General features: G+C 35.6%; 7 protein-coding genes and 1 long non-coding RNA gene across 10 annotated transcripts in view; 3 read left to right on the top strand and 5 right to left on the bottom strand.

The window, feature by feature from the left end:
* Nucleotides 1-860, bottom strand: part of LOC110654376 (uncharacterized) — a 2,479-nt gene extending 1,619 nt beyond the window's left edge. Inside the window, exon 1 of the mRNA XM_021810338.2 lies at nt 1-860. This exon is cut by the window's left edge and continues 405 nt beyond it. Within this exon, the coding sequence (XP_021666030.2) occupies nt 1-135 (135 nt within the window). The 5' untranslated portion in view covers nt 136-860.
* A 2,827-nt stretch (nt 861-3,687) lies between these two features.
* LOC110654377 (protein EARLY STARVATION 1, chloroplastic) lies at nt 3,688-9,185 on the bottom strand. The gene is made up of 11 exons (XM_021810339.2): nt 8,548-9,185; nt 7,812-7,903; nt 7,440-7,633; nt 6,639-6,678; nt 6,441-6,522; nt 6,240-6,317; nt 5,989-6,114; nt 5,405-5,526; nt 4,401-4,440; nt 4,169-4,243; nt 3,688-4,034 (listed from the first exon to the last, which is right to left on the bottom strand). Exons 1-11 carry the CDS (start codon nt 8,802-8,804, stop codon nt 3,866-3,868), a joined length of 1,275 nt encoding a protein of 424 aa, XP_021666031.2. The 5' UTR covers nt 8,805-9,185; the 3' UTR covers nt 3,688-3,865.
* Nucleotides 9,186-17,639: 8,454 nt separating this feature from the next.
* LOC131171053 (uncharacterized) lies at nt 17,640-19,610 on the top strand. Its single transcript, XR_009141801.1, has 3 exons — nt 17,640-18,087; nt 18,534-18,591; nt 19,124-19,610. It is a non-coding gene; the product is annotated as an uncharacterized LOC131171053 (long non-coding RNA).
* Nucleotides 19,611-31,482: 11,872 nt separating this feature from the next.
* Nucleotides 31,483-36,272, bottom strand: LOC110654379 (WD repeat-containing protein DWA2). Of its 2 annotated transcripts, none has more exons than XM_058130754.1 (13): nt 36,098-36,272; nt 35,924-36,007; nt 35,698-35,830; nt 35,204-35,315; nt 34,762-34,861; nt 34,401-34,528; nt 34,036-34,105; nt 33,517-33,605; nt 33,263-33,308; nt 32,628-32,701; nt 32,471-32,544; nt 32,297-32,397; nt 31,483-32,029 (listed from the first exon to the last, which is right to left on the bottom strand). In XM_058130754.1, the coding sequence occupies exons 1-12, from the start codon at nt 36,140-36,142 to the stop codon at nt 32,312-32,314; spliced, it is 1,041 nt and encodes a 346-aa protein (XP_057986737.1). In that variant the 5' UTR covers nt 36,143-36,272; the 3' UTR covers nt 31,483-32,029; nt 32,297-32,311. The 2 variants fall into 2 exon arrangements, with proteins under 2 accessions (XP_057986737.1, XP_021666034.2); XM_021810342.2 differs by having other exon boundaries at nt 32,339-32,397.
* Nucleotides 36,273-36,983: 711 nt separating this feature from the next.
* LOC110654378 (O-fucosyltransferase 16) lies at nt 36,984-42,916 on the bottom strand. The gene is made up of 10 exons (XM_021810340.2): nt 42,483-42,916; nt 42,318-42,368; nt 42,092-42,182; nt 41,871-41,947; nt 41,464-41,552; nt 41,174-41,357; nt 40,494-40,675; nt 39,382-39,484; nt 38,313-38,644; nt 36,984-38,224 (listed from the first exon to the last, which is right to left on the bottom strand). The coding sequence occupies exons 1-10, from the start codon at nt 42,648-42,650 to the stop codon at nt 37,780-37,782; spliced, it is 1,722 nt and encodes a 573-aa protein (XP_021666032.2). The 5' UTR covers nt 42,651-42,916; the 3' UTR covers nt 36,984-37,779.
* A 1,732-nt stretch (nt 42,917-44,648) lies between these two features.
* On the top strand, nt 44,649-49,089 carry LOC110654381 (uncharacterized). Its single transcript, XM_021810345.2, has 7 exons — nt 44,649-45,080; nt 45,746-45,835; nt 45,967-46,047; nt 46,141-46,272; nt 46,485-46,703; nt 47,842-47,934; nt 48,584-49,089. The coding sequence occupies exons 1-7, from the start codon at nt 44,838-44,840 to the stop codon at nt 48,743-48,745; spliced, it is 1,020 nt and encodes a 339-aa protein (XP_021666037.2). The 5' UTR covers nt 44,649-44,837; the 3' UTR covers nt 48,746-49,089.
* Nucleotides 49,090-49,233: 144 nt separating this feature from the next.
* Nucleotides 49,234-51,257, top strand: LOC110654380 (vinorine synthase). Its single transcript, XM_021810344.2, has one exon. The coding sequence runs from the start codon at nt 49,598-49,600 to the stop codon at nt 50,939-50,941; it is 1,344 nt and encodes a 447-aa protein (XP_021666036.2). The 5' UTR covers nt 49,234-49,597; the 3' UTR covers nt 50,942-51,257.
* Nucleotides 51,258-52,266: 1,009 nt separating this feature from the next.
* Nucleotides 52,267-60,214, bottom strand: LOC110654382 (uncharacterized). 2 transcript variants are annotated; one of them, XM_021810347.2, is made up of 21 exons: nt 59,984-60,214; nt 59,822-59,898; nt 59,638-59,715; nt 59,414-59,545; nt 58,911-58,961; nt 58,658-58,789; nt 58,419-58,541; nt 58,174-58,251; nt 57,186-57,278; nt 56,966-57,088; nt 56,493-56,576; nt 55,575-55,673; nt 55,274-55,468; nt 55,132-55,207; nt 54,654-54,757; nt 54,315-54,574; nt 54,111-54,197; nt 53,805-54,035; nt 53,489-53,567; nt 53,310-53,373; nt 52,267-52,769 (listed from the first exon to the last, which is right to left on the bottom strand). In XM_021810347.2, the coding sequence occupies exons 1-21, from the start codon at nt 60,072-60,074 to the stop codon at nt 52,723-52,725; spliced, it is 2,304 nt and encodes a 767-aa protein (XP_021666039.2). In that variant the 5' UTR covers nt 60,075-60,214; the 3' UTR covers nt 52,267-52,722. The 2 variants fall into 2 exon arrangements, with proteins under 2 accessions (XP_021666039.2, XP_021666038.2); XM_021810346.2 differs by having other exon boundaries at nt 52,267-52,731.
* Between the last annotated feature and the right edge of the window lie 10,234 nt (nt 60,215-70,448).

The following is a 70,448-nucleotide window of genomic DNA, read 5'->3' as shown; positions in this document are numbered from 1 at the left end:
ACTAAGGGGTGTAGCGTATACACAGATAAAAACAGTGAGAGAAAGAGGAGGAACTAGTAACAAGAGAAGTCTCCAACCTTGATCTGAGAACCCTCTGGCAATATACATGGCGGATTTTTGTGGACTCTTCACCATCTGGTTCTCTTCCTGGTGTTATATTTGAATAAGCTTCGTTGTTGGTGGTGGTGGTTTTGGATCCTACTCATGAAGAAGGGAATTCATAGACCCAGAGGAGACTTGGTTTAGGAGACGAGTGGATTTTTTTGGAAGATGACACATCCTTTTGGAAATGATCAGGTGAACTGTGCAGCATTTTAGCTACTATGATTTTTTCCATTTTTGCCTTTTTTGTTTCGTTAGTATGATGCTAGCCAATCAAGTTAATGAATTTTTGGTTGCTGTTACACAACCCCCTGGTTAGTTTTGAGCACAATTGTGGAGTGATAGGGCTGGATGTATTGGATATTGTTATTGAAGAGTATGCGAAATCATGCGGATTACAGAATAAATGGAAATATACTTTTCTTACTAATAATTGCAACCATTCTTTGTTAACCGCGTGCACTTTCAAATATTCACTTGAGATGAAATCACGTGGTCATCGGTCAGCACTTTGATGCGCCCACGGCCGATACCTCTTCTCTTCTTCACTCATCTTTTCTTTCATCTACTTTCTTTCTATTTTTCTTTTTATTTTTTTTCTTGCTATTTTTTAAATAGAGGAACTCAATCTTAAATAATGTCTTCTTATCATTAAATCAAATTAAATAAGTCTCAATATCTTTTTTCTCTTTCCATTATTATTATTTTTATAATATTTTAAAGTAACAATTACTATAAATATAATCTTACTAAAACAATATTATTAATTTTATATTAAAATTTATTTTAATTATATATACACATTAATTATTTTTACATATAAATATTTATTTAATTTAAGTACTATTAAACTTATATAAAACGTTCTTTCGTAATTGTTCTTTTAGCCCATTTATCGGTGAAAATACCATATATTATTTTTTTTTGAAACATATTATTATTATTATTATTATTATTTAATAAAAGAGAGAAGTCATTTTTTTCGCAAATACAAGTGGATTTTTTTTTTTAAACAATACAAGCGGAAGCTACGAACACAGCTTCAAAGCAAGTTGGGAAATTTCTTAAAAAAAAAAAAAGTCAAATTCCACATTTAGGTAAAAAGGAGTAAATGTTGGCAGGCCATTTGCTGGTGTCAAATCCAGGAAATTTCTTTCAAAAAAGAAAACGCAAGTATTTAATTAAAAAAAAAAAAACCAACCTTGATGATGTTCAAAGAATGTGGAAGGTGATGGCGGTGGGAAGCGTGAATAGGGCATTAGAGGATGAATTTCAAAAATTTTATCTAGGATTTCATATATACATACAAGTTTATTATGATCCTAGCATTTTCTAAGGCCCTAAAGCAGATCAAGACACTCTTTTAATATGCATTTGTGATTCATTTGCCTTTAAAGATTAAGGTTTAACAATTAAACCTAACAAACCCTAACTAAAAGAGGGTTTAAAGACAACTAACCTGAAGGGGTGTAGAATCAAACTTTTTGCTTTCTTTGGTAGTCTCCTAGAGCACCACTTGTTGCTCCTCTAGCTTGTCCATCACAAGTTTCCATCAAGATCACCTTAAATAGCCCAAGTCCTCTCTTTGATGCTTGCCAACCACTAACTTTTAAAGTATTTGCTTTAGGTGATTTCTATGAATGTATTTGAGCTAGAAACCTTTTCTAGTGTCTTTGATTTAAGAAAGAAACAAGATTTCTTTCTATCATCAATGGAGGAAAAAACACAAGAACGAGAGAGAGAGAGAGAGAGAGAGAGAGAGAGAGAGAGAGAGAGAGAGAGAGAGGTTGTCATCCAACATAGAAGAAAAAGAAGATTCAACTTACATGGTCCTCTTCTTATCTTGTATTTATACACAATAGACAAAAACCATTAAATGGTTGTCACATGTCAATTTAAGATTGAATCTTACTTTTTCTTGTTTTAATCACATTATGACAAGTGTAAAGCCAAGATTAAATCATCAAAAAGTTATTTTTCATCATATGAAAGACAAGTGACACATTTCTATAGGTGCCACGTGCCACCATCTCATAGTGCCACGTGTCACCATGTAAAATTACCATTTTGCCCTTGTATTGAATTTTGAGTTCTCAACCCAAAATTGTAATTTCTCCCTCAAATTAATTTATATCACATATAAATTAATTAATTAATTTCTATTAATTAATCTTACAATTGAATTCATATTTAAACTCTTTAAATATAAATTCAATTTATATCATACATCCAATATGCAAGATTTGATTTCAAGTCATGCTAGGGCCTTTGCAATCTTAGTACAAACCGAATCTATTTAATTATTAATTAAACTCTTTAATTAATCAATTAAATCATAATTAACTTGGTGGTTAACTTGTGTAGGTGTGTGACTTACTAGGCTCATTACTAATTGTCAATGAGAAATGATATTAACTCTTAATATCAATAGAACTCTTCCAACCTACAAATGATTTTCCCAAATTATTTTAGGCATCTCATAGACCATGGTTGACACCTAGCATAGCATGCCATGGCCAACCAATTAGCAATAAGAAATATCTTAAAATGAATCTTTAATCATACATAACCATGCACTAAAATCCATCCGTATTATGTCCCAATTCCATTTAGGGTCATGGTTGAGTCAAACCCCTTTTTATGGAATCTTATGCACTCATTTGAAATCTGATTCTTGACATATAAAACTTTACCATCAGGAAACACCTTTCCTGACAAAGTCATCAGTCCTGGCCAGGAACTTAATCTTGTCAAGAACAACTCAAATCCGCATAGGACTTTTAACCCTGTTTACTCAAGGCTACAGATCCCTTCTTGACTGAACAACTGTCCCAACATATGACTAATCTGAGCCAACACACATCGAATTATCCATACACAGTACAGATATGTAAGTGGTATCAAACTCAAACCACCTATATAAGAGACAACCGTGTCATCTTAGGTCTAAAAATTATATACACTAGTATGACACAGATAACATTTTATTGACTCGAGTAAACACCATATTCATGTTATCTGAAGTCACAAATTCAACCTACTTATCTCATAAGTGTCCACTGTATTTATCCCGATATCTCATATCAGATGGCATGAGGCTCACCATTCCATATTCATCAATATCTCATACTGATTAATGGAGATAAAAAAAGAGGTGACAGCTCTTTGAATATAATGTGCCCACCAAAATATCCTTTAGCTGCGAACTCTGATTTATAACAAATGTCCCATGTATTCTGGCACTCATATTCTTATCTCATAAGAATAGAACACATAACATATTGCTAATGGACAATTTCAAATAAATATGGTACTAAATACATATAACATTTAAATGAAACGTTCATTGCCATTATAATATTTACAATGTTATTTACAAGTTACAAGATTAATGCATGTTCTAGGGCACACATAACTAACAGAAGGAACTACGAGTTTTTTTTTTTTTTTTTTTTTTGGTGGGTAGGAACGTGCACCAATCTAACTTTCCAGATAATGACTGAAAATTTAATTTTTGAATTTAATGAAGACTAGTCATACCAGAAACTCCAATCAACATCAGCGGCCAGAAACTTATTAAGAAGATGAGGTAATGTCCAATATTTACCACAGCCTAAAATGATTGCATTCACCATCCAAAGAATGAACAAATGGAAAGTAATTTGCGGCTTTCTGTTGTAAGACAACTTAAAATGAGAATGGACTTTGATAAGATAATAAATCACCTAAAGCAAAATATAGAACATGAAAATCAGACACTTCATTATTGTGGCGGGGGAGGCAAGTCAGAGGAGTCACCATCGGTTGAAGATGGCGAAGATGAACCAATATCTTGATTAGGGTAGGCTCCTGGTGGTCTCTCCTGAGGTTTAATTGATAGCAACTGGGTTGAATCACCCACAACATCAGCCCATCCGTAATGAGGTTGAGCCCTTTATTAAATACAGACTGTGTCAGTTAAATTAATCTTACTACAATCCAAAAGAAATAGAATCTTATATTTTTATCCAACCCCCATAATTATGTATATAAGCTCAGTTAGCAACTAAGAGAAGCAATTTCTTACTCGTAATAGGTTTCATCGTCCACAACAATATCCCAGCTCTCACCTGTTGTGCTCCTTCCATATTTGTGGACTTTACTGGAATACAGAAGGAAGGCATACTAATACAGTATGTAAAATTTCATATAGTAATACCGGTACCAAACTTTTATGTCACATTTACACAGGTGGAAAAAAAAAACTAATTTTGTCATTAAAATGGAAACACAATCTTTTTATGGATAAAGTTCCATACCCATTTCCAAAATGTTCCTCTCCCCATGTCCTTGACCAACCTAAAAACAATGTAATCATGAGAGTTTGGCACATAAAATTCACAAGGGACACAAGTAAAGCCAAACGTGAGCAGCTTAAGGAACGGAAGACCAAGAAAAGAAATTCATTTTTTGGGTCAAGAACAATTCATGGATTAAGTTCAATTGTCTCCTCAGAAAATGAGAATCTTGGCATTAAGTCTCCGTTCTACAAATAATAAATGAGTTAAATGCTAGACTACATCATGTCCATGACAGTCACATTAAAAAAGTTATAAGTCAGAAAACAACTTCTAAAGGTGAAATTATGGGGATATTGTTGATAATTAACTATGCGAGTTCAGTATCCCATCAATAACATTCACAACTACCATGAAAATTCCAGCAGAGTACAAGAACCAGGAAAGTTAATTGTAATAGTCGATGAATAACTTTGCAAATAAATTTCTTACCAAATGGATAAACACATCTTGTCTAACTTTATGATTATTTTTCTTTTCTTACTAAAATGGCTGAATGCAGTCAAAAGCAAAATGATGTGTAGACCAAAAACAACATAATCAGCCCCAAATCTAACATGACATAGAAACAAGCAAGCATATCATAACATAAAAAACCAAATTGATGGTGAGGAAAAAAAAGCACTTAATTTTGTACTTTACAAAAGAGCCCTAACTTGAATGTAATCAAAACTCCAGTAGGTTTATCACTAGAAATTTGCTATAGTGCTTTCTTTGAAACAAAATAAAACAACACAAATCAAAGCAAATAACAATGACCATTAGAAAAATTTACCTAGAAAGCATGTACAAAGATATGCAAAGAAGAGCTAACTAAAACAAATCTTACAAATGAAAATGGTAGCCCAAATTTAACAAAGAATTGATGATGTGGATAAAATCAAGGGAAATGTTCAATGGCATACAGCATTTAAAATTTATAAAGACAAGGTATCTCGGCTGAATAAAATACATATTAAACTTACGGTTGCCAATTGAAGAAACATGCCACGTCTCACCCTGGCGCGAACCTATGCCAGCAAAGAACTTCTCTTCCCACTTATCACCCCATTTGGTTCCCAAGTCAGTCTCAGCCCATTTATCTGTCCTGAAAAGTGAAAAGTGAAAACAATAACTCAATGAAACTACTTGAAAGTTTTCCAATTGTTAAGTTCTGACTACTTGGAGAAAAATGAAATGAAGAACTTGCTGAAAGTCTAAAATTATTGCAAAAGCAGACCAATAGGTTAAACTGTAGTATTATTGACAATTTACATAAATTATCATTTCCCAGAATTGCACATATTTTACTACATACTGTGGATGTTAACAGGTTATTTATTCATCAAAAGCTCTGTTCTTATATCAACTGAAACATAGTTCGGATTCTAATGATGCTTTCCATATTCATCGTAGCCTATTGCTCACATAAGATCTCAAGTTCTGAAGATAGATTATGATTACTTTCTATGGTCAATTGTATTTAAAGCATGTCAAAGTCCAGAAGAACAACAACTAGCTCCAAGCATATTTAAATCCAACAAAAGATATGAAGATAAATATAGAAAACCATTTGAGAACAGATCCTCTTCCATTGTAATGCTCTCCCCACTTTTCCCACCAAGATTGCTCATTCAGTCTACCATATTTATGCGCCCCCTTCTCGGTCCAGCCTTTAGCATCATACTTCTCCCACCTAAGTCCATAATTAATGAATAACAATTAATACAGTAATTGGTGGGTATATCATTTTTGTGAATTGCATACTTAATACAATAAATTTGATATATCCTATTAATCTGCAGTTTACTATTAGCTTACCATTTCTCATACCATCCAGCATTTTCAGTCCCTGACTTCGCTTGTTTCTGTGCACTCCTCTCTATCCTTGCTAGACTACTGTAACAACAAAGTAAAAAAGCATTTTACAAATGAAAGTGAAATCAAGGGTTTAATGGAAATTTATTTCATTGTAAAGTTTTCTACTTTATTGAAATAGATAAGCTCTAGTACAGAGTAGACCTCCATTCATCTTGATGGAGCACCTCTTGCCACGTTTCCCACCATGAATCCCCTTCTGCATTCCTTCCAGATTTCTCCACACCTATTAAACATAAACTAAGCTGTAGATGAGCACTACATAATTAAAGAGGTCTGAATATCCAATTAAAATGGAATAGAAAAGATGATCATGTCTAGTAAAAACAAGGCAAGCAAAACCTAGCTCTTTGTATCCAGTCCAGTCACTTTTCTCCCACCACTGTCAAGGAGATAAAAAAATCCAGTTAAATGCATCCACCTGGGATGATACTTAATAGGGTTATAAAAACAACATCAATGTAGCATAATTTGATAAAAATCATGAAATCTGATTGTAGGACCCTGATGATATGTTAGCATGGCTCTAAGGGTTGCATGTATTGTATCAAAACAACACCAATGTAAAGAATCTCCATGCAACCCTTAGAGCTATACTTTTGAAGATGTCATTTTCAAAACTACAAGTCCTCAGATTATCTAAAGTACAAAATTTAAATGCAACCCCAAGTCTTCAGAAATATGTTAGCGTGGCTCTAAGGGTTGCATGTATTGTATCAAAATATTGAATCAGAGTCCAAATCCTCCAGATTACTACAGTGTACTTCAACTGATGGACAAAAAGGGAGTAAGGACAACATAATGGCCAAAATAGTTATCCTAAGTGGATGATTAATCACAAAACTACAACTTTATTTAAAAAACACTAATTAATTTTGGAAATTTGTCACTATTTGCATGTCAGTTAGCATCTCAATCAAAGCAAAATCAGCATTTATTGGTGTTGGAGACTCGGTCACAGAATAGATATTATCTCGAATGTACAGTTAGCTGCTTTCATCAATCATCAAAATAATGAATGTTGCTAATGGTTTAGCATTTTTCATTATGTACATGAATTTACAAAAATTTCTTCCAGTTTGCTTCAATCCAAAATCAATAATACTCTTACATACATGTAACATGACCAACATGATTTTGTACCATTTCTTTCCATTCTGAGATATCATCATGTGATCGTCCGCCCATTCTTGTCCATCTACGTCTGTACCCATTTTCACCCAGGTCTTCTCCGCTTTCTCGGTACCACATACTACCATCTTCATTAGTGCCTGATTCATTAACATTTTCATTCAACAAGTTGATGCCCCAGTCCTTTTCATTTGCTATACCAGTGTCTGCATTGGGGGAACCAATGAAAACAACATTATTTATTAAGCATGACATTGAAATATTTATTAAGATCCAAAATTTTAAAAAATAATAGCAAAAGAATGTGCCAGCATGGAAGGCTTTCATAAGCAGGAGCAGATATAACTGAATAAGAAATTAACCTGGCCAAGTTATGTAAATTACCTCTTTTTGGTGGGTTGTCTCGGGACTGTGGACCAGAATTTCTTGCAGTACAACGAGGAGAAAACTTTTCTTGTTTTGAAACAAAACGAGACCTACAATAGTTATAAGCACCATCACAAACTTTATGCTGATTGAGTTATAAAAAGAAGTTGTTAATTAAGTGAAATAAGCTTTGCCTAGTCCCACCAGACGAAGGAAAGTTGATATATGCTGAAAATTCAAATTATTCATTAATAGATATATGCTGAAAATTCAAATTATTCATTAATAGAACACTTGTGAGCATATCCATCATGGTATAAAAGAATAAAAACATAAATTCACATAAACATAATCAAAATATATAATCCTCTTGAAACTTGCAGAATGTTCTTAGTCTTAGTAGCTCCTGAACATGTATTTGAAACTTGAATCCTTGGGTTCAAGATAACAATACTACTACTGTTATTCACTCTAAGATACAGCTAAGAACTGATCCTGGTATTTTACATACCCTAGAAGAATTGAAAAGCTCTAAGTTAACAATTTAGCTTATAACATTTTGATCACAGAACCAGCAGTCATGTAAAGTTTAAAAGAAAATTTCCATTTATAGAAAATACAATTTCCAGAAAATCCCCACTTATCTTTGAAAATTTAAAAGAAGAGGGTATTAAGTTTGCAATTGAAATAGATATCACTGCGTCAATGGAAGATGAACAATCATCAAGGAGAAGTGTAAAATACGACGACGTACTGATGAGAAGCAAAAGGCAATGCTGGAGTGGCTTGGACAAGGAGCCTATGAGAGGACCTATCTTCATTTTTGTTGACGCTCCGAATCGGAACCACAGAGTCAGAGCAGCAGCAAGTGATTGGAGTGACGCCGACAGCGGCCCTCCTCTTCTTCCTGCTGAGCTGCAATCCATAAACAGTGGAATGCAACGGAGAAATGTGGAGGCGAGTGAGCTTGAAATGAAGGTAAGCGGATAAACCACCGGAATTGGCAACCATTAAGGAGAAAAAATTAGGAAAATGCCACGGGAAAAAAAAAAAAAACCCTAGGCAAGAGAAGGTTTAAAAAGAGAATGGAGGTTGAAGAAGTAGAGATGGGTTAGGAATTGAAAATTTAAAAGAAGAAAAGGAAATGGGCAATGAAGGCAGAGAGGTATCGCAATGATTGACAGTGAGGGAGTTACAGTGGAAAATTAAGTGAGAGAGAGAGGAGGAGTGGGAAGGGCCGGGTCGTGAGCTGGAGATCAGATCGGTGTGAGATTTCGCATTTCGGCCATGGCTGGCTGCGATGCGAATCCCGGGAATTAATCGTACACGTGAGCAGAGAGGGCGTCACTTTCTAAGTTTTGAATCCGTTATACTTTTGTGGTTTTTCCATGTGTCAAAGACTCAGCTCTCATTTTCTTTCCCATTTTAATAGGATTGGCTGATTAAGCCATTTAGAAAAATTAAAATAAAATATACATAAACTAAAAAAAAAAAAATTCTTAATTTTTCTGATTATATGGAAAGGGAAAATATCAGGGCTTAATCCAATCGATCAGTTTTGATATGATGGTTGAATTTTTTTTTCTTTTAAAAAGAAAGAATTTGATTTAAATTTATCAGTTTTGATCTAATTATAATTTAATTTATAATTTAATTAAAATTAAATTTATTATACTTAATTTTTAATTTGAAATGAAATCAATTTAATTTTTAATTTCAATTTTAAATCAAAACAGGCTGATAAAGCGGTAGGGTTTCGAAAGCCACCTCCCAAAAACAGAGTTTTCAAACAATATCCAAATCCATGGTGGTGATAGACTGATAACAATGCGAGATTCAATATCTCTGCTGGAAGGTAACAGAAAAACTAACAAGATCTGTTTCTCCCCCATCACCTATTTGCTAAATCATTTATTTGTGTACTTTTCGCCACGTGGTTTACTTAGAGGCTTGATGACATGGACAGACACCTGTTGACGAAATGATTTAGTTGCTGATAAGCTGGAAACGTGGTAGATTGCGTGTCATGAATACGTGTCGTTATGACAAGAAGAGGAGAAGAAACTAGCATCCCTGCTGTTGGACGAGGAAACCAAAAACTTTTTAACCGCGCCATTCCCTTGTGTGCTTGGATAAGCTTAATGTCACTTCCAAAATTATGACTTTGGAGAGCGAGACTGATTTGCTACGGTGACAAATTTTCTACTGTCACGGTTTAAAATTCTGAATAATAATTGATATATAATTTAAGTATTTTTAAATCATATAAATTTTATTAAGATATCTTAAATGAATATATTATCACTTATTTATTTTAAAAAATAAATAAAATTTAAATAAATAAAATACTAAATAAACATCATAAATATCTCATAAGTAAACTGCAGAGTTTCTATATATTTCAAATAAAAACTTAAATTATTCAATAAATTAAATTAATTATTACCCTGAGAAAATATGAATTCGGACATATTATGAGAACAAATCAAAGATTGTTTCTCTCCAAAAAATGGATAAAATATTTAGATCAGCTACAGAATTCTACTGATCTGAAACAGATAATAAACAGAGAAAATGTGGTTTGAACTAAATACTTAGTGAATGATAATTATAGCACACAACGGAATAAAAATAGGCAGATGCTTAATTAATTTCATAATAAATTTTCTATTCAATAAAATAATGTTCATACTGTCAAAATTATTAATAAAATAATTTCATGAAACATATATATAAAAGAAATTCATTCAATAAAAATTTTATGGTAAAGTGCACCAGAGTGATGATACCCCACATCACCAAAGGCCAGAGTGTAAGCGCGCTACCAGATATTAGATAACTTCATCCTCCTTTACAGATATCAATGCATATGATACTAATGCAAACCATAAACTGCAATGATGCATGACTCGACAATGCAAACTAATACTGTGATAGTCCACATGGTGGGGTCAGATAACAGAAACAGATACTAAGCACATGTACCAATTCAAAACAGAAAATTAATTTGTACAAATTAATCAAAATCAATAAAAAAAATTTATGATAGCAAATAATAACTGATAGTGCAATTCCAATAGTTTATTTCAATAATTTCAGAGAGTTAATAAGATCAAATCAATTTCAAATCAATTCAGTTTAACATATTAGTAAATTTTATAGTCAGATATCAATCAATATAAAGACATTAAAGGCCTGTTCCAAAAATCTTAATGGCTCTAATGCAGAGATAATTGACAAAATCAATTATTTAATCAAAATCGAAATAAAATTCAATAATAAAATAAAACTCTATAAAATCACATGTAAAATAATTGTTAAAATACTTATTTAAAATTTCATTTAATAACAAATTTAATGCTGAGAAATTTTAAAAGAAACTAAAATTGTGCCATGTACTATAATTATCACTCACCTGAAACCTCTAAGACAATGGTTATTTTCAATGGACGAGAGACAATTTCAACTAACAGATTCAATATTCAAATCTCCTTGAAAACATAATCGAAGGTGATAAATAGAGAAGTAGAAAATTTAGGAATTCCCTACGCACATCAGATTATAAATCGTAAATTTATATATATATATATATATATATATATATATATATATATATATATATATATATATATATATATATATATATATATATATATATATATAACAATAAATAAAAGATGATGAAAATAACTGTTGAGAGTATTTGGTAGAAAAAAAAGAGGTGACAAACAGGTTTCAAGATCAAAGTTTAGCTGAAGAGGTGATTAGGGTATATATATTTTAAGAGTTCTATTAAGTGTAGAATGGGATAAGAGTTATTATTGAATTGGGTTGTTCAGATTACAGATATATATTTAATTTCAAAAATAATATATATATGTATATATAAATAAATAAATAAATAAATAGGCCAACCAATAAATATTATTTATCTTATTTTATTTTATTTCTAGATAAATATTTTACATTATTCTTAGATAATTAAAATAAATAAATAGATAAATATTAGGTTCCCACATACTTCCCTCCTTAAAAGAAATTCGGTCCCCGAATTTAACCAGACAAAATTCTAACTTGAAGAATCAAATAAGTGGGGATATTTGGCTTGCATTTCAAATTTTGCCTCCCATGTGGCCTCGCTACTTGTGTGTCACACCTTATCCCTCTGTAAGGCATAACATGATCCCGTAGAATACCTAATGAACTACCGAACTTTACCTACCGATAACTCATTAAGTACCCCACAAGAGATTTTAAACAATTTTCTTACTTTTGACAAGTGGTGAGCATTTTCTAATAGGTATTTAAAACATATGATTAAAAGTAAATCTAATTAATATTTTTGGTCCATTTTAGTTTTCCGCAAATTTTATAAAAATTTTGACAGAGTTCTGTCTGTATTTTGAGAAACCAGTTATTGTAACACCCATATTTGTATAGCCTGGTATATTTCACTGTTCCGGTGACCGGTGTCGGTCCGGACAATTAAGGGGATTAGAACCATACTTAAGACAACTAGAGAAACCATAAACATAAATAATTAGTAATGTTTAATTAGTTAAGTATAAATAAGAAAAACAGAACAGAAGAAGTTAAATGAGCCGAGAGTCACAGCGATGGGTGACCTTCTCGGGAACGACTGCGAAGTTATTTTAAACTCAAATTTCGAATCGTAAAAAGTGACGCTGCGGTCCTTAGGACCCTTATGAACACAGTAGAAAAGAGAAAATCATGAAAAAGAACTGTTAAGCCAGTCAAATAATTAGGTCAGGGAGCCGGAAGAAATATGAAATTATTTGCAAACCGGGATGAATCGGTGAGAGGCAATTTGGTCAATTGACCCCGAGAGCTGACTCCTGACCTAACTATCAAATAAAATCAGAGAAAAGAAAACTTCGGGATCGAGAATTAAATTAAAGAACTAATAGAAAAAAAATGAGAAAATAAAAAAGTTAAAAAGGTGTAAGAAGATGACATCATGCATGATATCATGCATGATGCCATAAGTCATATAATTAATAAATTAATTAAATGGATTTTTGGTCTTCCTAAAGAGATAAAAGACAAAAGAAAAGAAAAGAAAAAAAAAATAAAACACAAGTCTTCTTCAAAAAAACGTCACTCTCTCTCTCCCACACCAAAACCTCCATTAAAGCTCAATTTTGAGCTTGCATATTATAAGATTTCACCATACAAAAGTAAGCCACCATAGTTAAAGCTTGTCTAGGCAACTTGAGAAGAAGATTGGTCATCAAAGAAAGAAGAAAAGAAGAAAGAAAATTAGACAAAAGGGGAGTTAGAAGTTGCTAAACAAAGGTTAGTGATTTAAGGTACAAGATTAGTTTACTTGTTGTGTTTATATGCTTTGAATTAGTTAATTACAATAAATTAGTGTGATTAGGGTTAGGAGGCCTAGGGTTTTGAGGCAAATTTTGGAGAAATGCATAAATGATGACTTTGACCTATTGTGAAGAGAAAAATGGTCAATAATGACCAAAGGAGATGTGTGGGAATTGTTAGAATGGAAGTAAAATTCGTAGGGTAAATGCAGCATGACCAAGCCAACTTTGAAGGACCAAAACGGAAATTTTACAAGTCCAATTGATATGCCACCAATTGGGGATGAAAATAGACATAAAATGACACAATTTTCATTAAGGAAACATGCCAAAAAACTGACCAAAACCTAGTGAACCAATTGACCAAAGTTGGTTAAGAGTAGTCTGCCACTGCACAAATAGACCAAATAAACAGTAATTGTTCATTTGGTCATAACTCGAGCTAGGAAGGTCAAAATGACCTGAAATTTTACCAGTAAATAGATAAGATATAGATCTAAAACTTTCATGGAGAACACCAACCCAAATTATGCCATTAACCTAATCAAATTATTGAGAAAAGTTGAGTTACTGAACCTACAAAACTGCAGGATTGCCATTTGAACAGTAAGGTTTCAATGGCTATAACTCTCTCTAGAAAACTCCGATTTAGTTGAATTGAATCTTGAACCGATGGAAACCTAAGACATAGTAGAACATTTCGTATGAAGGAAATTAGACCAAATTACGGACTTAACTTGATCAAATTATTGAACGAAGTTGGATCAAAAATCTGCCAGAACCAAAATTGCAGCATGAGCGATTGCACATGAGCGAATCGTATTTTGGCTATAACTTGAGCTACAAAACTCCAATTGGGGTGATTCAAAAAGGAGAATAAACTTAAAACAATGGGGAACATTTTTTATGAAGAAAGTTTTGCAAAATTCCAACAATAAAGTGACCAATGGAACAGTGCAACTTAGGACTCCAAAATTGAAATTTACCAAATTTGCCTAAAAGACCTAGGATTTGAGTAAACAACCAAAACCAACAAGTTTAGTGACCAAAATGTGGTATGTGGGTGAAGTTGGAGTTCCCATACCTATTAAGCCTTAGAAAGTCAACAAATTGACTTGAATAGTGTAGTGAATAGTAACCCGAAGCACAAAATTTCAAGAACGTCGAGTTTAGCACGTTAGAGCTAGGTAAAAATGAGGCTAAATTTATTTTGGATTTATGTTAAGTTCTAGTACTGAAACATTATAAAATTGTGTATTTCAGTTGAAAAGAATATCGGGAAGGAACCCGAGGAACCGAGTCGAGGCTAAGGGGCGACTCACTTGAGGTTTGTGCACAACATCACTATGCTTTAAAAATTCATTGATTAAATGAATGAAATATGCATTTTACTGTTGCTTTGAATTGTTGAAAGTATTGTGACCTTATTTATGATGTTTTGATTTAAATTGTGAAAGTTATTGTGTATATTTGAAATGACAATGTTTAGCAAATTGTTAAGATAAGTTTTGAAACCACAGTATCATGACCATATATTTGAACACCTCACTAGCATGACTAGTGAGGGTAATTAGTTTCGAATTTTGATTCCTTCTCTGGAGAAGTGTTGAGGTGTGCCAGTAGAAAAGGATGTGAATGGATATCCATATATTTGAGCTAGCTAGCCTTGTGATGTGATTTCTCTTTAGCCTCTGGCTATTGAGATCCTATTTGTTTCGAATGGCATGATCTAACTGTGGATTTTATGAAATGTGTTTTTATTCTTCGAAATGAACTTAGTTTGCATTAAAATTTCATAATTCGTGTTTTGTGTTTAATGCTTATGTTTAGTCAAATTTTTGAATAAATGTGATTATATTCTGCATAAAGATTATTTTAGTATGTTGTGCACCACTGAGTCCTAGTACTCAGCGATGGCTTCTATTGCTGTCGCAGATATAGAGACTAGAGGAGCAGCAGACTGAGCTGCTGAGGTGTGAAGAGCTATCAGCTTAAAGTCATTGGGTATAATTTATACCCTAATTGTAAATATTTCTTTTCATGTATATATTGCATATAAATGTATGGACGTGCAAATGAGTCTTGAGCAGCTTGTACAAAAATTTGTATGAAGTTTGTAATAAAGTTTAGTTTGTGTTTCTTTTGATATAAATTTGTAAGGATGTATATAAATTGTTTTGTCTTTAATGAAATATGAGTGTAACTATTTTATTTAATTTGAATGAAATGTATTGCTAGTATTTTGAGGATTATTGAATTTTGAACTTGAGAAATTGATTAAAATGGGTTGAGTTTGATTTTGAAGTAGTTGTTGAGAAAAATTTTTAGAAGTGCTTTTTACAGGTATTTGAAGAACTGTTTTCTCAAAATACAGAGGGAACTCTGTCAAAATTTTTATAAAATTGCGGAAAAATAAAATGGGCCAAAATTTCTAACTAGCCTTTCACTTAATTACATGTTTTAAATATTTATTAGAAATGCTCACCACTTATCAAAAATAAGAAAATTGTTTTAAAATCACTTGTAGGGTACTTAATGAGTTATCGGTAGGTGAAGTTCGGTAGTTCATTAGGTATTCTACGGGATCATGTTATGCCTTACAGAGGGGTAAGGTGTGACATTGTGTGATTATGCCACAAGACTTTGACCAAAGCCACTTCCCTAGACTGGAGTTTCCTAATTTGTCAATCTAAAATCTTTACTGGTTGCTCCTCATATGACATATCATCCCTAAATTGTATGGTCTAAGGTTGCAAAACATGAGATGGATTTGGTACATACTTTCTAAGCATAGAGATATGGAAAACTGGATGTACATATGCAAAGCCAGGTGGAAAGGCTAAACGGTAAGCAACTGTTCCAATTCTCTTCAAAATTTCAAATGGACCAACAAAACGAGGACTAAGCTAACCTTCTTCCCAAACCTCATGATTCCTTTCATAGGTGAAACTCTCAGAAATACATGATCACCAACCATAAACTCTACATCTTTACTCTTAGGGTCAGCATAACTTCTCTGTCAACTTTGAGCAGTCAAAAGTCGATAACGAATTAGTCGAACCTTCTCTGAAGTTAATTGTATCAACTCTGGTCTAGTAAGCCTTCTTTCTCTAACTTCATCTCAACAAATCGGTGACCTACACTTTTGACCATATAATGCCTCATATGGAGCCATCTATATACTTGCCTGATAATTGTTATTATAAGCAAACTTTACTAAAGGCAAATGATGATCCCAACAGCCACCAAAATCCATAACGCATGCACGAAGCATGTCCTCTAATGTCTTTATGGTTCTTTATGACTGTCCATCCATCTGAAGGTGAAAAGCAGTACTAAAATCTACTCATGTTCCCAAAGCTTCTTGGAATTTCTTCCAAAATCGAGAAGTAAACTGAGTACCACGATCAGAGACAATGGAAACTAGAACTCCATGAAGACTAACAATATTGTTTATATACAACTGTGCAAGTTTAGCAAAGTCATATGTAGTTTTCACAGGAAGAAAATGAGCAGATTTTGTCAATCTGTCCACTATCACCCAGATTGCATTGTAACCACCTTGTGTACTAGGTAAACCCACAACAAAGTCCATGGCAATATGCTCCCACTTCAACTCAGGAATAGGCAATGGCTGAAGTAACCCAGATGGTCTCTGATGTTCTGCCTAAACCTGCTGACAAGTCAAACATTTAGCAACAAAGCCTGCAACATCCGTCTTCATGCCACCCCACCAATAGTGCTCCCTTAAATCACAGTACATCTTAGTTGAACCTGGGTATACTGTGTAAGCAGAATGGTGTGCCTCCTCTATGATTTCTCTTCTCAACTCATCAACATTGGGGACACAAAGTCTAGTGCCATAACGAAGAACTCCATCATCATTTAACATTGTAACACCCCAAAATTTTAAATTTTATTATTTTATGAGCATTTTTGGTATTTTAATTTTATTTAAATTTTAGGAATTTTTTTAAGATTTTTCAGATTTTAAAAATCGGGTTCGATTTTCTGAAAATATAAACTTTGATGATTTTTAAAAATTAATTTAAAGACCACGTGACAAAACTAAAATTATATTTGGAATCTACGTATTTTTCTGAGTTTTCTGGAATTTTTTCGGTATTTTTGGACCTCGTTTTCGGTCCCGAGGCAGAGTAAAAGTTTAAAATTTTGTATCCTGAATCGAACCAACCGAATCGAACCGGTCGAATCGGACTGGCTCCCTTTTTCTTCTTCCCTTTTCTTCCGCGCGTCCCGACCTTCTCCCCTTTTTTCTTTCTTTTCTCTCTCCTCCTGCCTCGCCGGCCACCACCTCCCCGCCACCCCACTCACGGCCGACCACCGACCATCCCACCACGGCCGCCGACCACGGGAAAACGAGGCAACGCTCCTCCTGCGCGCGACTCTTCGACTTCCTCGGCCAAAATTCGGTCGATCCGGCCACCAATTGGACCGGGTCTTGTGTCTAAAATCATCTACTCGGCGAGAGCTTTCCATAGACACCAAGAACACCGAAATCCATTGAGCTGTTTGTCCAATTTTTGCCCGGGAAGTTTTAGCCCATTTTGACTTTCGGGCTAGATTTCTCGCAAACCGTGAATCCCACGAGAAAACCGAGAGTACCAGAGCGCTCCACTCGTCGAGAGCTTCGCGGCGACATAAATTTTGAATTTTTTCGATACCGTTTTTTGGTGGGTCCCGCGGAACTTCGTAGTGTTTTTCCGAGCATTAAATGAGCTTAGAAAATTCTGAAAAATTTATGTACTAACCCCCGTGTTGTGGGCTTCGTGTAGGTATCCTCAATTCACGGAAATTCGACAGTTGACCGGGTCTGTGAATTTCCGGCCAGACAGACCCATTACCGGAAAAGTCTCCGAATTGGACCGAAGTTTTGGCTGCCCTCCCCCATTGTCAGACGTCTCGAGCACGTCCCAAAGTCGGAATCGGCAAAGGTAAACCCGAACCTTGCTTTTTCGTAATTTTCTAGTGCTTAAATAGGATTAAAAATCCATAAAATATTCGTGATAGCTCAGAAAATTATGATTCTTTTTGCAATAGCCTAGTAATATTGCTAAGGACCGCGGGGCAAAGTTTTAGAATTTTTAGAGTTTATTTGGATAGTTTTGCAAAAAGGGTCAATTATAAGGACTAAATTAAAATTTTACATATTGTGATGGATGACTGATTTGATGGGCCCAGGAGGGGCTGTGTGATGTGATTGAGTTGTGGATATATGGATTGTGAATATAGAAGTGTGTTTTGAGCCATTTTGCAGGTTGGGTAGGTCCTAGGTATAGGGGAGACTCTGCTGGATTTTCGGCACGACTTAGGACGTACTTGGTCTTTTCTTGATTTGTATTGAGTCATTTGTATTAATTAATTGTAATGTAATTGTCAGGTGAGCCGGGACAGCCTTCTTCCTCCGCCCAGCCGCCACAGTGACCGTTGTCAAGTCTGTGAGTAAAATATTAATTTTAACTGTAATTTCACTATTATTATATGTTCAAGTATGCCCATGCATCACTTATATGCATATATTTATGTAGTTAAACTCTAGGCACGATTTATGTTGCATTGATAACTGTTAAAGTGCCATTGATGTTGTTGTGGTAATTTGGAGCAGTGTGCGTGCGTTGGTGTGCGTGTGATGTGGTGTGGACTATGGATAGGACGGGTAGTCACGGCTTGAGTTCTTCGCTGGGACCCTCGATTTGGTTTATTAAGCGAAAGTCCGGCTTGAGTTCTTCGCTGGCACCAGGTTGGATTTAAGAGAGCTGTATAGGGGATCAGCTCCCATATATTATGATTGATACTACAGGGTGTGTGAGTGCTCCAAATTACCTTTCTGATGTTATGATGTGAAAATGTTGTTGATGTTGCATTTCACTCTACAGGGTGCATTAGTTTTAGATAGTTATAGAGATTATGGTTAAAATTTATATTTTACTCTCTGAGTCGAACGCTCACTCCTGTTCAATATTTTTTCAGGCCACAAGAGGATATTTTTGAGATTAACCTGCATTCTTCCTCGCAGGTCGATTATTAACGTTTGTATAAACTAGTTAAATCTTAGAATTTCCGCATGTGTTAGAAATGTTTATTTGATTTGGGTCTGTAAACTAAATTATTATTTTGGACCTGTAAACTTATATTCTATGCATGTTTGATGGATTGGATGAGGGAGCTGAGCTCCTATTTATTTTTATGCTGATGAGTATGCGGAGGGTGAGCTGAGCTCCCCAATTGATGATATATTTTGTTTACAGGTCGGGTGAGCCAAAAACTCCCCGTTGAAAGGTCCACTTTATGGCCGGACTCCGTCCGGTTGATTTCTTGATATTGGGCTCAAATGGGCCTTAGAGTTGGATTAATGAATAGTTAGGCTTACTACGGGCCTCGGGGACTTTAGGCTGGCCCAGGTCCTAGTGCTGGTCCGGCCCATAGGTTGGGTCGTGACAAATGTGGTATCAGAGCTTAGGCTCCAGATTCTTAGGGATTGATTGTCTAAAGTGTTGGGCAGAGTCTACTAGGAGTCACATGCGGAAAATAGGGTTCCCATTCGTCTTGCATTGTCATCTTTGCTTCTAGTTTCTGCTTCAAATAATTACGTATAAATATGAGTCCATAGAGCTGTGTAACATGTTGTTTTGAATTTTGTGGGCTAATGCTGCTGAATTTCAGGAAAATGCGTAGAAGCAGGAGAGTTGCCACTGCACCAGAACCAAATGTGCCTGACGAGGTGTCGACAGATGAGGCGCTGCCAGGAGGCGGGTAGGAGGCCTAGAGCTGCTCAAGTAGAAGAGCGGTGCCACGATCTGAGATCGATCTTTTATGGCACAGGTCCCATGGACCCAATGGCACTACTCTAGCTGGGTTGCAGAGAACCATCGATATGATGGCACAATATATGGTCCACCCACCACAGCAGCAGCAGTCCACTGTACCAAGAGGGGAACCTTACAAACAGATCATCAATTTCAAGAAATTGGTGCCTGGTACTTATGATGTGTCAGACTTATCGATTTTTGGATTCCTGCAGACAGGCAGGAACAGAATTACAGTTGACTGACAGAAGACTCATAGAGTGTATGCAGCATGTCATGGGGCCTATGCCTAGACAATGGATGAATGACTATATATTACCTCGGATGGAGGGTTTGTCGTGGACTCAGTTTATGGAACTGTTCATCAATCGGTTTATGCCAGAAAGCTTCAGAGATCAGAAGCAGTGGGCCTTTGAGGCCTTAAGACAGAATGGCAGGTCTGTAGATGAATATGCTACAGAATTCCTGGAATTGAGCAGATATGCCCCTACAGTAGTAGCTACAGAAACTATGAAGGTGAAAAGATTCCTAAAGGGGCTTGACAGAAGGTATGCAAACCTGGCCATGATGTCGGATCAGTCGTTTGATGTGGTAGTTGATCGAGCCAGACAGATAGAGATTAGCTATGCTGTGGATGACAGCGGAAGAGCAAAGAAAAATAAAGCAGAGGGTTCTACCGGTGTTCCCCAAATGGGTACTCCAGACAGTGGTGGCCAGAGTAATTACAGAGGAAAAAGTAGGAACAAGAAGAGTGGTTTTAGACACAAACCTTGAGGGTTCACACCTGGATACGGATCCAGCAGTGGTCACAGTTCAGGGTACAGCAGTTCTGGGTCTGGTTAAGGATCTTCCTTAGCACCTTGTGCACAGTGTGGAAGAGGACATTCAGGACCTTGTTTAATGGGTTCAGGAGTATGCTTCAGGTGTGGCCAACCAGGTCACTTTGCTAGAGAATGCCCCGTGTTCAGTGAGCCACAGATGGGGTCACAGGGTTCTGTTGCAAATGTTCCTCGTCAGATGTATCCGGGTGCTTCCAGCATGGCAGCGATCGATTCGATGGTCGAGGACAAGGGGGACGTGGATTTGGAGGCAGATCAACAAGTAGAAGTCAGTATCAGGGTTCTGCCACTCAGGGTAGGGGTCAAGCTCGGGTTTTCACCCTGACCCACCAGGATGCACAAGCTTCAAATGCAGTTGTGGCAGGTATTATTCTGGTCTGTTCCTATGAGGCTCGTGTTTTGATAGATCCGGGTGCTACGCACTCATTTGTCTCCCCTATGTTTGCCATGAGATTGGGTAGAAACCCTACAACTCTAGAATGCCCTTTGTCGGTAGCTACCCCACTTAGTGACAACATAGATGTAGATATGGTTTTTCCGGGTAGCCCAGTAGTGGTGGATGGAAAGATCCTCCCAGCAGACTTGGTTCCTCTACCAGTGATTAATTTTGATGTAATTTTGGGAATGGACTGGTTGGCAACTCATTATGCCACCTTAGACTGCAGGAACAAAAAGGTGTATTTCCACATACCTGGTGTGGAAGAGTTTAGCTTTGATGGTGACAGGAGCGTGGCTCCATATAATTTGGTGTCAGCGATTAGCGCTAGAAAAATGTTGAGGCATGGATGCCAAGGGTATTTGGCATTGGTGAGAGATACATCTGTAAAAGGTGTCAGCATGGAAAATGTTCCTGTTGTCAGAGAATTTATGGATGTCTTCCCTGAAAAGCTTCCAAGGTTGCCACCAGAAAGGGAAATAGAGTTCTGCATTGATGTTGTTCAGGGTACAACTCCCATATCCATGCCACCCTACAGGATGACACCAGCAGAATTGAAAGAGCTAAAAGAGCAACTACAGGAGCTTTTGGACAAGGGTTTTATACGTCTGAGCACTTCACCCTGGGGTGCTCCGGTGCTATTTGTGAGAAAGAAGGATAGGTCATTGAGGTTGTGTATTGACTATAGACAGCTGAACACGGTGACAGTGAAGAACAAGTATCCACTTCCTCGGATCGACGATCTATTTGATCAGCTCCAAGGGGCTAGATTCTTTTCCAAGATAGACCTGCGATCAGGCTACCATCAGTTGAGAATCAGGAATGAGGACGTGTCCAAAATGGCATTCAGGACAAGATATGGTCATTATGAGTTCTTGGTGATGTCTTTTGGACTCAATAATGCACCAGCAGCCTTCATGGACTTGATGAACCGGGTGTTCAAGCCATTTTTGGACCGTTTTGTCATCGTATTCATAGATGAAATTTTGGTATACTCTCGGACCAAGGAAGAACACGTGTGGCACTTGAGGATGGTGTTGCAGACTTTGAGGGAGCACCAGCTATATGCCAAATTTTCAAAATGTGAATTTTGGCTAGAAAGCATCTCATTCTTGGGACACGTGGTTTCTAGTGATGGCATTCAAGTGGATCCCAAGAAAATTGAAGTCAGAATCGATTGGCTTAGGCCTACAACGATCCCGAGGTGCGAAGTTTTCTGGGTCTAGCTGGCTACTATAGGCGTTTTGTGCAAGATTTTTCCAGGATAGCAGCTCCCCTAACTAAGTTAACTCGGAAGAATGTTCCATTCATTTGGACAGATGACTGTGAGAGGAGTTTCCAGAAGCTTAAGGAGTGTCTAACCACCGCCCCTGTGTTGACACTACCTATGAGTGGTGAAGGATACACCGTGTACTGTGACGCCTTCAGAGTTGGCCTAGGGTGTGTTTTGATGCAGAATGGAAAAGTAGTGGCTTATGCTTCAAGACAGCTGAAGAGGCATAAGTAGAACTACCCCACCCATGATTTGGAAATGGCGGCTGTAATCTTTGCACTAAAAATCTGGAAACACTACCTGTATGGTGAAGTGTGCGAGATATACACCGACCACAAGAGTTTGAAGTACATCTTCCAATAGAGGGACTTAAACTTGAGACAGAGGAGATGGATGGAGCTTCTGAAAGACTATGATTACACCATCGGTACCACCACAGGAAAGCCAATGTAGTAGCAGATGCTTTGAGCATAAAATCTTCTGGCAGTTTGGCGCACATTTCAGCAGAGAAGAGACCATTGATTCAGGAATTACATGAGTTGATGGATCAAGGTTTAATCCTAGATCTTTCAGATGATGGGGTATTGCTAGCTCATTTTTCAGTGAGGCCAGACTTAAGAGACAGAGTTAGAGTTTCCCAGCACAGAGACCAACAATTGATGAAAATCATAGAAAGAGTACAGCAAGGTGAAGGTGGTGAGTTCGGGTTTGCCAATGATGGCGCCCTTATGCAAGGTTCAAGGATATGTGTGCCCGATGTGGACAATCTCAGAAATGAAATCATGCAAGAGGCACACTATACACTGTACAGTGTCCACCCAGGTTCCACCAAGATGTACCATGATGTGAAAGATAGCTACTGGTGGAATGGCATGAAGAGAGACATAGCAGACTTTGTGTCCAAGTGCTTGACTTGTCAGAAGGTGAAGTTTGAACACCAGAGACCGTCGGGAAGGCTGCAAGAGCTCCTATCCAGAATGGAAGTGGGAAATGATCACTATGGATTTTGTGACTGGGTTGCCTCGTACCACGTGAGGATCTGATTCGATATGGGTAATTATAGACCGCTTAACCAAATCAGCTCACTTCTTGCCTGTGAAGACTACATATTCTGTGGCACAGTACGCCCGACTCTACATTCGAGAAATAGTCAGATTGCATGGAGTTCCGACTTCCATAATATCTAACAGAGGGCCCGATTCACTTCTCGCCTGAGAAAGTTGCGGGGACGCACTTGGCACCTGATTGAACTTTAGTCTGACTTTCCACCCTCAAACAGACGGACAGTCCGAAAGGACAATCCAAACACTGGAAGACATGCTTTGCATGAGTGTTTTGGATTTTGGAGGTCAATGGGATGAGCAGCTAGCTTTGGTGGAATTTGCCTACAACAACAATTACCATTCCAGCATAGGGGTGGCACCCTATGAGGCATTATATGGAAGAAAGTGTAGGTCTCCTCTGTGTTGGATAGAAATGGGGGAAGCGAAGGTGCATGATGTAGACCTAATGCAGTACACATCAGAGATGGTTCCTTTAATCAGGGAACGATTGAAAACAGCTTTCAGTAGGCAGAAGAGTTATGCAGACCCTAGACGGAGGGATGTGGAGTTTGCAGTAGGCGACTATGTTTTCTTGAAGGTTTCTCCAATGAAGGGAGTCATGAAATTTGGAAAGAAGGGCAAGTTGGCACCTCGGTATATCGGACCTTTTGAGGTTACGGATAGAGTTGGAGCAGTTGCCTACCGGTTAGAGCTACCACCCAACCTTTCTCACCTTCATCCCGTATTTCACATCTCCATGCTCAGAAAATACATTCCAGATCCTTCTCATGTACTACAACCAGATGTAATAGAGCTAAAAGAGAACTTGACATTTGAGGAGCAACCTGTAGCCATAGTGGACTACCAAGTGAGACAGCTAAGATCAAAACAGATCCCTATGGTTAAAGTCTTGTGGAGGAGCCAGTCAGTGGAAGAGTGGACCTGGGAGTCAGAACGGGACATGCGTAGCAAGTACCCTTATCTGTTCAATGTATAATCATGTGCTTTATTCTGCCTTGTGTAAAATTCGAGGATGAATTTTCTGTAAGGGGGGAAGAATGTAACACCCCAAAATTTTAAATTTTATTATTTTATGAGCATTTTTGGTATTTTAATTTTATTTAAATTTTAGGAATTTTTTTAAGATTTTTCGGATTTTAAAAATTGGGTTCGATTTTCCGAAAATATAAACTTTAATGATTTTTAAAAATTAATTTAAAGACCACGTGGCAAAACTAAAAATATATTTGGAATCTACGTATTTTTCTGAGTTTTCTGAAATTTTTTAGGAATTTTTGGACCTCGTTTTCGGTCCCGAGGCAGAGTAAAAATTTAAAATTTTGTATCCTGAATTGAACCGGTAGAATCGAACCAGACCGAATCGGACCGGTCGAATCGGACCGGCTCCCTTTTTCTTCTTCCCTTTTCTTTTGCGCGTCCCGACCTCCTCCCCTTTTTTCTTTCTTTTCTCTCTCCTCCTGCCCTTGCCGCCGGCCAGCCACCTCCCCCTGCCACCCCAGCTCACCGGCGCCGACCACCAGCCATCCCAGCCCACCGGCCGCCGCCCCGAACGGCCGGAAAACGCGCGCAAACGCCCTCCCCTGCGCGCGCGACTCTTTGACTTTCCCGGCCAAAATCCGGCCGATCCGGCCACCAATTGGACCGGGTCTTGTGTCTAAAATCATCTACTCGGCGAGAGCTTTCCATAGACACCAAGAACACCGAAATCCATCGAGCGTTTTGTCCAATTTTTGCCCGGGAAGTTTTAGCCCATTTTGATTTTCGGGCTAGATTTCTCGCAAACCGTGAATCCCACGAGAAAACCGAGAGTACCAGAGCGCTCCACTCGTCGAGAGCTTCGCGGCGACATAAATTTTGAATTTTTCCGACACCATTTTTCGGTGGGTCCCACGGAACTTCGTAGTATTTTTTCGAGCATTAAATGAGCTTAGAAAATTCTGAAAAATTTATGTACTGACTCTCGTGTTGTGGGCTTCGTGTAGGTATCCTCAATTCGCGAAAATTCGGCGATTAACGGTGCGTGAATTTCCAGGCATGAACCCATTACCGGAAAAGTCTCCGAATTGGACCGAAGTTTTGGCTGCCCCCCCATTGTCAGACGTCCCGAGCGCGTTCCCGAAGTCAGAATCGGCAAAGGTAAACCCGAACCTTGCTTTTTCGTAATTTTCTAGTGCTTAAATAGGATTAAAAATCCATAAAATATTCGTGGTAGCTCAGAAAATTATGATTCTTTTTGCAATAGCCTAGTAATATTGCTAAGGACCACGGGGCAAAGTTTTAGAATTTTTAGAGCTTATTTGGGTAGTTTTTGCAAAAATGATCAATTATAAGGACTAAATTGAAATTTTACATATTGTGATGGATGACTGATTTGATGGGCCCAGGAGGGGCTGTGTGATGTGATTGAGTTGTGGATATATGGATTGTGAATATAGAAGTGTGTTTTGAGCCATTTTGCAGGTTGGGTAGGTCCTAGGTATAGGGGAGACTCTGCCGGATTTTCGGCACGACTTAGGACGTACTTGGTCTTTTCTTGATTTGTATTGAGTCATTTGTATTAAATAATTGTAATGTAATTGTCAGGTGAGCCGGGACAGCCTTCTTCCTCCGCCCAGCCGCCACAGTGACCGTTGTCAAGTCTGTGAGTAAAATATTAATTTTAACTGTAATTTCACTATTATTATATGTTCAATTATGCCCATGCATCACTTATATGTATATATTTATGTAGTTAAACTCTAGGCACGATTTATATTGCATTGATAACTGTTAAAGTGCCATTGATGTTGTTGTGGTAATTTGGAGCACTGTGCGTGCGTTGGCGTGCGTGTGATGTGGTGTGGACTATGGATAGGACGGGTAGTCACGGCTTGAGTTCTTCGCTGGGACCCGATCCTTCGAGGGGTAGTCACGGCTTGAGTTCTTCGCTGGGACCCTCGATTTGGTTTATTAAGCGAAAGTTCGGCTTGAGTTCTTCGCTAGCACCAGGTTGGATTTAAGAGAGCTGTATAGGGGATCAGCTCCCATATATTATGATTGATACTACAGGGTGTGTGAGTGCTCCAAATTACCTTTCTGATGTTATGATGTGAAAATGTTGTTGATGTTGCATTTCACTCTACAGGGTGCATTAGTTTTAGATAGTTATAGAGATTATGGTTAAAATTTATATTTTACTCTCTGAGTCGAACGCTCACTCCTGTTCAATATTTTTTCAGGCCACAAGAGGATATTTTTGAGATTAACCTGCTTTCTTCCTCGCAGGTCGATTATTAACGTTTATATAAACTTGTTAAATCTTAGAATTTCCGCATGTGTTAGAAATGTTTATTTGATTTGGGTCTGTAAACTAAATTATTATTTTGGACCTGTAAACTTATATTCTATGCATGTTTGATGGATTGGATGAGGGAGCTGAGCTCCCATTTATTTTTATGCTGATGAGTATGCGGAGGGTGAGCTGAGCTCCTCAATTGATGATATATTTTGTTTACAGGTCGGGTGAGCCAAAAACTCCCCTTTGAAAGGTCCACTTTATGGCCGGACTCCGTCCGGTTGATTTCTTGATATTGGGCCCAAATGGGCCTTAGAGTTGGATTAATGAATAGTTAGGCTTACTACGGGCCTCGGGGGCTTTAGGCTGGCCCAGGTCCTAGTGCTGGTCCGGCCCATAGGTTGGGTCGTGACAAACATGAACCCTTGAGCTTGGCCTTGATGAATACTATCTATAATCTCACACAACTGAGAATCCCTCTTCTGAGTAGACTTAATTCGATCAATCAGGATAGGCCTAACTTGAAAATGTGCTAAGAATGATCCAGCTACGATTTCAAACTCTACTCCCTGATCTAGCAACTCATGTAATTCACCAATCAGAGGCCTCGTCTTGGTAGATATATGGGCTAAACTACTAGAAGACTTCCTGCTTAGAGCATCAGTCACCACATTAGCTTTTCCAGGGTGATACTGTATGGTGCAATCATAATCCTTCCGCAATTATACCCATCTCTTTTGCCTAAGATTAAAATCACGTTGGTCAAAGATGTATTTGAGACTTTTGTGGTCAGTGAAGATTTCACAACTCTCACCATACAGATAGTGCCTCCAGATTTTCAAAGCAAAAATTACTGTAGCCATTTCCAAATCATGAGTTGGATAATTCTGCTTGTGCCTTTTCAACTGACGAGAAAGCATATGCAATAACCCGTCCATGCTGCATCAAAACACATCCTAAACCAATCCTAGAAGCATCACAATACACTATATAACCCCCTGATCCAGACGGAAGGGCTAGTACTGGTGCAGTAGTTAAATGAGTCTTAAGCTCATGAAAACTTTTTTCATAAGCCTCAGACCACTGAAATTTTACATTCTTCTGTGTCAACTTAGTTAAAGGTGTTGCAATACGAGAGAAGTCTTGAACAAACCATCTATAATACCCTGCTAAACCTAAGAAACTACGAATCTCTGACACAGGTGCGGGTCTAGGCTAATGAAGCACTGCCTCAACTTTCTTCTTATCAACGCACACCCCATCCTTAGATACTGTATGGCCTAGGAAAGCCACACTATCTAACCAGAACTCACATTTTGAGAACTTGGAATATAGTTTGTGTTCCCGTAAGGTCTGAAGGACAATTCTCAAATGCTGCTCATACTCCTCTTTACTCTTTGAGTGCACTAGAATGTCATCGATGAACACTATAATAAATTGATCTAAGAAAGGCTTAAAAACTCTATTCATGAGATCCATAAAAGTGGCTGGAGCATTGGTAAGACCAAAAGACATTACAAAAAATTCATAGTGTCCATACCTAGTCTTAAAGGCCGTCTTGAGTATGTCTTCTTTCTTGACCCTCAATTGATGATACCCAGATCAAAGATCAATCTTGGAAAAATACTTTGCACATTGAAGTTGGTCAAACAGGTCATCTATGCGTGGAAGAGGATACTTATTACACATAGTCACCTTATTCAATTGCCTATAATCAATGCACATTCTCAAAGACCCATCCTTCTTCCGTACAAATAACACAGGAGCACCCTATGGAGAAACACTAGGGCGAATGAACCCCTTATCTAGTAGGTCCTGTAACTACTCCTTCAACTCCTTAAGTTCTGCAGGTGCCATACGATAAGGTGGCATAGATATGGGCTCAGTTCCAGGAACTAAGTCTATACCAAACTCTACCTCTTGCTCCGGGGATAAACCTGATAAATCTTCTGGAAATACATCAGGAAACTCCTTAACCACTGCAACATTCTCCAAACCTACACCTTCTACTTGAACGTCTCTAACATAAGCTAGATACCCCTTACACCTCTTTCGCAATAATCGACTAACACTTACTACTGAGATAAGATTACTAGGCTATACTGCGATCTCCCTGAAATTGAAATTCTGCCTCCCTAGGAATTTTAAAGAGTATAACTTTATTATGACAATCTAATGAAACGTGATAAGTGGCTAACCAATCCATGCCTAAAATCACATCAAACTCAAATATATCTAAAGAAATAAGATTTGTAGCTAATTTCCTATCTCTAATGTGAACTATACATCCCCTATACAACTATACATCCCCTATACACCATATCAGTGTCTATTGCATTCCTCATAGGTGTTGATACAGATAAAGGATACTCTAACAAAGTAGGTGGTATACTAAATATCATGAAAAAGTATGGAGAAACAAAGGAATGGTTGTGCTCCGGTCCTAGCCATAGGTGTTTGTTCAAATGTTTGATTAATAGTTTGATGTGGTACCTCCGTTGTTGGATCAAGGTTTGCATCATTAAGACCCTTGGCCCTAACTCTCCTCTTACGTTTAACAGACCCAGATACCTATTCATTTTAATAAATAAGCATTAAATTTGAAAATGTGAGCCAAATTAAGACAGATGAAAAGGTATAAAGGATGCAAACATCTAAAGCAATGATAAACTGAAAAGACGTTAAGGATTCTATGCTCCGCAAGTTTACTAGACCTCAACCGGGCTCTGATACCAACTTTGTCACGACCCAAAATTCTGAACCGTGACCGACGCATAATTTAAGTATTCTTAAATCATGCAAGCCTTATCAGAGTATCTTGAATGAATATATTGTTACTTACTAATCTCAAAAAATAGATAAAATCTAAATAAACAAAATGTTGAATAAACATCATAAATATCCCATAAGTAAACTGCGGAGTCTCTACAGATTTTAAATAAAAACTTAAACTATTCAATAAACTAAACCAATTATTAGCCCAAGAAAATATGAATTCGGGCATACTATGAGAACAAATCAAAGATTGTCCGTCTCTAGAAAATGGACAGAATATTTGGATCAGCTGCAGAATTCTACTGATCTGAAACAGATAACAGATAAAGAAAACGTGGTTTGAGCTAAATGCTCAGTGAATGATAATTATAGCACACAACAGAATAGAAACAGGCAGACGCTTAATTAATTTCACAATAAATTTTCTATTCAATAAAATCATGCTCATACTATCAAAATCATTAATAAAATAATTTCATAAAACATATATATAAAAGAAATTCATTCAATAAAAATTTTATGGTACGGCGCACCAGGGTGATGATACCCCACATCACCAAAGGTCAGATGGTAAGCGTGCTACCAGATATTAGATACCTTCCCCCTCCTTCACAGATATCAATGCATATGATACTAATGCAAACCATAAACTGCAATGATGCATGACTCGACAATACAACCTAATACTGTGATAGTCCACACGGTGGGGCCAGATAACAGAAACAGATACTGGACACAGATACCAATTCAAAACAGAAAATCAATTTGTACAAATCAATCAAAATCAATAAAAAATTTCTGATAGCAAATAATAACTGATAGTGCAATTCCAATAGTTTATTTCAATAATTTCAGAGAGTCAATAAGATCAAATCAATTTCAAATCAATTCAGTGTAACACATTAGTAAATTTTATAGTCAGATATCAATCAATATAAAGACATTAAAGGCATGTTCCAGGAATCCTAATGGCTCTAATGCAGAGATAATTGACAAAATCAATTATTTAATCAAAATCGAAATAAAATTCAATAATAAAATAAAACCCTAGAAAATCACATGTAAAATAATTGTTAAAATACTGATTTAAAATTTCATTTAATAACAAATTTAATGTTGAGAAATTTTAAAAGGAACTAAAACGGTGCCATGTACTATAACTACCACTCACCTGAAACCTCTAAGACAATGATTATTTTCAATGGACGAGAGACAATTTCAACTGAATATTCAAATCTCCTTAAAAACATAATCGAGGGTGATGAATAAAGAAGTAGAAAATTTAGGGATTTTCTACGCACATCAGATTATAAATCGTAAATTTTTATATATTTATATATGTATATGTACACATATAACAATAAATAAAAGATGATGAAAATACCTGTTGAGAGTATTTGATAAAAAAATGAGGTGACAAACAGATTTTGAGAGCAAAATTTAACTGAAGAAGTGATTAGCATATATATATTCTAAGAGCTCTATTAAGTGTAGAATGAAATGATATTTATTATTGAATTGGATTGTTCAAATTATGGATATATATTTAATTTCAAAAATAATATATATATATATATATATACACCAACTAATAAAATATTCTTTACCTTATTTTATTTTATTTTTAAATAAATATTTTAAATTATTATTAAACAATTAAAATAAATAAATAGATAAATATTGAATGCCCAGGGCACAGAAGATTTAATAGTAGCCGAGTTCAGAACCTTACCAATATTTTATATTCATGGCAAGAAATTGATGGAGCTTCTGCAAGCTACTTGAGAAAAAAAGGCAACCTCTCCGCAATGTAACAAGTTTAGCTTTTCAATAAATTCGATTGCATCTTTTATATTTGAAAATAGAAAAAAATCATATTTCATCTATCATATTCTACCCGAAACAAGAGAAAGAACATGTCTAGCAGGTCTCGTGTACAATACAGACTACAGAACTCTTTTTCTCAGACGGACATCCTGTATATTTCTCCAAGACAATAGCAGAGAGTTCACATTAAACAGACACAGTTATAAATACTTGTAACTTGCCAAAGGATGGTGAAAACCAAAGGGGATGGTCTACAATCAAAAGACTATGGTTGTATGCAGCTACCAATTAATTTACTTCCCTTAACGTTCAACATCCAACATATGAATAACGCTTGAAATGCAAGGAAAAAGACTTCGGTCATCTTTGGTTCAATGGTCACTGGCATCAACTTCATCCTCGTTGAGCCACAGTAGGTTCTCCATGGTACCACCCAAAATTATATTTTCGGTATGGTTCTTCTGTGTGGTCCTCTCTAACAATTTACATTAGGCAGTGGAAAACCAAATGAAAGTTGCACAAGGGCAAAGTTCACTGAATTCACTTTTTGGAGAGGACAGGCTTTACTGATTCTACAATTACCTGCCACAAATGGATAAAAAAAAAAAAAAAAAAATTCATTGATGAGATTGTTGATCAGTTCCTCGTGCAATCTCACTCCTAAAGCAATGTCTATTAGTAGGGCGTCAACAAAGTCCTATATTGTGGCTAAAAACATGATAATATCAACTCGTGTTTGCTTAGGACAGTTTCTTGATTAAATCAGCTCCCAGCCACAAAAGGTTAAACAAATTATTCAATAAAATAAAGAATTGCTAAGTTTTCTCCCACAAAAAAATAGAACTTTACTTCTACCATTTCTCCCTATGATAAATGTTTGAAATGCCTTACTCTTCCATCATAAGATAAAGAAGCAAAAATCCAAGGCTCACGAGAACTCCACGCAAGACCTACAGTCAGTTAAATTTGTCAGATGTAATTCAAAATTCTGTTCATAAGATACCAGATGGCTGGGCTGGTTACCATAAACACTGTCTTCATAATCACTGTATGAATTAAGCAATGGATCAACTAGCTGAGTTGGTGACTCAACCAGGCTGCCAAAAGCAAAGATATTTATAATTTCATAGATGAAATAGGAAGTCATAATAAACTTCAAGGATATAGGCAAGAAAATAACCTCTCAGAAGTCATCCCATCACCAGTTGATGTAGAAGCCAACCACAAGTTCACTGTTGAATCGGTACCGCCACTCTGCAATGCTCAACTCTGGTCAGTAAAATGCATATAATAAGCAGAACTAGGATTCATACGATGTATTCTTTCATCAATTATCACAATTAGCCAGAGATTAATGCCTTGAAAGGGAAGGTCGCCAATGCCATATTTTCACATCAAAAATGACTTGAACAGCTAGAGACGACCATATTCTAATCTAACCTAGACTGAAAAATCAAAACTACTTGATTTAAGTTGTAATACTATACAACAATACCATGATAAAGTAGTAGTGAGAATTGCTACCAATTACTCAACTAACTACCCCTGTCAACCAAAGATAGTCCATTAACAAAAGCACATTATCTTAGGAAAATAAAAAAGATTCTTTCACAACCATTTATTATCAACAAGTATTCCAACCTTTTCCTCATTTCTACTTGACATTGAAGAGCAAAGATCCTCTTTAAAACAAGATATTAAGTGGAAATGTCAAAGGAAAAGTGTAAGTTGTATTCTTGACTTTTACTCTAAGCATGTTTTTGTGTCTGTGTGTGCATGCATTTGCATGAATGTCAGAGAGAGAAGGAAAGATACCAGAATCAGCCCATCGTACTCAGGGTTACACGAAATTGCCCACGTCCTGCCAACAAATGCAAACATAATGACAAAGATAAAATACCTAAACATGATCACTTACAATTAGACACCAGAAAAGAACCAACTGACATCAAAACTAAGCAAATAAAAAAGATATAAAAACACAGGGAAGCATATGATAAATCTGTTCATCAATTGGTAACGTGGCCAAAAGAAATCTTTCAGAATCCTAACAGAGCCCATATCAATACCAGTGTGCATGTCCAGGGAGCTCTTTGATAGGAACCTTTGGCATTCTAAGGTCCCATACATGTATTCCAGATTCATCCTCTGCAGTAACCTGCAGCAATTAATTCAAAAAAGCTAGGACGTTGAACAGCAGTGCTATTATTGCCAAAGCCAAAGAACAAAACATAATATCTAAAGAGAGTTATTTTAAAGGATAGAAAGACTAGAAGCTTTACTAGAGAACTTCGAAATAGATCATTATCTCATTTGCATACAAATATTCCCATTTGCAAGAGGTAACTCTTAAAAGCAGTCAAATATGTGTGTTTGTGCGTGTGTGTGTGTGTGTGTGTGTGTGTGTTCTCATCCATTACATACAAGTTCACAATTCCATAACAATGGGCGTGCACATGAAAAGACAGAATGTGTAAAAATATCAATTTAAAAGAAATACTACATTAGCTATAGTCTAAGAGGGGGGAAAAGAAATTAAAAATCCATTGAGCAAGAATACGTATGGACAAAAAGCGCTGAACCCTTACAAGTATGTGCTTCTTCTTGGTGTCATAGTCAACATTGCGGACATGGGTACAGTCAATTGAATTTGTCTTGCTGCAAGTACACAAGTAATGTCATTAGCCATAATGAAACATGATGGAAAAAATGGATTAGTTAAGTAAAAAGCTTACATGAAAGAGTACTCAACATTTAGCCAATACACAACTAAGATTATGGAGTTACAGAATATATGCGAAAGATTTGTAAACACAAAGTTGTTATTCCACAAAAAAAGATACGTCCATCCTTCTAACTCAATTGTCCATGATGCTTTATGAAAAAATGGATTACTTTCCAGCTCAGGATGAAAACACTACCAACCAAAAAAAATTATGCAAAAATATTATACTTCATTGTTCGTAGATCCCAAAACTGGACTGAGGATTCACAAGTTGCTGCAACAGCATTCACATCATGCGGGTCCCAGGCTCCACCAGATAAGTAATGCAACATACCAGCTGACTCCTTAGATTGCACCTAGATTTTGCAAAAACATCTGAATAAGTACAAGCATAAGAATATGCATTTTCTTAACAAGCAAAATTAATTTAGGGTCACAAACTGGAAACTAATGGTGTCTTCCAAGACACCAGCAAGAAAAATGACCAAAAATATGATTCACTTGATGGCATGACTCAGCAGTTACATATTGGACTGCAAACATAAACACCAGAAGCATCATTATGCCAGAATCTCATCACAAACTATACCTGGGCTGCTTTTTTAGAACAATCTAAACTCCATAAGAAAAGATTTTCCTCATCAATGCTGATCAGCTTATCATTTCTCCCAGATGGCCACCACAAAATGCTGTTTGACGAACAAATAAAGTGAGCCAAAGGAAAATATGCAAGGATTAAACCCCACTAATTAAGCATTAAATACAAAATTCATATGATTAAAAGGAACTTAAAAGGAAAAATTAAACACGATAACACTGCAGAAAACAAGATTATCAGATTAGATTGCATGACTATAAGACCAAAGAACCAAATGTTTTCTTATAGGTGTGGGATACAGTTCTAATAAATTTTCTAAAGTTGCCTCAAGCTTGTTGAAATTTTTGGTTCATTTTACAGAATAACTATGATAACACAAATAAGAGAAGGATGCACAGGCATTGACTTGTAAGAGAAGGATGTATAAACTAACCAATTAATCTTGCCAGAGTGTGCATCAAGAGATGCAATTTTTTCTAATTGAGGTGAATTTAGCTGGCCATATAACTCAGGAATCTGCCATACAGCTGCTCCATATGATTCACCTTCAATAATGACAAGAAAACTCAGCAATTGCTGCAATTCTAATGGTTGCAAAAAAAATTATGAGAAAAGCAAGCAACATTTTCAGCTAGATCTTTCAATTTTTCATGTGAGAAATAGATTCACTGAAAAAAAGTCATAATGCTCAAATATCACACTAATAATCCAGCAATCAACTCCCAACCAAAGAAAATCGTACAATATCGTGATTTAATCATTAATTACAGGCCAAATATTTCCCTAGTATTTAATGCAGATTAACCGCAAAACCAGTAAGTCAAGCCTGAAAACTACGATTGCAAACAAATTTCACAATGCACTAAAAACAATTAATAATAATTATAAGAAAGAACAAACACAAGCAGATGGGGATCGATAAGGTACCAGTGGAGAAGACAGTGGAGAAGATGCGTTGATCAAAGGGACACGAAGAGAGGTCCCAGATCTCATTAGGATGCGAAAACAAGCCCTCGCATATGAGTTCAGTTCCACCAGAAGAAAGCCGAATCAAATGCACCTGGGATCAAATTTCAATTCAATTCATTAGATCAACATTCAATAAAGTAAGCACTGACCACCATTCTAACTAATCAAGGAAAAGAAAGCAGACCTCATTTTCCTCTCTAAGGCTGAGAGTGCCGGTGATGAAGCTGGTGTGATCGGTATCTGCTTTCACATCTGATATGCATCTAGCCTGGATAGGATTGAGAAGACAAAATTAGGGTTATGAATGGCAGATTTGAAAGGGTTATGAAGAGAAGTGAGTTAGGGATTTCATTTGGACCTGATATTTGAGACCATATCCTACGCCTGAAGATGCTCCTTGCATTTTCGTGAGCAGTCGGCTGTCGACACCACTACCAAAAAAAGTATCAAAACTAGCTAACTCTCCATGGTAACGCTACCAGCAACGACTTATGTTTTTCCTCCGATTTCGTTTGTGTTGAACTTTATTTTATTTTATTTTATTTCTTTATCACCAATAGGATTATGGGCTTTTTGGGGCGAGTGTGCATCGGCTCCAAGGTGAGAGGGCCCATGCTCCGCGACAATAATGGATTGGAGGCAAGTGGACTCTTTCATTGCTTGGGCCGGGCTCTGCTAAGTATCGATAATCGCTGCAATCTTATGGGAAGGAATTCAAGGCTCCCAACAAGTCGCTGTGTTAAAATAAGGAACATCAACAATGCATCGGTAATATATTATTTTTAATATTTTGAAAAAAAAAAATGCCTTTTTCGCATCCTAAAATATAGTCCTATCCTATCCCGCACAGCTAAAGAAATCTTTCAACACCTACATTAAAACCTAAACTTGAACGTTGAGATATTTAATTAAAACTAATCTCAGATTACATGTCTTTTTTTTTTTAATAATTATCCTTTTTCTCTTCCCTAATGAGAATCACTTCCCATATCACTCGTGTTATTCCGATGACCTAACAAAAAATTCAAGGCTTTACCTTCTGATTGTTTTCATGGGGACTGACTAGGTCACTTGAAATAGATCTTAAACCCTTGGTCAGTCAGAACAACCTCCACGCTGCAAAATTGATTCAGGGAGTCAGTTAAGCTTCTGATTGAATATCATAATCAGTATGATGATAAGTAGTAGGCTGGATCATTGAATGCCACAACATAATCTCCTTTACATTGGATCTAACGATCAAGTAAGCAACATCATGCCTCCGTCATATTCATATAAATAACTCGTTAAGAAAAATTCAGATTTTTGTACAACTCGGTAAATTTCCACGACACAACTCGCACAAAGTTCGGCACTAAGGATTCAACATATAGATTGATGTTCACAAGAAGAGTCCAGCTTCGCAGGATGGTTCTTTCACTCGTGAAACAAAAATGAAAAACCTTGATTCATCATGTAAATTTCCCCAACACAACTCGCACAAAGTTCGGCACTAAGGATTCAACATATAGATTGATGTTCACAAGAAAAGTCCAGCTTCGCAGGATAGTTCTTTCACTCGTGAAACAAAAATGAAAAACCTTGATTCATCATCCTTCCTCTCCTCCCAACCGAAATAAAAATAAAAATAAGAAAGAAATAAATTAAGCAAGATGGAAGATCACTTCAACTACAATAATCCTTTTCTTTTTTCCACCTCATTTCTTTTCTTTTTTTTGTTTCTTCTTTTTCTCTTTTCATCTACCCTTTTGATCATTTTCTATAGACCAAAATTCATAATCCAACTCCTGCCTCATATCCATTTCTTGACTTTCACAGCAAAAGAGGCAGAAGGCTCAATGAAAGCTATCATCCTCAACTCAATCCCATATCTTGCTGATTTATGGTAGGATGCTCCCTTGAGGGTGCTTTTCCCCCATCTATAATAGCAGTGTTATATACACAAGGTTAACAATACTGACAATATGCAGCAGCATGACCCAAAGCAAGCAATGGAAGTTTGGAAAGAATTGATTGCACAAGGCAGAAATTCAGTGTAGCTCAGTCTGAAACCATTTCTTCCAATTCTGGTTCCTCAGAGTTGAATCCCTCATAATCCAAACCTGTACCATTGAAAGGATCATCCTCCAGAGGGCCTTCTTGATCACCATCATTATCAGGTTCAGGCAATTCTGGCTCGTCGTCAACATTTAGATCATCATTAGTACTATCCTCTCCAGTAGCATTATATCCCTTCCCATACTTTCTGGGTCCTGATTCTTTCTTTGCCTTGGCTTCATAAGAATCTTCACAGATGCAGGTGTGTGGGTTCTCGTGAAACTCCCCCCTCCCTGGCCTAACCTCCTTTGGCTCCCCCATGAAGCCGCGCTGGTAAGTACGGACTTTGGATGCAAAAACATCCCATGTTATGTTACCTTCATTCAAGAACAATCGATAAAGTTTTTTAGCATTTGGACGAATGGTAGGTTTATGTCCAAAATATTTCCTACAATTCAAGGAAACACATAAAATTAGTCATTGGCAGCAGGAAACAAGAAAACGAAGAATAAAGGAGAGTAGAAAAGATAAATTACCTCCGTCCAGCTAATATTCTAGCCATATTACCATTGTTGTTGGTAACAAATACATCACTTTCATCACAAACAATAAAGTCAAGTGCAGCCATTCGGGAAGAAAATGAAGAAAATGGTTCCAACTCCTCCTTTCTGGCTATAGTCTCTTTAGTATAGAAGTTTGGGAAGAGTGCCTTCAGGGGAGCCAATGATTCTTCACCTCTGTATACTTCTCCAGAAGCCACATAAATATGAGCGTCACTGCCATAACCTAATGCTCTCAACATGAGACCAACTTCCTTTGGAGTGAGAGGGCATTTTCCATGCCTCCTTTCCTTATCAGAATTTTTCATCTGCAAATATACGAAAATAAATCTTACTCATACTTCATCTAATCTTGCACTTTGTTCGGATGGAGAGGAAAGAGCAACAAAAAAAAAAAGGACTAAATGATATCTCCTGTTTGAAAGTTTTATGAGGAAAAAGAAAGGAAGAGGAGGGCTAATTTATTCCTTCAAACCACGCTTTATTTCCCATCAAAATTGAGTGAATCAGAGTTATCCCTCCCATAACATTAAAAATAGTTTTTTAAATATGACTATTTTACCCTTAATGCCTAAAATCATTTCCTATCCTTCAAAATTACAAACATGAAAAAATTGCCTAACCTTTCATTTCTTTTATTTTCCAATCCCATGGATTAAACACTATCCTTTCTTTTTCTATCCAACATAAACTTTCAAATATAGTGTTAGAGCTCAACACATATAAAAGAAAATAAAGAAAAAATTAACAGAACTGAAGATTACTCAGCTCAAATTCAAAAATTTGAATGAATCCTCATTACAATAAAGCTCTCAGCATCTTTCTATAATAAATAAAAACCTCATAAATATTCAAAGTGCTAATCATCCAACTGCAATGATTGATGATTTTGCAAAGACATAATAACTTGCAATCAATAAGTATCTAATATTGCATAAAAAAAGAAAAAATTTTCAATACTGAAAAACTAAACCTACAGCAAATGCTTTGGATTCTCATTATTCTTTTACAAAACCTAAAATTTATTGTTTGTATTGAACCTTACATGTAAAGTTTTCCACCTCCTCCGTATGGCACCCAGTTCTTCCCTTTCCCTATCACCTCCACCATAATAGCATCCAGAGAATGCCAACATATCAGGTTCATACCTGTAGTCAGGGCCATTTAATTGCATCAAGAAACCATGTAATAATTGTCCAAAGCAAATGTCAACTTCTTGAATGTAGAAGTCATCAGCTGGCGAACATAAACTTCCACATTGTGCATGTATAACTACCAATGCAGAAATTTGAGGCTAGTATGCTTTGCTCTTACATGCATCAGCCTATCAAGAATTCAAACTATCACCTCAAACAGTCATCATGCATTTAATCTTTACATGTCTGTGGAAGAATTAAAGCATTTTATGTATGCCTATACTCTATATCGTCTAAAACAGTCATACAGTCATATCGCATGTTTGTAAATGAGCCAGAGGCTTTTATGTATGTGCACAACCACTTGATTTCACATGGTCTTGATTTCACATGGGTAACCACATGCTTCAATATTTCAGTGGTAACCATTAACCAAGGTGTCATAGTTATTAAAGACTCAAGGCACACCAAGGCGCCAAGGGGTCCTAGAGCCTAGGCACAAGGTGCAAAGTATAGGCGCACACTTAAGCGAGATGAGGCGCAAAAGTAAAAAAAAAAAAATTAAAAAATAAAAAATCCATAAAAGTCAAATAAATGTGATGCTTTTCCTTTTCCCTTAACATATATCTTGAAATAGGTGTAGATGTAACATTCTTTTTAAAAAAAAGATAATAATAGAGTGTTAGTGTTAATGGAAATATCGAAGATTTGCAATTTTGGGTGTGCTATTTGATGAGATTTTGATAACTAGTTATCACCAACGATGCTAATTCCAAAAACTTTCTAGTGCATCAATATAGGATTCTTATAGATTGTCAAATATCAAATTTAGGTGGTAGTCCTTTTTGCCAATGAAAATGCTCACTAAGGGTGAAAAATAAAGAAGTTATGTCTTTCTAGAACCTTGTGCCTAGAACAAAGGCGCATAAGGCGCTAAGGTTCAAGCCTGGTGAGCCTTGAGCCTAAGGCGTGCTTCTTTAATAACTATGCAAGGAGTGCAGATGAAATTCAATCAGAATACCTAAGGTGCAAAGCAATAAAATGCTTGCTTTTCATCCTCATCCTGTGGACTAATGTCTTGCCCATTTCAAGAATAGGATTTGTAAACTTCAAAGCATGGTAGTTAACTCTACATCTCAACTTTTGCAATTGTGAGTCCAACTTGTTTGCAAGCCTGTAATCAAACTTGGTCAGCTGAATTGCCTGTCACATAATTAAGAGAAGCAATGTCATTTCTAAAATAATAAGCTAATCATTCAACACAAGACAAAATGTAACAACACCAACCATGAAAAATTAGTTAAATCAATCCATGATTTCAAATGCCAGTACACTGAATTGCAAGGTGTATATAAATGTCAATACAAACTCAGGATTTGAGGAAAATAGAGATTAGAGAAAAGTCGTAATGTCAAAGCCATAAGATTGCTTGTATTTGATTATGTACATTTGATATACATATTTCAATGCTAGAATTTCTCAAGTATGTTCTTCAAAACGTAGTAGTGATATTGATTTTATTTTGTTTTAGGTAGGAGTGATATTAGAGAGTGGTAGTGAGAATGCAGGATATAAACATAACTAAGCAGAACACATGCAATTTTGTAACACATGATCAAAATATATAAAGCAATTAAAAAAAAAAAGTAAAAAGAAGAAGAAGGAGGAGGAAGAAAAAGTTGAGGAGAACTGAGAACTTACATGCCTTTTCAAAAGAACAGGTAATACACGATTTTGATAACATCTCTCACTACACTTCCTTGGAACACGCATGTTACGTGGAGTCCAAGTTTTCCCTCCCCTTCTTGGGAGATTTTTTATGATTTTGACATCATTTGATAAAGATTTGACAAACCAATCAACATCAAAAATATCTGCAAAATTACTGCAAATAACAAAGGTAGTTATCTAACGTTGTAGTTAAATACGTACCTATATTTGTTCTTTCAAAGATTTAAGCGCTTATACAGTTGTGCTCATTCATAACTAACCTTGCATCCTTCCAAAAGGATTTCTGGTCCAACTTTGGAACAACAAGAGTAGCATTTAAAATGCGGGCAGCAACAACAGCATCAGTAATCTGCATAAGTGTGGAATCAAACCTCACATAAAACACCAGATTGATCAAAATAACTAGTAATCATGATGCAGCAGAGCAACAGAACAATGTGGTCTAATGTCTAAAAATCATAGTGAAAAAAAAAAAAAAGCCTCCAGGTAGGAGAATAACTGGATTCAATATTACAGCTACCATAATTGAAATGATTGCTTCACGAAATTCGCAACCAAACTATTTTAAATCACAAACTATTTCATGGTAGTGTAGCACATATACAAAAGTGGTTGGAGGAAAAACACCAATAGAACTACAGTATAAAATGGTAGCTCAGAAAATTACCCCCGTCCTTTGTTGATTCAAGCCTCCACTTGTAGCGATCAGCAAATATCGATCACGTTGGGTAATAGTGTCAGCATCTGCGGCATGATTGGGCCAGTTAAGCTCAAAAAAGTGGTTCAATTACTATAAAGGAACCTCACAAAATTACAAAAGCAACAAGTACACGATCAATTCAATTAATGCTGCTAACTGTAAGCCTCAATGAAATACAATATGCATACTCGCAAAACTCCTGGTCGCATTACTGCATCCATAGTAGAATTTGGAATTTCTTGATGTCCAAATATCATAATCCAATCTCCCTCCAGCGCTCTAATGTACCATAAAATAATAGCAAATCACATCAAGCAAGTGAAGTCACGATCCAAAAAAAAAAAAAACAAACTGAAATCAGCTCCAAAAGAAATACTTTTATGCTGATAATTAAAATAAATTTCAAACCCTAACCGGCACACGAAAAACTGTTTCTCCAACTGCAACATCAGCTCCAACGTTTGACTGATAAAATGAGTAACCAAGACGACATCCGAAATCAAAATTAGCACGTACAAAAACATGTATCTATAGATGTACGTATACGCAGAGAGCGCGAGATGTAGCAAATGTGAATACCGAGTAGACATGGCCAGGGTGGTGAAAACTATCTGAATCGATGGGAGAAGGAGTGAGAATGGAGAGGAGACCAAAGAGGATGAGAAGAACACCGGAAACAGCGGATATCACGGGAAGCAAAGAACGGAGGCGGTTGTAATAGTGATGGCGCCGCCTATGAAAAGCCATTTACGGTGGTTTTGGAGCACTGTCTCTTCTCAGCTCTCCCGCTTTAAAAGAAATCGATCTGCTAATGCTTAGAGTCCAGCATTGGCAGGAGGGAGAGGCGCATGAGCCAGCGTACTTGATAAAAGAGCTGTGAACTGGAGATAAACGACAAGGATTGATTATCGGCGCGTTAGCGGATTGGCATCGGATGGGCTTTGAGTCGGAGACACAGAGAAAATGAAGGAATACTTATAGAATATATGAATGATTAGGTGAAACCCCAAAATAAAATTACTTACAGTGGCCTGTAATTGTGAGCTGGCTGGGCTGGCTAAGTCAGTTTTCGCTGTTAAATTTGTTGTAAATTAAATTATTTCTTCGTTTTTTTTTTCTATAATCTTTTTCACCCTATTCCATCTATACGCCAGAGTGGCCCTCCCCGGTTTATGATTGGTTGTTGCTAGTAGCAAGCATGGATGGAAGTGTTATTAGATTATTTAAAAAAATACTTGGATTCTCACAAAAGAAAAACTTAAATTAATTCGATTAAAAATTATGTCAAGCTTTAATTTAAATAATTTAATAAGTTAAATATAAATATTATATTATTTGATTTGAGTGGCTCTTTTTTATATATAATTAAGAAAAATTAATTAATATTTATTTTAAACACAATAGAATTTTATTTAAAACTATAATTAACATCCTATACTTTTAGTTTATTAAATTAAGTTTAAGACCTATTTGATTTAATTTTGTGATAAAATTTATTTATTTGATAAAATTTATTTAAAAATAAAATTTTTCATTCAATATATTTTCTATTAAAAATAAAATTCATTTCAAATGAAGTAATTTTTTTATTTAAAATAAATAAAATAATATATAATAAAATAATAATTTTATTACTTAAAATATATATAATTTTAAATTTAAAATTTATTTATAACTTTTATCAATTTTAAAAAAAATTAATTTAATTATAATAAATTTTATGAAATTTATTATTAAAAATTTTAAATAAATTTTTATTTAAATTAAATATTAAAATTTTATATATACAAATTAATTTTACAAATTCTAAAAAATATTAAGCTGAATTAATTTTTAAGTTTTAAAAGATTGCAGTTATTTTGAGAGTCTGGTGTTCGTGCGGACTGAAGGGTGGAAGCCCATGCCATTCTGTTGCAGAAAGCATAATCAGCACAGCAGGAATGGGTCCTGAAATTTTGGACAAATTCTATTAGAATATATGCAGAGATTCCTCAGACCACATGGGACATGGTTCAATCTTTTCTTATTTTTAAGTGCTTCATTCACGGGAAGAACGGTGGTAGGATCCACCGATCCAGCCATCCCTGCTGTTTCCCCTAGGCTCAAAAAGAAAAGGATATCATCCATCTCTTGAGTGTTTGGTTCAATAATTAATAAATATCTAAATAATGGGATTCTATACCCTCTCAATCTCTCACTCAACCTCCTTAATATAAAAGGAATAAGGTCTTTCCCAAAAAAAGTTGCCTGGAGATTGTGAACTCCTTTTCCCAAATTGAGAACTGCTTGCCTATTCCGAAGCATCTTTAGAACTTCTTTTTTCCTGTTCGGAAGTTGACTGGTACTGGTATTAGCTAGATCCGGCAATCATCTATTAATTTATTTTGAAAGTGAAATTAAATCAAAATTAAATTTATCAAATCAGTTTTAAATTAAATAAAAATTAGATTGGAATTGATCAGTGCAGTCCAATTTTAAATAAAAATATATTGAAAAATTAAAATATTTAAAATTTTAACAATTAAATTTATTAAAATCAGAATTAAACCGGGACGTTGCTATGGGAATGGGATGGGAACCCACGCCCAAAAGCCTAAACCTGGCGCCTTAAAGCACCGTCTTTAAGAATGTGGCAGAATCTACGGTTGGATAACAAGGTCGACAGCAAATGAAGCAATCTCAGCCATTCAATCACATAACTTACTAATCCTCTATAGACCGACGCACAGTTATATGGTGGAACTGAATCCTCTTTTTCCCCAAACAAATCCTCGTCTCTGGGAGGAACACACGAAGATACTGTGCTCTTATCCACCAAAAGCTTACTCCAATCCCTAATTGCTTTATTTGAATGCCATTAATATAATATTAAGGTTATTCAACTTCATCATCTGCTGTGAAAAGTTTACTACAGAGAACTAGTGGTTAGCTCAGATGAATTCCTTGACTCTGAAACCCTCCCTCTTTGTATCTAAATTATCTTCTTCTTCCTCTTCTTCTGCTGCTGCTGCTTCTAGTTCTACGATTATTGTTTCTGCTTCACCTTCAGCAACTCTCTCAAGAAAAACGAAGCATGGTATTAAAGGAAGATTAGCTTTGAGAATTAGAGCTTATGATTTTTCCAAGGATGACTCTGCAAGTAACTCCGGTGATTCCAAGCCCCCCAATGGAACTCCGGTAATTTTTATTTTTATCTTGTATTTCTCACTTCTCTCAGTATTTGTTTGCATGTATGTGATTTAGTTGATGATTTTCCTTGTAAGTATTTTATGATTTTGAGTTAATGTAGAGGCTTTTGTGTGAATGATGTGTTTTGGTTGGTAATAGATAGGGAGTGTGCAATGCTGGTAATCACGATAGTCATTAGTATGTGTAATTTATGAAAGAGGGTTTGATTTGAAACTGGAATGCAAGTGTGCAACTTGATGTCATATACACATCCCATTCCAATTTCATTTTTAAGATAATTAAACATAATTTATTCACAAGTTTAAAAATTATCCTTAAAAACTAGTTTCTGTTTCCTCCAAATTTCAAGTGAATCAAATATTAAAATATCATCAAAATTTGGGATTTTTGGATGCTAAACAAGATGAAATACTCAAGAACTTGCATTCCATTTCTATTTCCAACATTAACTCAAAAGGCCCTTGGGTTAAATGGAGTGTAATTTTAAATGGATTGGGGAAATTTTACTCTTATTTTTAATATTATTGAATAGGACAAGTACTCTTGGTTTTGTGACATTTGGAGTGGGGAAACCATAATCAACTACAGTTCTACATTTGCTCTGCCATGGATATGTTTGAATTCAGATTTTGAATATCCTTTGTGAATTGCAGTCAAAGACCAGGAGAGAAATTCTATTGGAGTACGTTAAAAATGTGCAGCCAGAGTTTATGGAGCTATTTGTCAAAAGGGCACCACAGCAGGTTTTGAAAAATTCCCCCTTCTTGGTGCCATTTGATGTGTTCTTACAGATCAATCTATCTTGTTTACTTTAAAATTTTGGTTGGGTGGAAAATTGGATATAGAACATCTATATTTGAAATTATTTGTTCAGGTAGTTGATGCAATGCGACAAACAGTGACGAATATGATTGGTACACTACCCTCGCAATTTTTTGCTGTAACTGTTACCGCTGTAAGTGTATTTGAATTTCTGTGTCTTGTTGATTTGCAAGACAAGAACTCTGCCTTCTTTTTTAACAAGAATCAGCTCGACTGTTTCTTATAGGTAGCTGAAAATCTTGCACAGCTTATGTACAGTGTTATGATGACTGGTTATATGTTTAAGAATGCACAGTACTGCTTGGAATTGCAACAAAGTTTGGAGCAAGTTGCTCTACCTGATGTGCAAGATAAAAAGGTAATTTCTTTTTATGTTGACAGTGTATAAAAATCGTTAATTCTTCAAAAGGCCAAATGACCTAAAAATTCGTTTTATTCTTTTATTTGTCTATTTTTAAGTTTCATTTAGCTAAAGTGCTGCCTTGTAGTATAAAATTGTTGCATGAGGTACGGAATCCTTTTTTAAATTTACCTATTGCAGTTTATAATTAGATGCTGCGACTGTTACAGGATTTGCCAGATTATGCACCGGCTACACAGAAGAATCTGTCTGGTGAAGTTATTAGGTGGAATAATGTTTCTGGTCCTGAGAAAATAGATGCTAAAAAGTATATTGAGTTACTTGAAGCAGAAATTGAAGAACTCAATCATCAAGTTGGTGGAAAATCTGCAAATGGACAGAATGAGTTGTTAGAATATCTCAAGTCTCTTGAGCCACAAAATCTGAAGGTAAAGAGTGATTGCCATTTGCTGCCTACCATTAACAGATGTGTTAATAAACAGTTAAAGATAGTTTTAGGTAAAATTTAATCATTCTGGGTACTGTTTATAATTATTGTGGTTCCATGCTTAGTACTGCCTTTTTGTGCATTTATCATTTCAGAAAGCATCACATTTCAGTTGTTTGAAATATAATTTTTGTGGCAAGTCGAAATTTGAAATATAACTTTCAGTTACGTCCTTGCTCGCTGCTTTGTTTTGTCAGGTTAAATGGAGTAACAATTAGCTTTGTTTTCTAACTAAGCTTTTGCCCGTGCATTGCGCGGTGTAATCACTATTGGTATATTATTTAATTGAATAAAGATATGACTATATAGCTTTTTCTATATATTTATACTTAATTTATTTAAAATGTTTTAAGAATAGCTTGTAAAAAAAATTGTGAAAATATAAAGAAAATAAATGCAAAGAATAAATATAAATTGAAAATGAATGTAAAGAATAAATAATAAGATACCAACAAAATGTGTATAAATAAATTCTTATAAGATGAAGATTACCGTAGTGATATTTGTGCAAATTATTTATCATCTTCTTCTAATGCCTTGATTACTAAAATATCATTTGGTAGATTTGAGGAAAAATTTTAATTGGACATTGTACCTTCTATTTGCATTAGGAGGTGACTAATTTGATTTTTGACGTGTGATATTGGTTTATATAGTTTATAATTATAACTTTTAGGTTTCTTAGTATTAATTAAATTGTAACTATTGTCATAAATTTTTTTATTATAAAGAATTAAGTACATGATTTTATAATTATAGTGGAAAATAAAAAGGTTATTTTGATTTATTTAATTTATAACTGTGACTGTTAGTTTTCCTAATATTAATTAAATTGTAACTATTGTCATATTTTTTTTTATTAAATGCCATGTAGGTTTTTAAGTATTTACATATCACTACATGTCAGCAATTGATGTTGTAAAATTGTTCGGGGAATTAGCACAAAATGAATGGACAAATAGGAAAAAATTTAATAGAGCGCCACTTGTCATGTTTTAGTGGAGTTCATTTTGAGATCAGCTTTATCATATTTATATAAATAGATTCTTACTTTGGATTACATGTTTACGATTCTGTAGGAGTTGACAAGTAGTGCTGGAGAGGATGTCATGCTTGCCATGAACACCTTTATTAAGCGGCTCTTAGCTGTTGCAGATCCAGAAGAAATGAAGGTTTGCCTTTGCACTGAACCAATTTGGCTTTTTTCTCCGTTTAATGGATTGTTGACCTCAAGAATTTGCGTTCAACCCTAATGTAACTAATGTAACTGATAAACTATCTAAATTGGTTGGACATGTTTAATTCAGCCAGAGTTTGGAGTTCTCAAAATGCTTTTCCTTAGTATATGGCACTTCATTTCACTTACCTGTTTTACATGATTACTCATTATGTGGTTTATTTTGGGAAAATTCAAAATGCTAGCTGAAGATGGTTTATGTAGATTATGTAATGTTGGTTCCTTGAAGAAAGTCAAATTGTTTGGTCTGATTCAAAGAACTGTTATTTTTTTTGTCTTAACCTTTTGTGTGGATATTTTTCCTGATTTTGATGAAGAGTAGTAATAGACTTGCATTTCATTGACAAATACAACAATCTTATTTGAGAACTTAGCTCCCTTTTTTACCCCTCCCTCCTTTTCTCCCCCATCTGAATGTAATAACAATTGAATCGATGTCTATTGGGGATTTGGATCTTTCAATAAAATGCTAGTACAGCATAACTGATGCTGGTCCTAAGAAATATTATAATTCTTCCCCGATCTACTTCATAATCAATCAAATTTGAGTTCTGAACTTTTTAAACTTTTGTTTCTGCTTGCAGACAAGTATAACAGAGACTAGTGCACCAGAACTTGCCAAACTGCTTTATTGGCTGATGGTGGTTGGGTACAGTATTCGCAACATTGAAGTTCGTTTTGATATGGATCGGGTACTTGGGACACCTCCGAAGCTTGCAGAATTACCTCTGGGAGAAAACATTTGATCTTGATGTCAGGACAAGGGTAGAGTGCAATAATTTAGTGCTGGATTTACTATGTAACTAAGCTGGTGCAGTTTTGTGTTCCACATGGATTGAAGCAGCAGAAGGCTTATTGCAGGGATGAGCTGCCGCAAAGTAGGTATTTTTGGATGCTGCTGCTCTTTCTTAAGTATTGCAAAACCTTCAAGAAATTGTTGGTAGAAAAGATGATTGTCATCTCCTGATAGGTAAAGATTCTTGATATATTGTCTCAAATTTGATGTATTCTTGATTCCTGATCTCTCTTTTTGGTTTGAGATGCAGGACATGATGAATCTTGAACTAATTAATCAACTGTGTTTTTCTAAGGTAACGTAATTGCGGAAGTCGCAAAAGGATAAGAAAAATCCAAATGGAAAACGTCCTCGGGGTTGGCTCGAGCTAAAAGAAATGAATAAAGGTTGACTTTTTAGCTAATAATAATAATAATAAAAATAAATTTTCTATTATTTAAGAAAAAGACCCATACAAGAAAAAGACGACTGCTCTTGTGTAGTTGTATGTGTGAAGGTGCCCATATAGAACATGACAAAGAGAAACCTAGGTTGAAAGTGTTTCACATAGTTATACTTCTAGTTTCTTTTCCTCTTGGATGCCCCAAAAGCAACCGTTGGCCTTCATATGTTTCCTGTCAATCATTGGATTCATAGTCATCAAACAAGAAAAAAGATGTAAAATACCTCTTAATCCTACCCCACTCCTAGTTATCAACGTACTGCTCTAATGCTTTCAGGTTTTAAATAGTAGCCATCTGCTGGCCTAAAAATAACAAGCTTTTATATAATTGAAAGGATTTGAGCTCAGTATAGAAAACGAATGGAGATTGAAATCATTTCCAGGGACAGTGTCAAACCGTCTTCCCCAACCCCATGTCACTTGAGAACCTACAAGCTTTCCCTTCTGGATCAGCTTATGCCTTCTACACATGTTCCAGTCATCTTTTTCTATAGGCCCATTGATCAATCTGAAATTTCTGCAAGATTACAACGGTTGAAGCAGTCTCTGTCTGAGGCCTTAACTTTCTTTTACCTATTTGCCGGAAAGTTCAAGAATGAACTCTACATAGATTGCAACGACGATGGCGTTTCTTACACCGAGGCCAAGGTCGGTTGTTGTCTCTCAGACATTCTTGGACATCCTGAGAGCGAAAAGATATCTAAGTTACTTCCTGGAGATTTCTACTTGGAATCATCAGGTAATTCAGGAATTGGAATTCCTGTGGCAATGATTCAAGTTAATGTTTTAAACTGCGGTGGCATTGTCATTGGAACTAAAACTTCACACAAGATCATCGATGGTCCAACATCAACTGCCTTTCTCAAAGCATGGGCAACCATAGCTCGTGGATCAAGTGAAGTAGTTGTGAAACCTAGTTTCACTGCCCCTTCTATATTCCCACAAAACATCTCGCTGCCTGAAGATACAATGTTGGCTATATGGCCTTCCTTGATAAAATTTGGCAAGGGTGTCATGAAAAGATTTGTGTTTGATGCTTCAGCTGTAGCCACTCTCAAGGCACGAGCAGCTAGCTCCACATTTGTGCAGCACCCAACTCGAGTGGAGGCTGTTTCAGCCTTCATCTGGCAGTGCACAATTCTTGCTTCTAAAGCAAGACATGGTTCCCAGAGACCTTCTGTTCTGTCCCATATTGTGAACTTGAGGGGAAAAAAGTCCACCCACTTGCCTGAATATTCAGTTGGCAATCTTCTCTGGATGTCAATTGCAAAATGCAGTGCAGAGGCTGAGAGAGAATTGCCTCTTTTGGTGGGTGTCCTAAGGGAATCCATATTGCAAATTGATGGTAATTTTGTCCAAAAATTAAGTGGTGAAGAAGGGTTTTCTAAAGTTTGCGAGTGTCTACGAGAGTTTGGTGAAGTGTATTCTAATGCAGGAACTGATTACTTAACATGTAGCAGTTTATGCAAGGTTGGGATCTACGAAACTGATTTTGGGTGGGGAAAGCCTATTTGGGTGAGTCCTGGTGGGATAAATGGACCAGTGTTTCAAAATCTATTGTTTTTGAATGAAACAAGTGCTGGTGATGGAATTGAAGCATGGGTGACCTTGGATGAACGAGAAATGGTCATTTTGGAACGTGAGACACAGATCCTAGAATTTGCTTCTTTGGACCCAAGTCCCCTTCAATTATGTAAGTACTAGCCTGTTCTTGTTCGATCTACTTTAGTCCTGAATTTGGTTCGCCTTTCCTCCAAGAATATTTCTTTTGAAACATTTCCCCCGAGACAGATCCTAGAACATAGATGTTCATATAATTCCCATTTTTGTGTAAACTCTAATCAATCCAAAGAATTGGAAAAGCTAAAAAGGAATTTGACTTGGGGATTGACTTGCTATTGAGTTCCCGAAGAGAAGAGAATTTGTTTCTGTCGCATTCAAGAGCATATCTCCTCTCCCACACACTTTCAGACACAGTAAAATTCAAGCAAGGATGAGAATTTCGAACTAATAAGTTTTAATACAATCATACTATAGTTTTTTTTTCTTTTTTAAGATTATGAGATTTCGAATTTGAGATCTTAATTGAAATAGACAGCCCTTGTTGGGCATCCTCTCTTTGATCACACATGCTCTTCACTTATTTATTAAACAACAGGTTAAACAGTCATAAGATCATGAAACTCTGATCAACAAAAGCAGATTGAAGCAGCTCTTCATCCTTCTCCAATCTAAGCATACCAACTTCATCCAAATACACCCATGCTTCTACCCCTTCATCCTTTCTTGCATCCACGAGAACAACTGTCATAATTTCTGAATTTCTTGAACCAACACAAGTAGTCCACACCCCATCCAAAATCAATCTCATAGAGACCAAAGTTACACGGACTACTAATCGAAACATACTCCGCTCCAGCAGAGAAGCAAGCCCCATCAAACACACCACTCCATCTCACAAAGCTCAAAAAAATTAAAAAATAAAAAAATAAAAAAAACCTCCTTCACCTTGGCAAAGTCACCACCGATTTCCCCCATTGTCTCCCTAACATGGTGCACTAAGCTAGTCGATTCTGATTCTGATCGACCATGTAGTGTTATTTTTTCAGACAGCATATGTTGGGCAAAGTCATGCACAATGAGAGAAGCACTTAATTACTAGACTACTGGCTTACTGACAACAGTAAAATCTCTAGCTGGAGTAGCAGGAACGAGACGAAAAGAAAAATATCACATTTGGAATTGTGTAAATTAGTGTCACATACCTCATTTAACCATAGTTATGCCTTAATTACGATGCTCATTGTGGGTCATAAATGGGCCTACACCCAATAGGTTGTAAAGACAAGCAATGGCACTTGAAAATTGCCCTATGATGAATCCAAATATTTATTTATTTCAGCACAAGTCCCAGGAAGAAGAAGCAAGTTAATCAGCAGACCGGACCATATAATAGGAAAATAACACTTTAGAGTCATGTGCGCAGAAAGATGGTCACAATCCACATACATAACCACAAGGGATGAGACTTCAATAAAGAATTGCTTATACTTTGCCTGATGCAGAACCCATAGCATAAATTAATCAACGAGAAAGCCAGTCTTGTTTTCACTTTTCTTCCCGTCTACTACTCTTACAATTCATGCTTTGTAAAAAATATTTTCCTGTGTTGAAGAGAAAAAGGGAAAGGGAAAAAAATGGCAGAACTACAATAGGGAAGGTACAACTAATCCACAGAACTCTAATGTTTCTAACATCCTAGTAAAAAGGAAACTGGAATCGACTATCTGAACCAAAGCTTCATTCCCACAAATAACCAAGGTTATCTTGTGTCTTTCAGAATCAATAAAAGATGGAGGACCAGCTGCTGTCTGATCAGACATCAAGAATAGGGAACCAATGTTCTGGCCACTTGGGATATGCCCGTTTGTACAGGCTCATGCAAACAGTATCGTGCTGTTGAAGAACTCCATTAAAGACGCACTTCAACGCCCCTGAATAGAATGCAGAAAGATTAATGCTTGAGTAACTCCTGACATTCCACAAAAAAAAAAAAAATAGTGGTAGGTACCATCCTCATTTTCATAAAAAATTGTTAGGGCATTCACATTTTCAAGGGTTGATGCATCACCTAGATGGTTTGTTCAAGGAACACAGGCCATGATTCATTTGTGGTTAACAATTTCATCAAACTACTCCAACTTTTAAGTTGGGATCCACAATAAAATGCCTACTCGCAGAACAGCACATAATATAACAAAAAGTAAAATAAACTACACTTTCTACTATTCTATAAAACATCCTCTAAGTATTTCAACTTCTCATGAATATTTTTAAATCTTTCTACCATACAGTTTTAAAAGAACAGTCCTAGTGACAAGTTCTGAAGGATATTACACATCAATGCACAATGAACAAATTGAGGCCACAACTTTCCCAATTTAGTAAGCATAGATCATATGCTAATGCTATCATGGCAAATTGCAAGCTATAAAGATAAATGCCAACTGATCATCCATATTTTTTTACTTTATAGGATACAAGATTTATTTACATAGAGAGAACACCATACCATGTGTACCAACAGGTTCCTTAATGCGACCACGACAACCACATTTCGTCCACACTTCTACAGGCTGCAGGCAACAGTGGCATCAAGAATTTCCATCACTTAAAGGAAAATAACTCTATAAAAAGTATCAGTCATTTAAAAAATTGAAAATACTATATGCTATGGAGGGAACATCTTACCTTGAACCATCTTACATCCTCTGGGTTATGGAACATATATCGCACTGAGGCCTTCAATTTTGACACTCGTTGGGGGTAACTGCATCAGTTATTTCAATAGATGAGAACATCCATCATATTCAATTTATAAGTCATCACTAACATGGAATTGTAAGAAGTCCAAGATCAATCAAACTCAATATATGACCAGCTCCAGATACCATCTCAAATGGTTGCATAATATTAATTGATGGTGGCAAATTTCTGTCAATAGAATGGAAGTGATACAAGTATGTCACATGATATGATTGGACAAGGATTGTCATGAAGCTCATACCCAGTTAATATAATCTTCTTCAGTATTATCCTGTCAGGATCAATGCTTCTCAAGGAACCAACAGCAGCAACAGTGGGGGCAGCACCTCCTTCTGAATGCTTCAGGACTATCAAAGGAAGAGAAGGAAAACAAATTGGAGCATAAATTGATGCCATGGAGAACCGGCCAGCATGAAGGAACCTCTCCATCTTGTGCTTGTCTGAATTAATGTTGTCAGTGGAAAATATTGGCCTGAAAAGCAAAGAATTGTTGACACGAAAATTCTAGAATGTTAAGGATTACTATAGTTGCATTCAACATCATTACCTTGCAACAAATTGCCGAAAACCAACATGAAATACTAATTCTTCTTTGGCTTTGATAGGGGCATCATACGAGTCATTCTTTTTAATGCTGCAGAAAAATTAAAAGCCTCATCTTGTGAAACAAATTTGGTCGAGCAAATCTCTTTTTAAGAACCAAAAAGAGCAACTAGCAGCAGTGAACAAAGAGAATCTTGGCGGAGCATACCTAAAATGAAGAACAGACATCTTAGACTCATGCTGCAAGAGGCCACATGCAATTATAGGCACCGTATTTGCATGTACACATAATTTGGAAGCAACAGCAGTAGGTAATTCCTTAATGTGAAGTCTTGCGTACTGGCCTGCTCGTATGCAGTCATCCCTGTTGTCTTGGTCCATTTCTAATGCCTTTGCAAAAACGTGTTTTTGCGTTTTTGCAAAATTATCAAATGCAAAAATTCTGCCATATTCTAGAGGTAGAGACTCCTGAAATTCAAAAACAGCATGAATGGCATTCTCTGCAATCTAAACAATAAATGCAATTCCAAGATCACAATTATATTACTTTGGGGTCCCATGAAGAAGTCCTAAAAGACTTGAGACCTCTATACTTGGCGAAACGCTTTCTAGCAGGAATATCCAATGGAGTTTCCACTTCATCAGGAAATTCTGAAAAATAAGGGAAAAGATATATCATGAAAAACCAAACAATCTTTTATAACCTCAGAGAAAATTAACTAGCTTATCTATAGAAAAAGTTTGGCTCAAACTATACAGTAACTTGTCATTTCACCTAGCAAATTAAAGGGTACAGAGACTACAGAACCCCGAGTAGACATTAGGCTACTTAACACTGTGAGAAAGGGAAGGGAGAGAAGGGAACAGGGGAAGAACCCTCTAACAGAAAAGACACTATCCAAAAAAAAGTGATGGAAGGTTCATTAAAAGATCCTAGATCTGCACATTGGAATTAAATGCAATGCAACTCCAAGAAAACATAAATATAACAATGGAAACACTCCCAAATATAGAAAAAGACTTACCCTCATCTTCAGCATGTGCTTCTTTAATTTTTTTAATCTCATCCTCTATCTGTTCTCTTGTTAAGTTTTCGCCTTCCTGCATGACAGGAATGCCTATTAGATCTGGAACAGATTGCTTAATCTGTCAAAATTTGAGACTCACCATCATCACAGAATCATTTTCAGTCTCTTCATCAGAATTTCTGAGATCTAAGGTAGCTTGATCATCATCAAGTTCAGAGTCATCAATGCCCTCTGCACCTGGCCCATAACTTTCAGTTTCATCCAGTACCATACCATCATCAGCACTGAAACTATCTGAATCTTCCTCATCAGTATCATCCACAATCCAAGCAGCCTGAAAGAATTTCGGTTGGTAAATTTAATGCTTTTAAGCAAGGACACAATGCAACAGAAAGAATATTACAGAACCAGGAGAAATTTGGATATATGAGAACACGAACCTGGTACTCTGAAGTACCTCGAGGAAGAGTCCTCTTTTTTGGCCTTCTTTGTTTCTGATTTTTATCAGCCTCAGCCATCTCTGCCTCTGTTGGCCATGTCTGATAAGGAACAATAACATTGTAAATAGCAATCCTTCTACAGGGAAATCAAGAATGTCCACTGAAACCTAATTAACAGAAAAAATGATGTGCCGTATTATGTTGTTAAAATTTCACTGGGATTGAACAATAATGGCAAAAGAAAAATCAGGCACATGGGATAAGATGACAACAACATCGATCACCCAGCGAAGTAAATATAGATTGCATGATATTGCAGAAAATATGTTATTCTACTGCCTATACTCAGTAATTCCAATCACACAATATATTTATAAGTGCAACCATATCAAATGTAAACAAACAAGGATACAGCTAAAAAAATGAAAGACAACAGCTAAAAACTCAGGTTAAATATTATCAAAATAAACCAATGACAAAAAAAAAAAAGATTTGATACAGTTGTTCAATTGTGGGTCCCTTCTTTTAAAATTATCAATAGCAGCCATAAACATAATTATCAGTAACAACTGTAGCGCAAGTGTATTTTTCTCCATGTAGCATGTGCCAAAAATGATTTGACACTAATTAGCCATTATTGATTATTGTAAAGGACATGGCCATAATTGAAAAGGTGTGTATAGTTTCAAATTTTTTTGGCCAAACACCCTAAAATAAAATCTGACAAGATGAATTCTTGAAACAGCAACTGCATAGGAATAGTGATGCAAGACTCAAACTGAATCATAAAGCAGAATATGGCAAGGCAACATCAGAAAGTAATATATATTAACACAAAGTATCCATTCAATCCTAACACCAATGCACTAATTGTAATGAATGGTTATGAGCCATGGTTTTAATGCTGGTTTAAATTACCTGTTCTCCTGCAAGAGGATCCGGAACATTCTCTACAAGCAAGGGCTCCTGAGTCAAAGAATCAGGATGCACAGAACGAACAACCTGGAAAACTAAAGAAAAATAAGTAATAGGAAATCGTCTATGTTATGTACACAAATATCAGAGAACGACAGGAAAAATCATGTTTTAGGATGTCAGATCGTCACCTGTCACACATGTAAATCTCAAACATGTAAACATGGCTAGTCTAAAGTGATCTAGTATGAAAATTGATAGGGAATTTTGTTTAACAAATATTCAAGACAACACAAGTATGATCACATCATCAGAAAACAAAAATGCACCATATCTTTACAATTTTTTGAATACAAGGAGATTTTCCACGAGTGAAGGTGAGGGAATTAAAGAAAGCTCAGTGATGAAGTAATATAGTCATAATCATTTCCAACATGAATCCTTATTTGCTTATTGTTTAACTAAACAAATAATACCTCCACATCAAGCAAATCATCCGAATCCATTGCATCTGGTTCTTTTCTTGGATTCAAAGGAAATGGATCCTTTAAAATTTCTATCTTATGCAGTTGAAAATCCCCCGCACCAGAAACGTGAACCTGATATCAAGGAATATCAGATACAACATCAACTCAAACTATCAAAGGCAAGCAAATATCAGCCCTCCAAAAAAAGACAAAAAGCTGAATTTATTACCAGCTGATTCACTGAGAGGCTCCGGCCATGAACATAACCAGTGAGGATAAGGGTACATTTTACTGAATTCACATCATCTGCTACCATATCAACCTATAATCATCCATGAATCAAGCACTAAACAATCAATGGTAAAGCTTTTGCATCAGGGAGTTAGAAAATATTGAAAATACATTTAGTATCCTCAGCAAGAATCCAAATAGGGATTTATGTCAAAACAGAATACAGAATAGGCAGAATGAGGAGATCCTTTCTATTACTTGTAAAAAGATTAACACAACTCAACTCAACTAAGCCTTTATCCCAAAAATTTGGGGTCGGCTATATGGATTCGCTTTCTCCACTCTAAACGATTTTGGGTTAAATTCTCAGAAATGTGTAATGCTTCTAGGCCATGTTGTACTACTCTCCTCCAAGTCAATTTAGGTCTACCCCTTTTTTTCTTTCTATCCTCTAACCTAATGTACTCTACTTGTCTAACTGGAGCCTCCGTATGTCTACGCCTCACATGACCAAACCACCTCAATCTCCCTTCTCTCAACTTATCTTCAATTGGCACCACTCCTACCTTTTCTCTAATACTCTCATTACGGACTTTATCTAATCTAGTATGGTCACTCATCCACCTTAACATTCTCATCTCTGCAACTCTTATCTTAGACGCATACGGCTATTTCAGTGTAAAAAGATTGTCTAGGGAAAATTAAGACATAGACCAAAAGGCTAGATTATCTCTCATCCTTCATATTCACTATATTTGTAAGGGCGGCAATGCACTAAGGCAGATGTAATCAAACCACCCTGCATTCTATTACCATTTTGTTCCCCATGGCTCCAGAAAATATGGCCCCAGATAAATGCATAACACAGGTAAGGATTCATCATGTGGAAAACCCCTAATTTGATTATTAATATCATATGTTGAGTTGTTTCTTATTGGTGCTACCACAAAGTAACTTATGCTAATAATCATAAATAAAATAAGCACCTTTTGGGACATGAGGTAAGGCCGTTGATTTCTCCAGTGAGGCAATGTTAGCCTTTGCTCCTTAAATAGCCACAAGAACTGTAACAAACACATAAAATGACATGAGAGGAGTGTCATGACATGTACACATACAGAAGATTGGCACCATACACATTGCATCACATGGAATTCATTTCCAATAATCATAAACTTCATCGCTGAATAAGGTGATACAAAATAATTTGTTTAAAAGGTAAATACACTACCTTGTGCAACTCATCTTTTGTATCTGCTGGATAGAACTTGCAATCCTCGGGAAATTCACTAGCAAGTCTGGAAGTGCACATCTTCTTTGAGTCATTTCTTCTTTTCAGCTCAATAGGTAGATCCTACAAACAGAGAGATAGTATTTTCTAACCTCAATCCACACAAAACCTTAACTCCAACTGTTATTTCAGGAAATATCATCAGGATTCAAAGAAAAGCACAATGATCAAGAACTTACACGAATGAAGACAACAGTGCTTGGCAAACCAAGAGACCTAAACACAGACAAGCATTGACTTCCAAATGAATCAATGTAGTCAGAATCACTTTCTTCACTGGCTGATGCCACAAAAGCAATCAGATCAGCAACCTACAATCCAGATTCCCGACAATGTTCCAATGGTCAAAAAATCAAAAGCATTACAGTAAACTCAAAGAACCATTAAACCACCAAAACTTGAAAAAAACACAGTTGCCATAAACTTTCATACCTTAGCCATTTCCATACAAGATAACAAATCCCCATGTGGTGCTTTCAATACCTATGGCGCATGAAATCAGCCAGATATTCAAAATTCACACAATAGAATAACAAATTCTAAGTCAACAGTCATATTCAGAATCTGAGATGACATAGCTTAAGTACTAAACCAAATTATAATTTACAACATAATACTGTTTATTTCCGAACATGACAGGGAAAAAAGGAAGTTCATGCTGAAAATCTGCCTTCTGGAAGCTAAATTCCAATCACAAAGATAGCTAAATTGTGTAAATTCTAAAAGTGAGAGTGCGATCAAACAAAATCTACTTTTTCTTAAAGCCATTGCAGTAAACAGCAAATTCAGCTATGCCACCATTTCATTATTAAAAAAATGTGCAATCTTCGGTGATGCTAGAAAATTGCAGCTTGCCCAAACAGCACTGGCGGTTTTTTATTTTTAACAAGGTTAGAGAAGTTTCTAAGCAAGTAAATGGCAAGGTTGAAACCTACAGTTGCTCTCAATTTGTACTCAAAGGATGCAACTGTTGAAGACACAGCTCCACCGCCTTCAGGAGATAATAATTTCAGAAGATCTTCAGCAAGTGAATCTAGGTTTACGGAGGCAGAAAGGCCAAACAGAACCTATCATTGAGTCAAATAAAAAGAATGAAACCAAAATAAACGTTATCATTGCAGGCTTTGCCAGTACAATACTATATAGGAAAGATACTCACTATTACAAGGGGAGGACTTGATGATCCACTAGAAGCCCTTTTCTCTTTCAAAAGCGCGGCCCGTTTCTGCTCCCGCAACTACGAAATTGGAATATTGGCAATAAGATAACAGCAAAAATTATTGCTTTCGAAAGTTGTCAACAAAAAAAAAATCTAAAAGAGAGAGATTTGAATATCAAAATACCATCTTGTTACGCTGAATTCGAACAGCTCGAGCTCCCTTGGCGACATTGCGCTCCGATTTCGCAATCCTACTCTTGTCTAATTTCACAAAACCAAAAGATTTAGATTGTATTGATTGAACTAATGAAAGATGGCGAAATGAAAAGTTGGAAGCGAGGCAAACCTTTCAGAGATGTTTTGTGAAGGTTACGAGACGATTTCGATGAGAAACGGGTCTTGTGAGCTTTATTGACTTGAACTCGTGATCCTCCCATAGCTACTGAGACGATCTTATGCAACCAGCTAGCTAGTGAAACCCTAGAAACTCATCGGAAGACGAGTTTTCCACTCCTGCAAAACCCTACTGTGTTTCCGCAGCGAAGTTGCGGCAAGGGTTTAAAGAAGTTTTCCAGTGTTTTTTTAATATTAGGGAACATAAAACGGCAGCCTTTTGGTATCAAAATAATTTATTAATTATAATAACTATTGAAAAAAATATGCAATAAAATAGTTAATAATATTTTTTAATTATAAATATTTATGATAAAATAATTTAATAAAATAAAAATTTTAATAAAGTTATTAATGATAAAGATTTGGAAAATAGGTACTCTACGTTTGATATGTATGTGAATAAAAATTTTCTTTAATATATAACTTATCAAATTTAAAGTTCAATTTTTATTAAGTTGTAAATAAATTTTTATAAATAAAAACAATAACAAGTAAATCATAATTAGGTGTTTATTATGAATTGTTTGATATTTTTGTCTTTTAAGTGGGATATTTGTAGAATATAAAATAAAAAAGTAATTCATAAATTAATATTTTTATTTTTATGGTTTTTATTATTTTAAAATTAGTAGATTTATAAAACTTAAAGCTAGCTGATGATGATTAAAATAATTTATAAATATAATAATTAGTAATTTTATTTTTTAAAATTTTAAATATTAATTATTTAGTTAATAAATAAATAAAATTTTAAATATTTTAATATCTCGAATACTAAAAATTTTGTATTAAAATATTGACAACTCTCAAAATTACAATATTAAAACGAAAAATAATATTTCTAATGCCAAAATTTAAAACAATATTTCTATAAACAAAAATCATTATTGAAATTCATATTCATAAAAATATATAACTTATTTCAATTTGCCATTCCTTGAGAATTAATGATTTTATTTGAGTACTAATCATTAAATAATTGCAAAAATATATTTATTTATAACACAGTTCATATCTTTAATTAAAAAAAGGAAAAAGCTAAAAATTAAAATATTAAAAATATATAACTAATTTTCTAGCTAAGTTTGAATCACAAAATTACATATATTTAATTTATACCCAATAAATATTAAAAACTTAAAAATATGTATAAATATTATATTAACTGTCACGACCCAACCTATGGGCCAGACCGACACTAGGACCTAAGCCAGCCTAAAACCCCCGAGGTCTGTAGTAAGCCTAACTATTCCTCAACCCAACTCTAAGGCCCATTTGGGCCCAATTTCAAGAATTCAATCGGATAGAGTCCGACCATAAAATGGACCATTTAATGGGGAGTTTTTTACTCGCCCAACCTGTAAACACAATATATAATAAATTTGGGAGCTCAGCTCACCCTCATAACTCAAATGGGAGCTTAGCTCCCTCATCCAATCTCATCATGCATTCAGTTAATAATTTTATAGGTCCAACATAACTTTTATGATAGAGGCCCAAAATAAAAAATAAGTGCTTTTAACAAATGTAAAGTCTAAAATTTAACTCAATTATACAAAATACATTAAATACTATTAATAGACCTGCAAAGAAGAAGAGCAGGTTAGCTACAACAAATAATCCTCCTGTAACCTGGAAAAATAGATGAACAGGAATGAGCGTTCAACTCAAATAGTAAAATATCAATTTTAACCATAATCTCTATAGCTATCTAAAGCTAATGCACCCTGTGAAGTGAAATGCAACATCGTCATAATTTTCATATCATAACAGCAAAAAGGCAATTTGGAGCACTCACACACCCAACACTGTCAAACAATACATATATGAGAGCTGATTCCCTATACAGCCCTCTTAATCCAACCTATGCTAGTGAGTGTCTCTCAAACCAGACTTTCGCTTAATAAATCAAATGCGGGGTCCCAGCGAGTGCCTCTCAAGCTGTGTCTACCTCGAAGGACCGGGTCTCAGCGAGTGCCTCTCAAGCCGTGTCTACCCGTCCTGTCCATATCCAATACCATACCACACGCACTCCACACACACACACTGCTCCAAATTACCACAAACAACATCTATGGCACTTCAACAATTATAAATGCAATATAAACATGCCTGGTATTTAACTACATAGATACATATTTATAAGTGATGCGTGGGCATGCTTAAACATATAATAATATCGAAATTACAATTAAAATTAATATTTTACTCACAAACTTGAATCGACGTCACTGCGACGGTTGGGGGAAGAAGGAAGGCTGTCCCGGCTCACCTAACAATTTCATTGCAATTATTTAATATATTTGACTCAATACAAGTTTAGAAAAGACCAAAGACACCTTAAGTTATGCTGAAAATCCGGCAAAGTCTCCCCTATACCTATGACCTACCCAACCTTCAAAATGGTTTAAATAATATTTCTAAACTCAACCCATATCTCATCATCATTATATGGCCCCTTCTGGGCCCTCCAAACTAAGCAATAATCACAACATCAGACAACTCAATTATAAGACTTCAAAACTAATATTTTTCAAAAACTATCCAAACTAACTTTAAAAATTCTATAAACCTACCCCGCGGTCCTTAAAAATATTATAAGGCTATTGCAATAGGAATCGTAATTTTCTAATCATCCACGAATATTTTATAAATTTTATTCTAACCCAGTATAAGGTAAAAATTGAGTAATGTAGAATTCGAGTTTACCTATGCCAAATCTGACAACTAGAACGCGTCCAGAACGTCTAAAAACGTCGGGGTAGCCTATAATCTTGACCCGATTCTGAAATGGTTACAGCAGCTTATCTGTTTGGCCATAAATTGCAGATCCGGGCGACGATCGAATTTTCACGAAATAAAAGTACATACGTGAAGTCCACAATATCAGGGTTAGAATAATATATATATATATACATATATATATATGTATATATATATATATATACATATATATAATAATTATTTGAAAATTAGGGATGTTACATTATTCCCCCCTTTTTACACAAGACAGAACAATGACACATAGTTGCATATCAAACTTATGAGTACTTGCTGCGCATATCCCGCTCTAACTTCCAAGTGCATTCCTCCACAAATTAACTCCTCCACAGGAGTAACCATAGGGATTTGCCTTGACCAAAGTTATCTCATCTGATAGTTTACTATAGCTACTAGTTGCTCCTCAAAGATCAAATTCTCATTTAACTCCATGTGTGTGGTCGCAGCACATGAGGAGGATCGGGAACATACTTTCTAAGCATGAAAATGTGGAATACTGGGTGGACATGAGAAAGGTTTGGTGGCAACTCTAAGTGATAGGCAACTGCTCCCACTCTGTCCATGATCTTAAAAGGTCCTATATAACGGAGTGCCAATTTGCCTTTTCTTTCCAAATCTCATAACCCTTTTCATAGGAGAAACCTTCAAGAACACAATCACCTATTGTAAATTTTACATCTTTCTGCCTTGGATCTACATGGATGGTTAAAAATTTTTATGTCTATCTGCCCCTGTCATAGTATGTCAGCTACCATCCTCCTTCTGAGTCTAAACCATCACATCTGACTACTCGTTTAGCCCTCTTTTTTTTTTTTGTCATCTCTAGTACTCATTATAACTCCACTACTCTCGACTTGATATCTGATAACTTTAATCAACTTTAGCTCTTACCTCACTTTTATTACGCCCTAACATGTCTCTTGGTGACTTCAGTCCTCATCCCTTTGTTTCAATAATCCATGTTTCCCAAAAATATGACTTATGTTCCTTACCCTATAGTATCCTATGAAATGCTTTCTTGTAGTATACATCTCGTTCGAAACCTTTACTTGTCCTATGACCTTAATGGTCAATACCTATAAAACTTCTCACTCCCATGATACTTCAAATTTTCAATCTCTTTTGTGTCATTACTAAGGTCCTTAGACCAGCTCCTGTCCATCTTATGTAACTAGTTATGTAGAGCTCCATCCAAGTGTCAAGCATACCCTACACCACTTATCAATATTAGAAAGTGAACTGGGTCTTTTCTCTTATAGAACAAATGTATTTATATTCTCTGATAACTCAGTTAATGCAACTTTATCATTTTCCACTCCTTATCTGGAATGGAAATATCTAAACTTCTTCCTAAAGCTTCTTAGTATGTGGCCTACTTCTGACACATTAGCACTTAGATCGAGGCTCTACTACTCCTTTAATCTATCATCTCATAAATAACTTGTTTCAAACATCTCTTAGTGTGTTCCTAGCATACCTATTCCTTCTTATTCTCATCATTATAACTAGCTCTACCGAGCTTTTTTCTTGTCCTTTGGATCTTATCCACTTTATTTTCCTATTTCTGCTATCGTTGATATCTTTTCAATATGCTGTACTTATTCCTTAATCTTAGTCCTATCTCACCCTTACACCTTTTTCCTTCAAGGATGTCCATCCCATCTTCAACTTTAACTTTCTTTTTTTCTTTTTTTTTTTTTTAATTTCTTAGTCTTATATTGATTACTAGTTTCATTACTTCGAGAATTCTAACTTTACGATTGACTCCTACCAGCATCTTCTTCATATTACGTAACACTTGTAATTAACCATAGAAAATTCTTTTTGTATCCCCTTTCCCAACTTACCTATCAGAACATTATCATTCCTTACCAGCCTTAGTAGGAAATTGCTCATCCTGGATGGATAGGAGCCCCAAAAATTATCAGTTCCATATGAACTAATACAGTTGTGGGAAATATGTGCCATGCCTTAATTCCGAACAAGATACTTTACGTATTCATTGTCCTTAATATAATCACATATACTGCCCATAGCTTTCCAAACTTCAGCCTCAACTTTTCCCATTAGCAACAATTTCATTCGCTGTAACTCATTAGTAAATAGCAATTCCTCCAGCTTATAGTTCAAAAGGGTTGTAAGCCCTAGTAACTAGCTTGATTTAACTCCTGTCACCTCTCTGATCATTCTTTCATACTTAACATTAGGTACACCATTATCGTCATTTTCGCCTTAAAAGATTGGATATGTACTAATGCCCATCAAATTTTCAATTAATTGGTTCACTTTGACACGATTTCTCTTCTTAACATAATCTCCTATAATCGAAACACGAGCCAATTTGAAAAGATGGAGAAATGTTCTCCCACCATTTATGGTATACCATTGTTTGATAAACAATATTTAACTCATACCCCTTAGTCTCCCATTTTAGTTTCATGATTTCTTTGTATTTATTGTGTGTTATTACAAGATATCAGTTGTATATGCCATTTGTTATGCTGTTGTCCTGCCTGACATATCATCTTAGAATTTACTATTTCCTTTTTACTCTTCATTTATCTTTCATACTTATAATTATTTGTCCAATGCTCCTTATACTTAGTTATATTCTAGAAGATAAAAGCACTCACACATTCTTTCAGATCTACTCCAATCTTACCAACAATCACTCCTCTAATCCATGTACTTCTCAATATCTTATAATTACACCTATACCTATCTTGTCCTATTATGACCGTTATTAACGTTCTGCTACATATTATCATACTATTATTTATTTATTTATTATTACTCTTTTTTTTTACATAATTATTCTATCGATCATACTGAAAATATATATCTAACTCCAATTGTTAACTCTAGGTCTCACCACTTTAAATTTTAATATCAAGCCTCTGTGACATTATCCCTCATCTTGCATATTTATATCCCTTATGTTGACTTTTATCCAACTTACTCCTACTGATCTTGCTTCTTTATCTGACAATACAATTCAAGTTACCACAGCACGCTCAACAGTTACTACCTACTTTGGTCACACACCTCACCTAATTTCTATTATACTGTCAACAACCAAAAAGGTTCTTATGTCATTGCCCCATTATCCTACCTTGGGGGTAGAAAATAGATAAGGTCTAATCCAGATCTTGTAACTCTAAGCTCTAGGCTCAGGCTCCTAACACTACATCAATTATGACCTGCTCTAAGTCCTGTACTTCTGGGTTCCATAACTTAACAATGTTTTTCCTAATGCCATCCTTTTCTACGCTCTTTATCCTTTTTTTTTTTTTTTATCTCATTTACCCTTCCTAAAACCACATTCACCTCCTCAGTATTTTGGCTCTATTCTTCCTAATCTTATTCTAATATGTTTATCCAGTTTATTTTTTAGCCAACTCTTTTTATCTTACCCAAATCCGAACTTTCACTCTTCCATCCTTTAGCTCTACTTTCTTTTTGAACCTGATTGTCATATCAGAAACTTATACCTTTTCACTATCCCTACCACGTCATCTATACCTCAATGTTACTCAGAATTGATCCTCTAACTACCCTAGCTAGACTTCTACTGGCATTCAGGCTATCTCTCCTACTGCATTTGAATCGCACTATATATATATATATATTCTATGATTTATCGATGCTAACTTTTATCCTTTTTCTTTTACTTTATTTGGAGTATACTTTAGTCTTAAGCATTAAGAAGCGAAGGATAAACTTAGGGAATAGCAGTCATACTTCTCCTGCGTGATCTCTATTCTTTCCCTTTTGGACTACATACTACCCCCTACTACCTTAGGGAGGGGATCTATAGTAACTCTAATTTTTCATATCCATTTAATTAGCTGAAACTTAAAATACTAGTCGTCCAAACCCGTCATTCAATTTAAAGGCTTACATACATCTTGATCTTACATCTTATAATTCCTACATGAAACTTGTACCCTCTCCAGAACACCTGAGCTAACAACTCTCTATCTCACGCTATAATCCTATCTAGGACACTACTCCATAAGTCATCATTATCAGTAATAACCTTCGATCCCTTTTGAAAAGATAGGACTATACCCTAACTTACTGCAACAAAGGCACTACATTTACCACCTTGCCAAAACCATGTCAAATGAATGACTCTCTTATCATATCATAGCTCTATAAATCATCAATTCATAGTTTCAACCTTTCCTAGGTAGTAGGGTTGTACTTTACACCTTGCTGATACACACAAGGTATACTATTCTCACTAAGCTCTAAGCAAAATGTCTGTCGTACTGCAAAAACCATCCAAAATTCCATACTGAAGACCAGATGATCCCACTCTATAGATGTCACCTTTACTTTACAACTAATCTGCAACCTCTGGCCTGATGGCAACTCTTGATGTAACTCGAGCTCATGCTAGGGTAACTGAGTTACTGACTCTAGTTACCACCTAATAGTGACCTTTCGATATTCTAGCTCTAGATCTCTAACCAGGAGTTCTCAACTCCTCTACAGATATAGAACTCTATTCTGGCATAATTGTACTAAAACAGAGGCCATCCACAAACACCCTCATTATAGAGCACGGGGATGCACGTAGCTCTACACAATAATCTCATGTTGGTACTGTAATCTGCAGCTTACAGAGCAGACATCGAGAACATTGTATAGTTACTATGATACGTCCTAACAGACTAGGTCTCCTAAGCTCTTATTTCTCTTGAATCTACTATTATCATAACTTACTCTGACTGGGTCATCCACTGACGACTGCCAGCAGTGGTATCCTCACCCTTATCTAGTGCAATTATACTATCAAAACTCACATTTATGTACTCGTGCCTAGCACCAGATAGGCACAACACTTAGACCCATACTGATAGAAATATAGTGTTTCTTGGAGAACATATTTCTATGGCAGACCTCAATATGTTTGCTAACTTTGTTTCACACTGCTATGTACTTCACAAAACTGAGGTGCTAAACTGAAGCACTCTTATATTAACCGAGGAATAATGCATAATCTATAAACGAAGAATTACAGGAAAAAAATAAGAAACAGAATCCTATTGTGGAAACCCATATACATTTATTATTATTTTATTTTAATTAGCTAACAATAATTTAATATATTTATAAAAAATATATATATATTTTATTGGATGGTTTGCTTATTTATTTTTAGATATATATATTATTTTTGAAATTAAATATATATCTGCAATCTGAACAACTCAGTTCAATAATAACTCTTATCCCATTCTACACCTAATAGAACTCTTGAAATATATATATACCCTAATCATCTCTTCTGCTAAACTTTGCTCTCAAAACCTATTTGTCACCTCCTTTTTCTATCAAATACTCTCAACAGAGAATCCCTAAATTTTTATTTCTCTATTCATCACATTCGATTCTGTTTTCAAAGTAAGAATTCTCATTGCTTATTCAATAATTGGTGAATCTAATTTTATTTTATTTTCTTGATCTGCTACGACTACTCTAGAAAATTATTTTTTGATTATTGGTATTAAATTATGTTCATCATAATTATTATTGGATAATAATTGATATATATATATATATATATATATATATATATATATATATATATATATATATATAAACAAGAGTTATTATATTTATTATTATTTGATATTTTTCTTTAATATTTTGGGTGTGTAGGAGATTTGAATATTCAATCAGTCAGTTAAAATTGTCTCTCTTCCATTGAAAATAACTATTGTCTTGGAGGTTCCAGGTGAGTGGTAGTTATAGTACATGGCACCGTTTTTGTCCCTTTTAAAATTTCTTAGCATTAAGTTTGTTATTAAATGAAATTTTAAATCAATATTTTAACAATGATTTTATATGTGATTTTCTAGAGTTTTATTTTATTATTGAATTTTATTTCGATTTTGATTAAATAATTGATTTTGTCAACTATCTCTGCATTAGGCCCATTAGGATTCCGGGAACAGGCCTTTAATGTATTTATATTGATTGATATTTGACTATAAAATTTACTGATGTATTACTGAATTGATTTGAGATTGATTTGATTTTATTGAATTGATTTGAGATTGATTTGATTTTATTGACTCTCTGAAATTATTGAAATACACTATTAGAATTGCACTATCGCTATTATTTGCTATCCAAATTTTTTATTGATTTTGATTGATTCGTACAAATTGATTTTCTATTTTGAATTGGTACCTGTGCCCAATATCTGTTTCTGTTATCTGGCCCCGCCGTGTGGACTATCACGGTATTAGGTTGCATTGTCGAGTCATGCATCATTGCAGTTTATGATTTGCATTAGTATCATATGCATTGATATCTGTGAAGGAGGAGGAAGGTATCTGATATCTGGTAGCGCGCTTACCATCTGACCTTTGGTGATGTGGGGTATCATCACCCTGGTGCACTATACCATAAAATTTTTATTGAATGAATTTCTTTTATATATATGTTTTGTGAAGTTATTTTATTAATGATTTTGACAGCATGAGCATGATTTTATTGAATACAAAATTTATTGTGAAATTAATCAAGCGTCTGTCTGTTCCTATTCCGTTGTGTGCTATAATTATCATTCACTGAGCATCTAGCTCAAACCACGTTTTCTCTGCATATCCTGCTTTCGCATCAAGAGAATTCGCAATTGATCCAAATATTTAGTCTATTTTCTGGAGAGGAACGACTTTGATTTGTTTTCATGGTATGCCCGAATTCATGTTTTCTCGGGCTAATAATTAGTTTAGTTTATTGAACAGTTTAAGTTTTTATTTGAAATCTGTAGAGACTCCGCAGTTTACCTATGAGATATTTATGATGTTTATTCAACATTTTATTTATTTGGATTTTGTCTATTTTTGGGATTAGTAATTGACAATATATTCGTTCAAGATACTCTAATAAGGCTTGCATGATTTAAGAATACTTAAATTATGCGCCGGTCACGGTTCAGAATTTTGGGTCGTGACAAAGTTGGTATCAGAGCCCGGTTGAGGTCTAGTAAACATGCGGAGCATAGGATCCTTAACGTCTTTTCAGTTTATCATTGCTTTAGATATCTGCGTCCTTCGTACTTTTTCACCTGTCTTAATTTGGCTCACATTTTCAGATTTAATACCTGTTTATTAAAATGAATAGGTGCTTGAGTCTGTTAAACGTAAGAGTAGAGCTAGGGCCAAGGGTCTTAATGGTGCAAACCTTGATCCAACAAGGGAGGTACCACCTCAAACTATTAATAAAAAATCTGAACAAATGCCTATGCTAAGACTGGGGCACAACCATTCCTTTGTTTCTCCATACTTTTCCATGATATTTAGTACACCACCTACTTTGTTAGAGTATCCTTTATCTGTATCAACACCTATGAGGAACGCAATAGACACTGATATAATGTATAGGGGATGCATAGTTCACATTGGAGATAGGAAATTAGCTACAGATCTTATTTCTTTAGATATATTTGAGTTTGATGAGATTTTGGGCATGGATTAGTTAGCCACTTATCACGTTTCATTGGATTGTCATAATAAAGTTATACTCTTTAAAATTCCTGGGGAGGAAGAATTTCAATTTCAGGGAGATCGCAGTATAGCCTCTAGTAATTTTATCTCAGTAGTGAGTGCTAGACG

The sequence above is a fragment of the Hevea brasiliensis genome, chromosome 12 (genome assembly GCF_030052815.1).
Source record: "Hevea brasiliensis isolate MT/VB/25A 57/8 chromosome 12, ASM3005281v1, whole genome shotgun sequence".
NCBI classification, from domain to species: domain Eukaryota; kingdom Viridiplantae; phylum Streptophyta; class Magnoliopsida; order Malpighiales; family Euphorbiaceae; genus Hevea; species Hevea brasiliensis.
This window is presented reverse-complemented; position numbering and strand designations above follow the sequence as displayed.

Excerpts from the sequence above, each read along its gene's own strand:
- LOC110654382 (XM_021810346.2), bottom strand. The coding sequence starts at position 60,074 with ATGGGAGGATCACGAGTTCAAGTCAATAAAGCTCACAAGACCCGTTTC. Across the intron at positions 57,089-57,185 it reads GCCTCTCAGTGAATCAGCTG|GTTCACGTTTCTGGTGCGGG; the intron begins GTAATAAATTCA and ends CCTTGATATCAG. Across the intron at positions 53,374-53,488 it reads AGGATGTAAGATGGTTCAAG|CCTGTAGAAGTGTGGACGAA; the intron begins GTAAGATGTTCC and ends TGTTGCCTGCAG.
- LOC110654380 (XM_021810344.2), top strand. The coding sequence starts at position 49,598 with ATGGAGATTGAAATCATTTCCAGGGACAGTGTCAAACCGTCTTCCCCA.
- LOC110654379 (XM_021810342.2), bottom strand. The coding sequence starts at position 36,142 with ATGCAAGGAGCATCTTCAGGCGTAGGATATGGTCTCAAATATCAG. Across the intron at positions 33,606-34,035 it reads CCAAGAAGAAGCACATACTT|GTTACTGCAGAGGATGAATC; the intron begins GTAAGGGTTCAG and ends TAATTGCTGCAG. Across the intron at positions 32,545-32,627 it reads GATGGGATGACTTCTGAGAG|CCTGGTTGAGTCACCAACTC; the intron begins GTTATTTTCTTG and ends TGCTTTTGGCAG.
- LOC110654378 (XM_021810340.2), bottom strand. The coding sequence starts at position 42,650 with ATGGCTTTTCATAGGCGGCGCCATCACTATTACAACCGCCTCCGTTCT. Across the intron at positions 41,358-41,463 it reads TCCTTTTGGAAGGATGCAAG|TAATTTTGCAGATATTTTTG; the intron begins GTTAGTTATGAA and ends TGTTATTTGCAG. Across the intron at positions 38,225-38,312 it reads AGAATATTAGCTGGACGGAG|GAAATATTTTGGACATAAAC; the intron begins GTAATTTATCTT and ends CTTGAATTGTAG.
- LOC110654377 (XM_021810339.2), bottom strand. The coding sequence starts at position 8,804 with ATGGTTGCCAATTCCGGTGGTTTATCCGCTTACCTTCATTTCAAGCTC. Across the intron at positions 6,679-7,439 it reads TCTCAGAATGGAAAGAAATG|TGGTGGGAGAAAAGTGACTG; the intron begins GTACAAAATCAT and ends TCTCCTTGACAG. Across the intron at positions 4,035-4,168 it reads GACGATGAAACCTATTACGA|GGCTCAACCTCATTACGGAT; the intron begins GTAAGAAATTGC and ends TATTTAATAAAG.
- LOC110654381 (XM_021810345.2), top strand. The coding sequence starts at position 44,838 with ATGAATTCCTTGACTCTGAAACCCTCCCTCTTTGTATCTAAATTATCT. Across the intron at positions 45,081-45,745 it reads AGCCCCCCAATGGAACTCCG|TCAAAGACCAGGAGAGAAAT; the intron begins GTAATTTTTATT and ends TGTGAATTGCAG. Across the intron at positions 46,048-46,140 it reads TTGCTGTAACTGTTACCGCT|GTAGCTGAAAATCTTGCACA; the intron begins GTAAGTGTATTT and ends TGTTTCTTATAG.